We start from the raw sequence: 72,089 nt of genomic DNA, 5'->3' as shown, positions 1-72,089 counted from the left end.
CTTGGATCTTGTGTCCCGTTGTTTCGTTCCCTTTTGGTTCATTATAAATTCATTTATTCCCAATAACCTTGACTTTTCAAGGTGGTCTTTAGATATTTGGAATTAATTTGAATGATCATTTCTAAAATGTGTATTTTGGGGGATATGCCTACTTAGAGAGTGTCCACATTTCTTATAGTGATTTTTGGATTTCCATGCAAAATTTAAGTGAATGTGAATCATAGCACCAAATTATAACTTACAGTTGTAATTAGTTTTTAAAACTAATTTCTGCTAAATTTAGATTCAAAGTAGAACTTTATTACCAAAGATATACAACAGGAAAATGATCAATTGTCCTTAATTTGTGTTATTTAGAAAAGTAGATTTCCCCATGCAAAGAATGCAATTCCACCATTTTCTCATGTAATATATAAAATAATATAAAACACAATGAATCAAATGAACTATAAGAGATGATAATATGAAACTTACACAAAATAAGCAGAGGAAAACCTTCAGGTTCTCCTCAGAAAATGACTCTGCATGCATTGATCACACAGTAGAACTGATATAGCAAAGAGACAAATAAATCTTATTAAACTAAAGCCTTCTACAACCTAAAAGAAACCATCCTTAGAGGAGAAGTGTGTCCTATAGAACAAGAGTCAATATTATAAAACCTCAAGTGTGGAAGGAATCTATGGAGAAAGCACAAAACAGCAGAAATGACAAGTCAAACATGGGTGATAGAAAGGACAAGATGTGACAAGACATTTGTCAAAAGATGTATGAATGTCCAAGGGATATATAAAAGAGGGTAATTTTCAGAGAAATGCAGATTACAAAGCACTATGGTGTATCACCAATATTACACTTTTTGAGAAATAATTGTTTAAAAGACAAAGACAGCAGGTCAGCACTTGACAAGGAACAGAGAGGCAGGAAGACCTTCTACACCTTGCCATGAATATAGGTCAGCACAGTGATTCTGGAAGACAGTACAGTCCTCAACATGTTTTTTTTTCTTTTGGTTTTTTGAGACAGGGTTTCTCTGTGCAGTACTGGCTGTCCTGGAACTTTCTCTGTAGACCAGGCTAGCCTCAAACTCAGAAATCTGCCTGCCTCTGCCTCCCAAGTGCTGGGATTGCAGGCGTGCGCCACCATGCCTGGCTACTCCTCAAAACATTTTAAACACGTGGAAAATGTTCTCTGCTTCTGCTAGATCCTGTACTTCATACAGCTACAGAATATTATATATAATATAGATTATGGATACTTGAATATATATTACATAAATATATTTTAGAATGTGTGTGTGTGTGTGTGTGTGTGTGTGTGTGTGTGTGTGTGTGTGTGTGAAAGCAGAAGGGGGATTATCAAAGGGAAGAGAGTAGGAGAAGGGATAAGAGGTACAGAGACATTAGGAAGTGTACACTAATAACACATGATGTAGTTGAAAGGTAAACCCGAATGTTAAAAGGTGTATACAGAACTATGTGGTTTTAGCATTATTTACAAGAGGCAAAAGAAGAAATCAACCTAGGTGTGATTAATCAACAATTAATCATTTAATAAGGAAAAAGTTGTATATATCCACAATGGAGCTCTGTTGGGAAAATAAAGGATGGGATCTTCTTATTTGCAACAACAGGATCGAATTTGGGTTACAATATTAAGTGAAATAATTCAGGTATTATGTGTATAAGACACTGTTTATATAGAATCGAAAGAAAGGGATCTCATTGAAGTAGATGGGGGAAGATTGTCAGGGTAAATGATTCAGGGAAGAGAAGTAAGTGCAGACACATCTGTAAAAACTACATAATTTCAGTCATATATAGAGAATAAGTTCAAGCACAGAGCTGAATTGTAAAGACTATTATCAAAGATGTATTCTCTCATTGAACATTGCTATTCCAGGTTTGGAGAGATGTCTCAGTGACTGAGAGCACTTACTGCTCTTGCAGAGGAGCTGGCTTCAGTTACCAGCACCAATGATGCGCGTCTCTCAGCTGTGTGTGCATCTATTGCTGGGTATGCTCTCTAATCACTTGTGCACATGCTCACACAGACATTCACATACACACATACGCACATAAATACAAAGCATAAGGAATAAGATGGATAAAATAGCTGCAAATGTGGATGCAGCCTGTTCATGGAATAAGATTAACAGTATCACATAACACATATATTAATTACTTAAATATAAACTAGAAGTGTTTATATGTCATAAATGTATGACATACATGTCATACATGTCATCTATATTTTTCAAATTAAAAATTAAATAACTGTTTCCTGATGAAAATATGTTGTATGGCTTCTGATTGCAGAGGGATCATTATGTAAAATGTTATAAAAACAAGAGGAAAATCGCTTATAATTGTAGACCACTGGCAGTCCACCATGATGTTAAGAATTCCATGAATCTATGTAGCAAACAATGCCCTATTCAGACATCAATGAGAGGGGAGGGCATTGGTCCTGTGAAGGCTCAATGCCCCAGTGTAGGGGAATGACCAGGTCAGGAAAGTGGAAGCAGGGGTTGGTAAGCAAGTGGAGGGGGAATGGGATAGAAGGTTTTCAGAGAGGTAATGAGAAGGGATAACACTTGAAATTTAAATAAAGCAAATATCCAATTATAAAAAGGAAAAATTCAAAAAATAAAGAATCCCATGTATCTGTTGAAGTTTATCAATACCAGGCCTCCATATCATGTCAAATATAGATGCAACATGTGATTGCAGATTTCCAGTGAACCATTATCCTGTTAGTCAAAAGTCTTAGCAAAAGGATCATTAGGGAATTTTCTACACACACACACACACACACACACACACACACACACACACTCACACACACACACAGAAAGAGTTAGAGACAGAGACAGAGAAATAGAGAGAGAGAGAGAGAGAGAGAGAGAGAGAGAGAGAGAGAGAGAGAGAGAGAGAGATTTTATACAATATGATATATGTGGTTATTTTCTTTCCTTTTTTAATGGATATTTTCTTTATTTACAATTCAAATGTTATCCCCTTTCCTTGTCCCCCCTGAACCACCCTACCCATCCCCATCCCCCTGCTTCTATGCAGGTGCTTCCCCATCCACCTACCCACTCCTACCTCTCTACCCTGGCATTCTCCTATACTAGAGCATGGAGCCTTCACAGGACCAAGGACCTCTTCTCCTATTGATTCTGGACAAGGACATCCTCTGTTACATAAGCAGCTGGAGTCATGGGTTCCTCTGTGTGTACTCTTTGGTTGGTGGTTTAGTCCCTGGGAGCTCTGGGGGTTCTAGTTTGTTCATATTGTCGTTCTTCCTATGGGGTTGCAAACCCCTTCAGCTCCTTCAGTTCTTTCTCTAACTCCTCCATTGGTGGCACCATGCTCAGTCCAATGGTTGGCTGTAAGCATCTACCTCTGTATTTGCCAGGCACTGGAAGAGCCTCTCAGTACAGCTATATCAGGCTCCTGTCAGCAAGCATTTCTTGGCATCTGCAATAGTGTCTGGGTCTGGTATAAGTGGGATAGATTTCCCAGGTGGGGCAGTCTCTGGATGACCTTTTCTGCAGTCTCTACTCCAAAGTTTGTCTACATATTTGCTCCCATGACTATTTTGTTCCCCCTTCTAAGAAGGAATGAAGCATCCACAGTTTGGTCTTCCTTCTTCTTGAACTTCTTGGGGTCTGTGAGAACATATATAGTATGCACTCACTAACAAGTGGATATTAGCCCAAAAGTGGTTATTTGCATAGATAATATGTGAGGATGCTGGTATTGAAGCTTTCATGGAGTTGAAATAGATGTGACCTTGAGGCAAGAGAAAAATCTGATTAAACTTATGGTTCTTATTAAAATTCAGGATTTTTGTTTGTGCCAAATGAGTAAAACTCTTAGAGTTAATTTGAGAATTCTAAAAAGTTTTAATACAGGTAAATTTTACAACCATTTCTACTGGATTTTATGGAAAAGTGAATTATTTAAAGTCCTCAGGGTCCATTCTTGGAAGTGTTACTCTTCATGCACAAAGACCTTAATCCTAAAAGTAGTTGTGTTAATAGCTAGGCTAAAATTCAAAAGAAGTATTGATAATGTGATAAAATATTTTAACTGAAATGATGGTGGCCATGCCCTCCTGAAGACGAGAGTCCAAGTTATTAATGGTCGTTCATTTTGCCCCAATGTCCTCATCACTTAAAGATCTCATAAAGATACTCAAAGAATTTGTGAGCACACCATCTTCAGTAATTATTTACTAAACCTCAAACATATTTTCTGCTTTTTCTCATCACTCCAAACTTTTTCCTTATATTACACTTCATATAAATAATATATAAAATTTTCCATTATTTAAATTCCTTAAAGATATCTAATATAAGTTTGGTTCTCAGCTTTTTACCTGTCAAACGGGTCATTTTAAGCCATGGTAGTTTTAAAGAGACAGTACACAAATTGTTTATAATAGTCTAATATTTAGCTTAATATTCATGGGTACCAACTGAATAGACTTAGGACAATATTTAGGTACATCAGTATGAAAATATAGTGATCCTTGATAACATTGCATATTCACATTAAAAATTTGTTTCCATATTACATGTTGTACTTTTATTGAATATCAAACTTGTAACAACTGTGAGTTTGTAGAGATGGGGAAGAAGGGACATGTGAAATATTGTGTTGTGGATTCCAGACAGATTAACTCATCCATATAAATTGTCTTTCATGTACTTTTAGTCTAGTATAGATAACAGATGTATATTAATTTTAAATGAGATATGTAGCTTTTTTACTGAAATTTCTTTCTCATTAACCTTGAGAACATTTTTACCCTTTTCCATCTTGAAAATCTTCAGTGTAGAGTTCTTTCCACTACTCTCAGCACTTTTTGTAATAGGAACAACACTTTCATTTGAAATCCTTTTTCTGCTCCTGTTTTCTAGATTGATAATCATTTCATGGCTCATTAATTTCTAATAATTAACTACTCATTCACCAACATAACCAGTAGGTACCCGTACCACACAAAAAATCATGTGCTTAGCTTTTTTTCTAATCTATATCAGTAGGTTCTTTATCATTTTTACTGTGCTTTAACCAATGATTCATATTCTTTTGTTGTCCACAATGACACACACATATATAGATAACAAGATATTAGAACCTTTAAAATAAGAAAAAGTAATAAGGAAAATAATTTAATTTAAAACATTAATAAGAAAACACAATTTTTAAATTTTAAAGTAACATACCCTTGCCTGTGTGTGTAGGTACACTAAAACCTATCACAGAGACAAAGAAAAAATTATACATTTTCTATTTATGTGAACTATGGAAAACATTGGCAAATTAAAAGAAAATATTGTTTCATAGGCAATTGTAATTTTTGTATATAAAATAATTGTACTTATATGAGTTTATGCAAGTAAGATTTTTAATCACTGTAGAGATTTACCATTACAAAAATTATTTTGCATTTAATATGGAACTCTGTATTCACATTTCCTTTGATAGAATATAGCAATGTATCAAACGTTAAAACGTCTGAATGAGTTTAAACTCTCAAAATGAGATTGACATAATCAAGTACATTAATTTTCTTTGCTTTATAATTTTTGGAAATATGTAGAAATGAATCCATGTTTCTTCATTTGCATTCCCATTGCGGAACGAAAACGAGATGACTGTTTGCATGCAGAATGCTCTCATATACACTATCTGAGGGCATAATTGGACTTAGTAGTTTCATTCCATACCTTCCTAAGCATGGGCCTGGACATTACACTGGCCTTGGAGTGGCCACCACATTTAGTATTTAGTGAAAATGGAATACTACTACCTATAAAACAGCTTGTTTTTAAAACTTATTTTTTCATTTATTTTAAATTGCTACAATTCAATGTCTACTTTACATAAAACACAATATTTCCAAATTATTTTATAGTCTGACAAAGTTGAATAATGCTTGATAAATACGTTATAAAGATTTTCGATGATTGTGCAATTGTATATTTTCTGATAGCTTAATTGGTTTTACCTCTGTAATAAATAAGTAGGGTGTTTATAATCCAATTAGTTGTCATACATATTTCAATTAAAGTCACTGAGCATTATTTAATTGGCACAGGGATAAGATACCTTAGATAAGAAAGTATGTAGCTCTCCTGGCTTGATTGGATTAAGGCAAACACTACAGGCAACACTTTCATACGCCACACATCTGAAACATACAGGCACAAAGCCTGAAAGAACTACAAATCCATTCCCGGTTCAGCAGTCATCATTCAACTCTAAACAAATCAAACTGCAGTGTAAATATTATTTTGATAGCACAAATGTTATTTTGGTTGTTTGTTTTCAGAAATAAAATATCACAATGTACTTCTTCAAGCTGGACTTCATGTTCTGATCTTATTTTACCTTTGCAAGATAGGCACTACCATACCCTTGCTCACAAATTTCCATCTCTCTCTCTCTCTCTCTCTCTCTCTCTCTCTCTCTCTCTCTCTCTCTCTCTCTCTCTCTCTCTCTTCCTCCTCCTCCTCTCTCCTCTTTATTCTCATGGACTTCACAGTTTTGTACTTTTAAATTTTCATTCATTTGACTTTAATTATATACTAAAATACTTCTGAAATTTAATTTTCATCCAATGTAAATAGTGTTTAAAAATTCTTGAAGGAAAAATTCATTAGTGTGATGGAAATGTTGAAAAGGATAATGGAGATGTTGCACATGATGAAGAAGGAGCCATGCTTGATAAATAGTGGAAGGTGGGGGTGGGAAGGGGAATACAGGAAAAGTTAACTGAGGCCTTGAAACAATGAGAATAATGGCTAACAAAGAAAAATAAGATGTAGAATATACTGATTCATGGAAGGATACATAGGAAAGCTTAATGCTGGAAAAGATCTTAATACTGGAAAAGTAGACCAAGTAACTTATGAAATATTGAGAAGTGCAGAGTTGGCAGGGAATGGAAAATAATGAAACCAGCTTTGAGAACCATGCTTAGAAGGCTGTGTTGACGTGACAAGAAAAATTAAAGACTAAAAATATCTTTAACATCTTCAAAAACAAAGTTTGTTCTTCATTCCAGTTACAGAATATAAAAACATAGATAAGCAAAAGTATAATGTATTGAGTAATGTAAGTGAATAATATACTATGGAGTGAACAGGTGTTCATTTACATTTAAAATTATAATATCACACCTGTTCCTACACTTCCAGGAATAGAGAATTAGACTAATATCAAAAGTAGAATTTCAGTAGTATATCGAAAATATTATTGTCTTTTAGAGAAATCACAGAGAACATTACTTGGTCTTAGTTGGAGTTCTATACTCAAGTGCTCTGTCTAGTCTCCGTCCCTGACCCCTGCCCTCTCCTCCCTCTCTGCCTGTGTATGTGCTTATGACTGTGCATGTACATGCACATGTGCATGTGTGAGGTACACATGTGTGTGTCTATGTGTACATGTGTGTATGTGCAGAAGGCAAAGCTTAAAACTAGGATCTCTATCATCCTTGTCTTTTTTTTTTCTTTTTCTTTGAGGCAGGGTCTCTCACTGGTTCAACAAGGCTAGTTGACCTGCAAATACCAAGGCTGATTCTCCACCACTCCAGTTGAAAATGTAGACATTTTACATGTGTGCTTGACAAGAGCCATTAATCTGTAAGATCAGATTACTTATTGGTTGAGTCAATTCCCAGACATTATTGTGTATATTTTTGGAGCTAATGTCAATTCATTTTGCTATTTAATCTCAATTTAAAGACATTTTAATAGAATGCAAAATGGAAAAAGCACTTTATAAAATGGATAATGACAATTTTCAACTTGGTGACATATGAAATCAACTGGGAGGCAACATTAATACAGATAATTTTGAAACAGAACTCGGGATACAAACTGGTCTCCACCTCCTTCTAAAAAGGCTTCAGCTTGGATTATTGATACTGATATGAGAAAACAACAAAATCAAATTTGTAGGAACAACTTTGCCAATTAAGCATCTCCCCAAATTCCACCAGAAAACTCCTACAGCTCATAAACAACTTCATCAATGAGACTGGGGATAAAATTACCTCAAGCAAGTCAGTAGCTTTCCTCTAGTCAAAGGATAAATGGGCTAAGAATGAAATTAGGAAAAAAGACACCCTTCACAATTGTCACAAATAATGTAAAATATCTTGGTGTGAATCTAACCAAACAAGTGAAAAAAATGTAGGATAAGAACTTCATGTCTCTGAAGAAAGAAGTCGAAGAAGACTCAGAGATGGAAAGATCTCCCATGCTCAAAGATCAGCAGGATTAACATAGTACAAATGGCCATCTTACCCAAAGTAATTTACAGATTCATTGCAATCTCTATCAAAATTCCAATTCAATTCTTCACAGCAACAGAAAGCACAAATTTCAAATTCATCTGGAATGCCAAACAAAACAAAACAAAACAAAAAAGCAAGGATAGCCAAAAATATTTTCAATAAACTATAGAAGAAATTCTGGGAGAATCACAATTCCTGACCTCAAGTTGTACTACAGAGCCACAGTGATTAAAAACAAACAAACAAACAAACCAACAACAACAACAACTCATGGTATTGGTACAGAGACAGGCAGGTGGATCAATGGAATAGAATGGAAGACCCAGAAATAAACCCACAGAGCTATGATTACTTGATCTTTCACAAAGAAGCCAAAACCATCCAGTGGGGAAAAAAGATCGCATTTTCAACAAATAGTCCTGGTTCAACTGGTGGTCACCTTGAACAAAGCTCAAGTCCAAGTGGATCAAAGACCTCCACATAAAACCAGAGGGGAAATTTTCCTGAACAGAATACCAATGGCTCATGCTCTTAGATGAGCAATTGACAAATGGGACCTCATAAAATTGAAAAGCTTCTATAATGCAAAGTACACTGTCAATAAGACAAAACAGCAATGTGCAGATTAGGAAAAATCTTTGCCAACCCTACATCCAATAGAGGCCTAATATCCAAAATACACAATGAACTCAAGAAGTCAGATTACAGAAAACCAAGTAACCCTGTTAAAAAATGGGGTACAGAGTTAAACAAATAATTCTCAATTGAGAAATCTCAAATGACTGAGAAGCACCTAAAGAGAAGTATATCTCCCTTAGTCATCAGGGAGATGCAAATCAAAACAACCCTGAGATTCCACCTCATACCAGTCAGAATAGCTAAGATTAAAAATTCAGCTGACTGCAGATGTTGACAAGGATATGGAGAAAGATGAACACTCCTTCATTTCTGATGGGATTCTGAGCTGATAAAACCACTTTGGAAATCAATCTGGTGATTCCTGAGAAAAATAAAAATAGTTCTACCTGATAACCTGGCTATACCACTTCTGGGCATATACGCAGAAGATGCTCTAACACATTACAAGGGCACATGTTCCACTATACTCATAGCAGCCTTATTTATAATAGCCAGAAGCTTGTTATAACAAAGACATCCTTCATCAGAAGAATGGATATAGAAAATGTCATACATTTACACAATGGAGTACTATTCAGCTATTAAAAAGAATGAATTTATGAAATTCACAGGCAAATGAATGGAACAAGAAAATATCACCCTGAGTGAGATAACTCAAACATAAAAGAATACACATGGTATGTAGTCACTAATAACTGAATATTATCCCAAAAGCTCAGAATACCTATGATACAATCCAGAAACTATGTGGAGCTTAAGAAGAAGGAAGACCAAAGTGTAGATGCTTCAATTCTACACACAATGCGAAACAAAATAATTACAGAAGGTAGAGAGAGGGAGGCACCTGTGAGGGAGAGAGGAAGAAGAAGAAAAAATGGGGGTGGGGTCAGACATGGAAAGAGACAGGAGAGAGGTCCACAGGGTCAAGTAAATGAATAGAAACACGCATCAGTAGGGAATGGGGAACTGGGGGCAGACACTAGAATTCTCCAGACTCCAGGAAAGTGAGAGGCTCCCAGGCCCCAATGGCAATTTCTTTACAGGAAATACCCAACAAAGGAGAGATGGAACCCGTAGAAACCACCGCAGGTAGATAGGCAAGGCCCCCACATGAGGGATGGGGCCACCCACTCATCCCCAAATTTTAACCCAGATATGTTTTTGTCCAAAGAAAAGACTTGGACAAAAAATGGACCATAGACTGGAGAAAAGGCCATCCAGAGACATTCCTACCTAAAGATCCAGCCCATCTGTAGACACAAAACCCAGCCAGACACTATCACTGATGCCAAGAAGTGCTTGCTGACAGGAGCCTGGTATGGCTGTTCCCTAAGAAGTTCTACCAACACCTGAACAATACAGATGCAGATGTTCACAGCCAACCATAGGACTGAGCCAAAGGAGAGGGGGTGGATAAAGGGCTTTGTTGTTAAGAGTATTTCCTGTTCTTTCAAAGGAGTGGAGTTCATTTCCTTTCATCTATATTAGGTATCTCACAACCATACAAACTGAGCTCGAAGGGATACAAAATGCTTGATTGATTCCTGTGACATCAAGACAAGTGTGTACTTTCAAACACCAGATAAGTAAATAAAAATAACTTTCCTAAAGAAAGAAAACAACAAAACAAGTAAGCAAACAAACAAAATCAACCAAACAAACAGTATTAGTAAGGGTTCTCTAGAGTCACAGAATGTATGGAAGTCTCTACATTGTTAGGAAATTTGTTGATGACTTACAGTCTGTAGTCCATTTCCCCAACAGCAGTCAGCAGCGGCTGTGGATTGAAGTCCAAGGATCTATCAGTTTCTCAGTCCCACAAGGCAAGCAGGCAAAAAAGAGTGAGTGACTCTTCCTTCTTCCAATGTCCTTATGTAGGTCTCCAGCAGAGGATGAGGCCCAGATTAAAGGCATGTGCCACTGTTCCTTTAATTCCATATGACCTTGATCTCAGAGATCTCCTTGTCTTTATCTTCTGTAATTCATAGCCACTATGCTCCAAGATCTCCATGTCAAGATCCAGGTCAAAAACGTGTATTTCTGGGCCTTCACATTAGGATCATAGGTGAGCCTTTCAATTCTGGATTGTAGTTCATTCCAGATATAGTTAAGGTAACAACCAGGAATAGCCATTACACAACAACAACAACAACAACAAAAATCAAAACAATAAAATAAAACCCAAAACCACAAAGCTGACTGTATTGAATGCAGTGGAGCATGAAGCATGGTATGCAGATAGACATGTACGTGTTCCTGTAGGAAACAAAAAATATTTAGCTAACCTGAGATATTACTTATATACCTTTAGGAAGTTTAAAAGTAAGCGCATATCATATGACACTAGAAATGTCCATTTTACAGACTTACCCTAAAGAAATGCAAAGAGATTTTTAAAAATAATCTGAATATACATTGCTTAAGCCATTTTCTATCAAAGTTGCCATGAATGGAAACTATTCAGCATCATTTTTTAAAGACACATTTATTTTATGTATATGAGTGTACCATTGCTCTGTTCAGACACATGAGAAGAGGGCACCAGATCCCAATAAAAAGATGGTTGTGAGCCAACATGTGGTTTTTGGGAATTGAACTCAGGACCTCTGGAAAAGCAGTCAGTTCCCTTACCTGTCCAGCCCCCACTCAACATCTTTTAATAGGTGAATAATTTAAAATTTTTCTGCATCCAAATGCATAATATGTTTCTCAGAAATAAAAGTAAATTAGCTTCACACACCAATGTGGATGAATCTCATGAGCAACATGCTATGCATAAAAAAAATGCCTAAGAAAGTTACTTTTCTATAGGATTCAAATAACAAAATGTTTCCTAACAGACAAAACAGTGCTAACAGATAATAAAGCATTCTTGTTGAGGCAGGGTGTGAGAGTAGGGTGATGCTTTGGAGTGACCAAGATGTACTTTACCTGAATATAATTGTGTGTCAAAAGGAAATAATTGTTGGGAAAGAACAAGTGGTAAGCTTATCAAATGACTCACCAAGAGGATTTACAAGGTGTCAAATTTAATCTGTTATTCTAAATATGTAATTTAAAAGCCAAAGGTATACATTTGTCTAAAATCGTATAGTCATATAAGACTAAATCCATGATAATTTCTAAAATTCTAATTAATTTTAGAAGGTGAAAAAAACCTGGAGTTTTCTGGCACTGGGACAAAATTTTTTCCCTTGAATTATGCCACATTCTGCATACAAAATGTATGTTGCAAATAGTAGATTCTCAGAAAATCTTTAAATTAATATATCTTAAATTGCCTTGAGTGGCATTTTTCCTTTAGATTCGCATCACCACTATGGCCCAAAAGGTCTTGTAAGCTTTTCAACCTTTCGTAGCTTGTAATGAGTTGAGTTTCTCCAGCAGATAAATGATAGAATAGACTGAGGAAATCATAACCAATCAGGTGGGAAGAAATGTTGTCTCCTCTAGAACTGGCCAAATGCCAAGTTGAAGATTCACAAGGGAAGGGATCATTTTCTTCGCCCTCAGGATCTGAATCACCTCTTGCTCACTCAGCCATTTAGAAGAAGAAATTGGAACCACTGGAGGAGTGGACTGGTGGGAAGTCACAGTTTATCTTTGTGTAGTTAAAAATCAATTGTACTGGAAAAGAAATGAGCAAATAGAAAATGCCTGTCCTCACCAAGGAGTAACAACAAATCAGCTTAAATGATTTTGTGAAGGAAAAAAAAATACCAACAAGACAATTTGAACGCAAGCATTGACAACAGGGAAAATTAAATTCATGAACAATGAAAATGTTTTCATTGTTTGTATCAATAATGAATATCTAGGCACACACCAATAGAAAAAAAGGAAAATGGTACCCTTGACATGAAGGAGCTTGGATCTAGAAAATAAAAGCTATTGAATGAAAACTCATCTTCTTATTCCATCAAAATACTTCAACATCTAAATGTTAAAGAATATTATCTGATATATTAACTAATAAATAATATTATGAATAAGTGAATCTTTTAACTTTAGAGACTATTAATATTCCAGCAATTCAAATCAAAACAATGTGTGCAAATCTCTTCTTTACACTTTGGGATTTTTCTGCTGTTGTGCATTTTCTCACAGATGGCAGTCTAACTGCCTACATTCTTGCATGCATTTTTGCTTAAGAATAGAAAGTAACCCAGAGCAAAAATGTCTATGAGTTTATAGACATTTATCATGATGATTGATGTATTCTACAAACCCATACTGTGGCCCTGAGTATAATGCATGTCTGTTTTATAGAGGTACTAGCGTGTTAGTCCTGGGTAAAAGACTGAGTTCAAATTTCTAGGACCCATGTAAAAGCAGGCGTAAGAGTTATTAGAATCTATTTTTATTTTTTGTAATATTCAGCATTGTTTTCTCATAAACTAATTTATAATAATAGATAAATTTAAAAATTAATGAGTTCATAAACTAATAAAATGTTATTGGACCAAGGTATAGCTGGTGGGTTTTTTTCATGATAAGCAGAAATATGAAATTGTCTTTGCTTTCTGTACATTATCAATCCAAGGAAGGGCTGGAATCTGATGACATTTAATATTAAGTATTCAAAGTCAAGATTAAGCAAGGAGACCCTACCTTAATTACCTTGACAGACCATAGGACTTGGATGCTAATTATCTTCTGCCCATCCTTGTGACAGGTCAATATCTTAATGAGGAACACCAACAGAAACTTTGAAGGAATCCACTGAAATTCAAACAGAATACAAACAATTAATGAGAAGAAGAGAGAGCTGAATACAGGTAAGCAGAAATTAAGCTTTTCCCAAATATGCCTCCATACTTGTGTCCTTAAGTACAATAGCCAACACAGGAGTAGACTCTTGCATGACACAGACAATTACATTAGCTTAGCTTTAGTCACTGCAGGAAGTCAACGGACCAAAGCATGTGCAAATGAGGAAAAGATGAACGGATAATTAATCACATATTTCTGTGCTCATAAGGATTACATGCCCGAGGATGGAATCAAACTCTCCACACCTTGTCTGCTTCTGGAGATCCCACCCCCTCCCCATTCAAGGATCATGTCTTCATCAATTATCTCTGTTAAATTTAATTTTTGTACATTTTCTCTTTATGAAAGGAAAAAATGAATTTTCACCTAGCCTGATCTGAGAAATGTTGATAATAAAGACATGTTGAACTATGTCAGTAATAAAGAAAATTACTATTATTTAAATGATAATTATTCCTTAATAAATTGAGTATAATTATATCAGAATAATATATTTTTACTAAATTAATAACTTCAGAATCCATATTTGTTTAACATTTAGGATTGAAGAATATTCTTTTGAAGGAGAAAATTACTAATAACGCAAATTAAACAAATAATAAGAAAACACTGGGCAGAATTTTAGATTTATTTCTATAGTAGCTATACTTGAGGACACTGGTAATCTCTTTTCTCTATAGCCAGCCAAAAATTCACACTGATTTCTTATTCATATATTTTTAAACAGGTACTATGTATGGAAGAAATTGTCTAGTCCAATAAATTTGTCCTCTATAACAAATAATTGATGTATTTAATTTTTTGAAAATCTTATTAAATCAGTGTAAACCAGTTTTATGTCTTTTAATACATAATTTACTGAAATTCTAAAGGAAACCATTTGGATAAGGCAACAAAACTAGTTGTCAAAATACAAAACTTAATTTAGTCAGATTTATTATTGATATATTCAGAATCAGATATTATCAAGAAGCTGATATTTGAGACAAATTATTGAAAGCAATGAGATGATTTGTTTATTTATACAAAGTGAATCTACTAAAATTTACATTCCTTTCTATTAGCCAAAAGTAATAACTTAAAAAACAAATTATTTTCATTATGAACAATTGTAATATCTAAGAAAACATGTAGTATATCCATGGATATTTATTTAAAGTTCTAATGAGGTAGCTTAAAATTCATTGAGACAAAAGTCCATGAGTTCAAAACAAAGGGATCTTTTTTTGCAGGTTAACTTCTTGGCCAAATAACCCAATTAAAATTGAGTCACAGAGATAAACAGATAATTTATTAGCAAAGAATCTCAAATGGCTGAGAAGCACTTAAAGAAATGTTCAGAGTCCTTAGTTATTAGAGAAAGGCAAATCAAAACAACACTGAGATTCTACCTTATACCAATCAGAATGGCTAAGATCAATAACTCACAGGGCAACAGATGCTGGCAAGGTTGTTGAGAAAGGAGAACACTCCTCCATTGCTCGTGGCATTGAAAGCTGGTGCAATCACTCTGGAAATCAATCTGGCAGTTCCTCAGAAAATTGGAAATAATTCAACCTGAAGGCCCACCTGTACCATTCTTGGGTATACACCCAAAAAGCAGCCTTATTTATATCAGAAGCTTGAAACAGTCCAGATGTTCTTCAACAGAAGAATGGATAGAAACGTGGTTAACTTACACAATGCAATATTATTCCGCTGTTAAAGATGAGGACATCATGAATGTTGTAGGAAAATGGATGGAACTGGAAAATATCATCCTGAGAGAGGTAAGTTAGCCCCTAAGGACATGCATGGTACGTCTTCCTTGATAAGTGGATATTAGCCAAAATGTATAGAATACCTAGGACATAGCTCACAGAAATTAAGAAGTGTAACAATTAGAAAGGCCGAAGTGAGCCAAGTGGATGTTTCAATTCCACTTAGAAGAGGGAGGGAAATGACCATGAGAGGCAGAGGGAAGAAGGCAGATGGGTGGGAGAGGGGAGGGGAAGGGAAAAGAGAACAGGATCAGTTATTGGGGGACAGGGGAGAAGCCCAGAGGGCCAAGAGAATGAATAGAGGTAAGCAACCATTGAAGCAGGGAGTTAATTCCCTCTAGAATGTCCCAGAGACCTGGAAGGTGAGAGACTCCCAGAATTCAATGAGGGTGACCTTAACCAAAATACCCAACACTGGGGAAACAGAACTTAAAGAGCCCTGTCTACAGTAGACAGACAGGACATCAAGTGGAGAGATGGGGTTACTAAATCACAGTTAAAATTTGTGACCCAGAACTGTTCATATCTTTTAGATAGCTCAAAGAACTGCAAGGACAAAAATGGAAAAGAGACTGAAGCTGGTCCGTCCAATGACTGGCTCAACTTGGGATCCATCTCATGGGAGGGCACCAAATCCTGACACTATTACTGATGCTATGATATGCTTACAGATAGGAGCCTGGCATGGCTGTCCATTGAGAAGCCCTACAAGCAGCTAACTGCGAGGCAGCTACTTATACCCAACCATTGAATGGAAGTCAGGGACCCCTATGGATGAAGTAGGGAAAGGATTGAAGAAGCTGAAGGGGAGAGAGACCCCATAACACTAACAGTCTCAACTAATCCAGATCCCAGGGAGCTGCCAGAGACTGAGGTACTAACCAGGAATACACATGGGCCTCCCCTGGCACAAATATAACAGAGGTCTGCCTTAGTGGGAGATGGTGTGTTTAATCTTCAAGAAACTTGAGGCCCCAGGGAAGGGGGAGGCCTGGTGGAGTTGGGGGGAGGCACCCTCTTGGAGAAAAGAGAGAGGAGGAATGGAATGAGGAACTCTGGGGGGAGGAATGGGGAGCAATTATGAGAATGTAAATAAATGAAATAGTAAAAAAAAAAAAAAAAAAAAAAAAAAAAAAACCAAAAACAAATGGAGATAATCTATCAATTCCCTTAAAATAAATTAATTTGGAGTATATATTCCTAATCAAATTCCTTTCTCTTCTGTCTTTCAGTTTTCCCCCTTTTCTCCCTTTCTCTTGTCTTGTTTTACTGACTGTTCTCCTCCTCTCTCTCTCCTTTTCTTCACTATTTTTATTTGCCATTCTTCCCCCTTTCTCTCCCCTTCTTTCCCATTCCTTTCTTCCTCTCTGTTTTTGGTTCTTTTCACTCCCCACCTTCCACACTATCTTCTTCCCTTTCCTTCTCTTTCTCCTCCACTGAATCACTGTCCACATTCTTCCCCTTGTCTCTCTCTATGTAAATGCAAATATACATATTAATTACTCTTCCTTAGGGAAATTATCACAATAGAAAACAAATAAAGTAATGAAATCTGTACATACTAAAGTAGATATCCAGATGTCTAAAAATTATTGGAATTTTTAAAAGGAAGATATTAATGGAGTATAATAGTGGATTTGGTGAATGCTGCTTGTATTATGTTAATTTGGGTCCCCAAACTTGCATGGAAATCTACATATTCATAGGCAAGACACTGAGGAAACCTGCCCCTGGTTGGTTTTGAGTGGTAGATAAAGTTGCCAACAGCCAATGCCTAGGCAGGGCAGAAAGAGGTGGAATATTTATTTATTTATTTATTTATTTATTTATTTATTTATTTATAGGTTCATTGGTTTTTTGTATGTGAGTACAATGTTGCTGTCTTCAGACACAGCAGAAATGGGAATCAGATCCTATTACAGATGGTTGTGAACCACCATGTGGTTGCTGGGAATTGAACTGAAAAGCTCTGGAAGAGCAGTTGGGGGTCTCAACCTCTAAGTCATCTTTCTAGCCCAAGGTGGAACATTTTAGGATGCCTGGGCAAGGGATAGAGCAAGGGAGACAGCAGATCTGCCATGCTGGGACAAGGTGGAGGAGAGCAGACTCTGATCCTTAATAGGTGCCAGTCAGAGAGCTTAGTCACCATGTAGGAGCCTGAGTGCCCCCAAGAGGGCTGCCTAACTGGGTCTGGAGCAGCAAAGATGGAATAAAGATTTTAGTAAGGAATGACATGGTGGATCAGCCATCTGGAGGTTAGGAAGTCACCCAACCATTGAACTGTTCAAGGAATATAAAAATATAAAGGCTGTGTGTATGTGTATGTCATTTGGGAACATTGGGGTAGGTAGCAAGGAATGTGTTGCTGCTGTCAGGATCAATTAAAGTATTTAATTGGGCACAGCTACAGGTATAAATAAGAATTCAAGTAATAAAGAGTTATTTCTGAGTATACACATTCACTACATTTGCAGTGTGACTCTTTACTAGCAATTCAAATTCAGAGTGAGTGGGCAGAACATGCAATGCTGGTCAGAAAATGATGTGCACAAGCTTCTCATAAAATAACTCAATATTGTTCTCCAGTGAAGCAGACATTTTACATTCTAAGAGTATGAATCCTTTCACAGGGTATATGAATAAAATCATACTGAGTAACATAGGCACATCCCTATAGCTCAAGAGACCATTCTTAAATCAGAAAGCCCCACCTGCTGAGGAAGAGAACCACTCAAAGTGGGCTGGGCACTAATACATCAATCAACAAAAGCAACATGCCAAGGAAATGTACGGAGCCATCTCCATGTCCACTCTCAACAGGATACACCAAAAGACAGACACCTGATGCAATAGAAAATTAAATGAGGTCAGATGTTGTTCAGCTGCAAATACAGCATTAGAGAAGCTACAGCAGAAGGATTGCCTGAAGGACACCATCAAAAGGACAAATCGGCAACCAACAAATTGGGAAAAGATCTTCACCAACCCTATATCAGATAGAGGGCTAATATCCAATATATACAAAGAACTCAAGAAGTTAGACCCCAGAAAACCAAATAACCCTATTAAAAATGGGGTACAGAGTTAAACAAAGAATTCTCACCTGAAGAACTTTGGATGGCATAGAAACATCTTAAAAAATGCTCAACTTCACTAGTCATCAGGGAAATGCAAATCAAAACAACCCTGAAATTTCACCTTACACCAGTCAGAATGGCTAAGATTAAAAACTCAGGAGACAGCAGATATTGGCGAGGATGTGGAGAAAGAGGAACACTCCTCCACTGCTGGTGGGGTTGCAAATTTGTACAACCACTCTGGAAATCAGTCTGGCAGTCCCTCAGAAAACTGGGCATGTCACTTCAGAAAGATGCTGCTATACCACTCCTGGGCATATACCCAGAGGACTCCCCAGCATGCAATAAGGATATATGTTCCACTATGTTCATAGCAGCCCTATTTATGATAGCCAGAAGCTGGAAAGAACACAGGTATCCCTCAACAGAAGAATGGATGCAAAAAATGTGGTATATCTACACAATGGAGTACTATTCAGCCATTAGAAACAATGCATTCATGAAATTCTTACACAAATGGATGGAGCTGGAGAACATCATACTAAGTGAGGTAACCCAGTCTCAAAAGATCAATCATGGTATGCACTCACTAATAAGTGGATATTAGCTTGGAAAACTGGAATATGCAAAACATAATCCACACTTCAAATGAGGTACAAGAAGAATGGAGGAGTGGCCCCTAGTTCTGGAAAGACCCAGTGTAACAGTATAAGACAAAACGAGAACAGGGAAGTGGGAAGGGATGGGTGGGAGAACAGAGGGAGGGAAGGGGGATTATGTGACTTTTGGGGAGTGGTGAACCAGAAAAGGGGAAATCATTTGAAATGTAAATAAAAAATATATCGAATAAAATTTAAAAAAAAAAAAAGAAGGATTGCTAGGAGCACTTTTCTGAAGCCAATCTGAACCATGTAGTGAGTTCCAGGCCACACTGAGATCCTGAGCAAACCCCTCACAAAATAAGTAAATAAGTAAAAAAAAAAAAAACAAAAAAAAAAAACAGAAAAACCAACAAAACCAAGATTACAGCAGCATGAATGAGTTTCAGAAATACAAAGCAGCAAACAATAAAGAAATTATTGAAATCATCGACAGTTGGATTTCATTGCTTCAGCTTCAGATAGAGGCAAACCTTACCTGTTTAGGAGAATTTAAAAAGAGTAGACTTCTATTTACTACAAAATTATTGAAATAAACTGACAGACTCAAGTTGATTCTGTTCTGCAATAAGCTTGCATTATTTGAATAAATGGAAATTCTTCACTTACTGCTTGCTATGACCTGATCATTTAAAGTTGCTTCCATTATATTAAATTGTTTGACCCCCACCAAGTAATTTGATACAAGTTGACTAAAAATACAATGTAACATTAACAGATAAAAGACCCAAGTTTGAGGAACTCATGTTTCTGCCACACATTATCCAGAAGGAACCAAGCAGCTGTGATGTATTCATGTCCATCTGGTGCTATAATAATGAAGTGTTGTATTAATCTACATTCCTTTGTTATAACAAAGCACTGACTAAAACCAAGTTGTGGAGGAAAGGGTTTGTTTCTTCTTATACTTCCAAGTCACCGTCCATCACTGAGATATGCCAGGGCAGGGCCAGGAAGCATGAGCCTGGGCACAAGGAACTGAAATGGTGATCATGAAGAAATGACATTCATTGGATTGCATCCCTATCTCTCAAGAGACTATTCTTACATGGACAAGTCCCACATGCCCAGGAAGAGAACCACTCAAAGTAGGCTGGACACTTATATATCAATCAGCAATTAAGACAATTCATGCCCCAGATCTAACTTTATTTAAGCAATTCTTCAAATGAGAGTCCCTCTTTCCAGGTCTACCTAGCTTGTGCCAAGCCTACAAAAACTAATCAATTCAGGATCCTGTTCCATCCATGGATTTAGTCCCCAGCATTTCCCTGGTAGCTGATGTTCAATCATTTCCTGGCAAATAGAAATGAACTCATAATTCTTTATACAAATGGAAGATGGTCATGGACTAAAATGATTATATGTAAATTTTATTATAGTTTGCATGTGTTATTCATGTGTATGTGATATTTATGTGCATGCCACAGCAAGTGTGTGACTGTCAGAGAACAGCTTGGAAGAGTCTTTTTGTCTTTTTTACCATGTAGACCCATGTTAGAATCTAGTTCATTGGATATGGCAACTCAGCATTTACCTGCTGAGAAATCTTCTCAGGCCTTAGATTTCAAGAGTGTCTATTCCCTTTCAACTCTCAATTGTTGTTATACTTGTCTCAATACACATTGTTTTAACTTAGTATTTTGACCTTAAGATTTGTGATTTTCTTATAAAAAATTTAAGCTCTTAGGCATGTTATAAGTGAGCTACAAAAGGTACCGAATTAATTTTTAAGTTTCCCATGATTCCTAGTTTGACAATATATATATATATATATATATATTTGACAATATATATATATATATATAATTTGGCAATAAGCCTGTAGAGCTGGGTTATTCAGGACTAAGAGATTGGACGTCAAACTGCTGTTTTAAAACTTCAGTCATAAAGGGAATGAGTCTCTTCTGCATTTTTCAAAGTCAGCCTGACAACTTTTGGAGTCAATGCAGAGAGTTTTGAAGATCATCCACAGTATTTGGCTTACAAGCAGAATTCCAGAAAAACCTTTAAGTTTCTCAAAGTCCTAACTTGAAATGATGTAAATTGATGGTTTGTTCTCACATAGACTATAGTATCAATGGCTCATTATCATAACATTAATATAAATTGAAAGATATATTTATAAAGTGTTTCACTTATTGAAGAAAGACCAAGTAGAACTTTCCTTTAGCCTTAGTCTAATAGGGTGGGCTCTCTGAGCTATTTTACCTTCATGCTCTTATTTGTCTATTTAAAAATGGTGTTTTATTTTCTAAGATCATACTGAATGCCAAATGCATAAGCACGCTCTCTCAGTGGTGTCTTTTTATAAAACAGTTGACATTGCACCTCAGAGAAAGAAAATAATAGGGAAATATTAAAAAAATGCAGACATCCTGTGTATTGAAAAAGTAGGTGTGCTTTTCAAAAACATCTCCTTTTGTATCACACCTATGTCTGTGCAGTTAAATACCATTTGAGATATTTTAATGTGAAGAGAAAACATATTATTGGCACAAAATCATATCAAATATATAGTTAACAGAGTATACATATAGATCCTGGGATCCTCTGAGACATAGGAAGAGAACTGATATTGTAGAATTTGTCAAAGTCAAAGGATACAACTAAGATATCATTATTTAAAGGGAAATTATGCTGCATAAGGAACATTCACAGTAAATATTGCACCCACAGATTATGAGGACAGAGAGGGTATAACAAGCATTTATTTCCAAATACAGTGATTCACAGAGAGCCTTTAAAATCAGCACATTGTGACAATTCTTGTTTCAAATCACCATAAACTTGGAGATTATGAAAACAACTGCAATCAATACCTGATGTCACAAATATTAATTCTCAGATTTTTTACATGTTATTTATGAGTTGACTTAATGAGACCCAAGATGCAAGAGAGTTTATAATACTTCACAGACTGTTTTAAATCTAGAATTAAAGAAAATAATCACTTAAAAATGAAACCTCAGCTTCTGGGCAGCATACTAGTGATTGGGCTGTCTGAACACATTGGCCATAAACTTACCCTGGCACTGCAGGCTGCTTTTCAGAAGGTAGTGACTGCTGTTGCTGCTGCTATGGCTAACAAGTATTACTGAGACACTTCCTTTCTCATGGTCATTGGAAGGTCCTTCCATAGAATCAGTCATGTCTTTTGACATTTAGGGGATAATGTTCATCCTCATGGTATAGCATCAGCCCAATAAATAATTTCATGATTTTTTAAAAATTGAAAGTTCTCACATTTTGTCTCAAATTTGGTAACAGAGAAATTTAAAATAACAGCATTAAACTAAATTAATCAAATAGCAAGGAAAATGAGAAAAATATGAAAAAAATACCAGAAGAAGCAAAAATAAAATATTTTTTCTGAGATGAACAACAGCCTTAAATGTTTTATTTTTTGAAAGTTGAACAATCATTTTTACATAATTCAAGACATTTGTGATACCTCATTTAGCACTTCTGTCAATTTAGTTTATATTTTTATAATTTTATTATAGGACAGTAGAAATAAATATGTGATTAAAAAGTTCAGCATTGCCTATTGTTGAGTCTCAAACTTGTAATCTCAGTACTCAGGAAGCAGAAGCAGGAATATCACAGAGTTTGAGGCCAGCCTGATCTAGAGAGTGAGTTCCAGAACACCCAGTGCTACTCAGAGGAAACCCTGGGGGGGGGGGAGAGAGAGAGAGAGAGAGAGAGAGAGAGAGAGAGAGAGAGAGAGATACAGAGACAGAGAGACAGAGACAGAAGAAAAAACAAAACAGTACAAAAAGCCACAAAATGACAAAGTGATAAGTATGTTTGCAGTAGACCATCCACTTTGCATTTACTACATAACATAATCAATTTTGAGTGTCCAGAAACTTTTTCCCTGCTGGATATATTGCATTGGGTCAGAAGGTGCTATATAAAGCACTAGGGAAAAATGCTATTAATGGTTTCACCGAGCACTGCCCTCTGCATGCCACAATACTGCCTTCTGGCTCTATGTATCAACTGGTCCAATAGTGGCATAAGGGTTATCCTGATTGAATATGAAGTCTGTTTTGCAGCATAGATTCCATGCCTGGTACTATAAACCTGGTCAAAATTCATAATGATCAATGCTTTAGATATTAAATGGCCAGGTTGGTTGCCACACTGTCTTTATTTGTCTTGCTATCGACATTGATCAGAGAAGTGTCTTTTTGCAGGGAGTAGATGTGAATGCAGAGACTCATACCAAGTCTCTACATACCAAGATCTATACATAAGAAACAGTGAGTGCTCATATGTGAATGAGTCCTTTGACTCTCCATCCATAGCTCATGGACCATCTGGGAAGAGTGTGCTGTGCTGAGAGAATGTAAGTGCTGGTTGAGAAAGAGGAAAGCTGTGGAATGCTGACTTCTGGCTATGACAGTGCTGAGGCACATAACAAATCACCCAAGTATTTATGGTTCCCTGTACAAGAATAAACCAGTCAAAATTCGAGCATGAATGGAGAAGAGAACTCAAGGACCCATGCTTGTTTGAGTTACTGGTAGTTGATGGCTGGTGAAGGATAGAGAGTATCTCTCTTTTGAGGATTTGATTTCTGGTGGGTATTCACACCCATTAGATGAGCACATAACCCATGTGTATCTGAGTGGTACTGCTCAGACTCAGGCTCTATAACAATAAATCAAAAAGGACATGGATTTTGGAGAGATATGGAGGAGGAGGCACTATTGTTTTGTGTTTAACATTTCTAAAACAAAATTCTGTAATTCAATGAGAAATAGAAAGCTAAGCACAAAAAGGAATGAAGACACAAAACAATTTACCAGAACGGACATGGAAAAGGTCAGTAAGCCAAAGGAAATATGCGCTATCTCACAGAGATGAGAAAATTGTTGTGCAGACTCATGCTGGATGCGCCTGTGTATGCTGATGACAAGCATAAGAAAGCAGTGAAGATGGATTCTCACTAGTTACATTGAAAGGCAAGGTACCAAATTTGTCTTTTCATTGGTTGCATAGGGAGGTCAAGTACAAGATTTGTTTAAAAAGTTTCCTGGCACTGCCTACTAATATGAATCTATGCAGATCCTATGATTGAAGAGTAGTAACTGTAATATTCTAAGATTCAAAATGATCCAAATGTACAATTCCAATATTAGGAGTACCTAAGAGTTTGAATATTTGATTGGAGGATTGCTAAAGGGAATGAAGATTGACAGAAAGGCTGTCTCACAAAGGGTATTGTCACAATCATGAAAAACTGAGACAAAGAACACAAAATAAGTATTTCTAACATATAATATTCCTTTTAAATTTTATTTAAAAATATATAAGATAAAAATAAATTCATCACATTGAAATTGGACAAGGCAAAATAAGAGATAAGGTACAAAATTCAGAGATCCACTCATTTACACATTCAGAGTCATAAAAATAAAGTGAAAGCTATTTTATATATAACATGTGTGCATTCTTGCGTGCTTGTGTGTGTGTGTGCATGCATGTGTGCGTGCGTGTATGTATGTGTGCAAGTGCATGCATGCTCGTGTGTATGTTTGTGTGTGCACATGTGTATTTGTGTGTGTGCCTGCGTGTATGTGTATTTGTGTGTGCATGCCTGTGTGTGTGTTCATGTGTGTATTTGTGTGTGTGTGTGTGTGTGTGTATGTATTTATGCAGATTGCCTGGTGTGGACACATATCAGCGTGGTGCTGCTCCTTCAGTCTCTGAGTTCGCATGAGCTTCACTCACTTCATTTAAAGGGACTTGTTCTCCTGTGGTCCTCCATCTCCTCCAACTCTTAGAGTCTTTCAGCCTCATCTTCAGTGGGGTTCCCTGAGCTCTGAGGGGAGGGATTAGGTGGAACCACATCCTTAAGCTCTAAGAGTTAGTTAGAGCTGTGTGTTCCAATGTCTCTTTCTAATACCTTGCTGTGGGTTCATTTATTTGTTCCCAAATCCCACAGGAGGAAGCTTCTCTGCTGATGGCAGAAGAAGTACCCACCCTAAAGTATAGAAAATTGTCATTGGGAAACATTATTTGTGCTTTTTATTATTATTACTTTTTAGACTTGTATTTGGTTTTACTGTAGGCTTCTGGGCTAACAGCTCTCTGGGTTGATGGTTTTGGTGGTGGTTTGACACCTCCCTTCCTGCACTAATGTGCAGCCTGACTACAGGAAGTGGCCACTTCTGTCACCATATCCCCAGCTGCTAGGTGTCTCAGCATAGTCTCACTCCCACAGACTCCCAGAACCTTTCCTGTCCTGTCTCTAACTAGTCTCAGTGATGCCTACCACTGCTTTTCTTTCTCTCTTCTCAGCCTTCTCCCAACCCCCTCTCCCATATCTGTTCACCATCCTCCTTCCCCTCCTCCCATCTCTATCCCAAGTCACTCCCTCTGCTCACCTCCAATGCCTATTTTATGTTCCCTCCTGAGTGAGATTCCAGTGTCCTCCCTCCGGCCTTCCCCCAAACCCAGAAAGACACTCATAGTGTGAACTCTCTTGTAAGTGATCACTAGCCTTAAAGTACAGGAGACCCATGCTACAATCATCAGATCTAAAGAAACTAAATAATGAGGAGGGCCCGGGGGAGGATGCCTGAATCTCTATGATTCTTAGAGATAAATTTTGACTATACCACTCAGGCTCAACTTTCAGAGTGCAGTAACTATACAGGGCTTCGAGGTCTGGCTGTCTTAGACTATCCCCTTCCTCTGTAACTTCTGACAAACTTCCTTACACCTCATTCATTAACAAGAAATTATAAATCATTTTAGGATGAGTATTCCAATAGAAAATTATTTTAGTATTCCACTTTAAATGATGATTATGGAGAAAAATCAGATGAACAACCCCCTGTATTATTGTAATATAATCAACTTTTCTTAAATGATTTCCTGGAGTCTTACCACAGAAGAAAATAAGGTAATTGTAGTGAAGGCTCAGAGAATTTTCTTAAGGTGTTGGGTTCTCTTGTTTGTTGGTAAGAACAAGAAAATCACCAATAAGTAGTTCCATTAAGAGCTAAGTTACCAAAAGGACTGAATTTAAAAATATTTTTTTCCAAAATATGGCCCAGTGCCATTTGTTTTTCTGTTTTTATGAATAGAAACATCACATTTTGTATATAGAAATATTGTATAGAAATATTACTCCTGTTTGGGTATGGCTTAATCCAGGAGTTAGGCTCTTGTTCAATCCCTGAACTCTTTCTCATACTTTTACCTATTCTCTCCTGTATGTGTGTGTGTGTGTGTGTGTGTGTGTGTGTGTGTGTGTATATGTGTGTTCTATGTATGATATACAGGAGTTCCCACCTGTGTATGTGTTCATGTATTAAAGCCAAAAGTTGATATCAGAACTCTTTCTGTATTACTCTCCACTTTGCCCTTCAGTGAACCTGAAGAACACCAAGTTTGGATAGACCAGCTGATCTGCAAGCCCCCAGAATCTCCCTGTATCCATGTCAGCAGAACTGAGGTTGCAGATTCATAGCTCTGTGTTGAGTTTAACATGGGTGCTGGGGATACGAAGCCAGGATCTCCAGGTTGCACAGCCAGTGACATTTCTAGACCCACATTATTCACTTCATATTTTTCATCAGAATCTTGGTAAACTTCTCAGCTGGGTTTGAACTTGCAATCCTCTAACCTCAGTTTCTGAGTGGTTGGATTATTTGACTGCACCACCAAAGAAACCTGGAACTACATAACATTAATTTATGCTCTCTCCACTTCCCTGTGCTGGCATCAAATACAGAGCCCTGTGGATGCTAGGTAAATGCTCTGCCCTGATCTCCTTCTTCAGCTATTTGGGAAGTGCTTTTTGATGAATCACAGAATACATTTCATCTTTTTGAAGTACATGCATTTCTACAGAAGAAACAAGTATTCCACAAATGTTTAGAATGTATTCTGGAAGTCATTGGACACACTTCATCTAAACACCAAGCTAGACAGCTGAAACCTCTAGCAAAACAAACTCCGTTCTTCTGTCTGCAATACCTTGTCTTATCTCAATGATAATCATATTACCGTATTTACATGGTAATTGACTAGAAACTGCTGGTATGCTAATAAAAAGATTAACGTTAAAATTAAAAGATGATCACATCATCTTGCTAATGATTTTTTAATATTTAGCAACTGTGTTTTCTAGGGTAAATATCAATTTTTGCTTTTAATTATATCTTAACAAGTAGTGATTGCGATGGTTCTTTCTCCAGAAAAAAAATACATGACTTAAATTGACCTACATTAATTTTCTTCATTATCTATGATATTGAAACCTGTATTTGACGTATTATTTGATCTTTTTAAAGCACATTCATCCTCAGAAAGAAAGCCCCAAGACATTTTATTTTAGAATATTTAAAAATATTCTGAGGTTTTGCTAGTTAGGTAAAATGTGACAGTAATTTCAAATTCTTTATTATGGCTTCCTTCTGCAGCAAGAATCAATTATTCCATGCATATTAGTGCCTGGTTTTCAACTCAGTATTTAAGCAATTAGTATCTGTATCTATAAATTAATAGATTTATATTCATAATAGGACTTTAATCATACAAAATGAATAGAAACTGTCTTTGGGGTTTATTAATGTTGAAGGTAAAAGCTGTTTATTTGATATTAAAGTTTAACTTTAGCCTCAAAAAGGGAAGGGGAATTTTTGACACTCTCCTGGTTGATTCTATTTTCGAATTCTTCCTGAATGAAGACAAATAAAGAAGCATTACAGTACCTTTCAGAGCAGGAATGCCTGTTCTAGACAAATTAAACTTGTTTTCATAATTTTATACTCAGTAATTGCTGACATAGATGTTCACATAATGACATCTAACCCACTGAAATTATTTGAACTTCAGTATCAACTCTTTAACTTTGAGTTAGATAATGTATTTGCCTCCAAAAATGTTTATAACCACTGACAAATATTTTATATCTTCCAGTATGGACAGATTCATAATTTCAGATTATGCTGTGGCTGATGTAAAGGTTAACATTTAAAAATGAATTTGTCTGATGTTTTATCAAGATAAGGAAATACTTTTGCTGTGCCTTGAGCTATCCAGGCTGGTTGAAAAGTAAATGCTTTTCAATTTTAAGTCTATGAAATTATTTTAGTTGAATAATTCATATTCTATACACTTAACCTCTTCTTTGCCTACAGACCATATTTTGGTATCGTCTATAGATATATGCAACATTCACCATAGTCATTCATAGAAATATTTTATCCTACTCAAAGGTAATCTCAAGTTTATTCCTGTGGCATATACATGAGACAGTGTCAGTCATCAATGACCTCCTGTCCCTGTCAATTTTCCTACTTAATATATTCATATGAAAAATCATATAAGGGACTCTCTTCTGATCATTTTATTTCATTTACTGTAATTTTTTCAAGGTACAACATATGTCAATGCATAGTAATACTTTATTCACTTTTAGAGATGAAAGTGTGGTATAGGTCCATGACAATTTTTACACTCATTTTTCCATTGATCAAAATTCAGTCCAGCAGAGTGTGGTGGCAATCACTTTTAATCTCAGGATCCAGAGGCAGACACAATCAGATCTCAATGAGTTTGAAGTCAATCCTTTATTCATAGGGAGTTCCAGCAATAGCTAGTGTCATATAGTGAGTCCCTACCTTAAAAAGTTAAGCAAAATATTTACAAAGTTGCTTCTGTCTTTTCTTTATCATAAATATTATCATTATAAACATTTATGTGCATGTTTCTACATAGCCATTGTTTATATTTTCCTTATATGCAGGAATATAATTGCTTTCTTAAATGCTATTTTTGTCAGATTTGTAATTACATCTGTTTTCATGAATATATATATTATATGTTTGTAATATTTTACACACACACACACACACACACACACACACACACACTATAAGAGTATGAAGAACCGTCTCTTCTGTATCAGATCAGGGTTTTATTTCTTGCCTCCTTTTATTTTGGGATGCATTTTGATTCTGAATGTTGCCTGCAGCTAATTTTTGAGACAGAGGTCTGTCATTGGCCTGGAACTCTAAGGAGTTGTATATGGACCATAGCTTCCAACTATTAAATACTTATTATGCAGACAGGTTGTGGTAAATTTAACAAAGAGCCAGAAAACTAGGAACAAAATATAGGTAAAATAAATAAATTAAATAGGCTGTAAGGGATTGACATTGAGAAGATAATATAATTCATAAATTATTAAATGAAATGGGAATTGTAAATGTGAAAGAATTCATCACAAAAGGAGGAAGGAGCAACACAAGCTTTTCAACTGGGAAAAATAAACCAAAATAAAGTATTATGTGAATGGTGTAATGCAGGCTAGTGAGATGGCTCAGTTGGTAAGATCATGGGCTCTGCAAGCATGTAGACAAGTACAAATATTCAATACCATGCAATGAACTGGGTTTGGCCTCACGCCTGCTTATAAACACAGTTTTGTAGGGGACTGAGACAAGAGCATCACTGGGGCTTGCTAGCTGTCAGTCTAGTTCCTGATTTAATGTGAGACATTATATCAAAAGAAGGAAGAGAATAGTAGAATGGGACATCTGATGTGACAGTATCTCTAGTCTCCATTGTGCTTGCATGTGTATGTACACTAGTGTGATCATCCACCATGCACATGTACACATTCACACAATTGCACACATGCATAAAGAAATATGTTACGTTGCTAGAGAATAGAAAAACATTAAATTAAGACTCACATTTAATAACTCTTAGGGGTCTAGGTTAATTGACACTGTTGGTCTTCCTATGCGGTCACCATTCCCTTCAGTTCCTTAATCTTTCCCATAACTCTTCCAGGAGTCCCTGACTTCAGTTTAATGATTGGCTGTATGTGTATTTGTCTCTGTCAGCTGTTGGTAGAGCCTCTCTGAGGACGGACTTGCTAAGCTCCTGTCTGCAAGTTTAACATAGCATCAGTAATACTGTCAGGGAATGTTCCCTACTCATGGGATTGATCCCAAGTTGGGCTTGTCAGTGGTCACCCATTCCTTCAGTCTCTGCTCCATTTTTGTCCCTGCAATTCTGTTAAACAGGAGAAATTTGGTACAAAGTTTTGTGGGTGGGTTGATCTCCCAATTCCTTGACTGAAGGGAGGGATGTCTGAGTACTGGAGAAAATCTCTTCAGGTTCTGTATCTCCACTGCTGGACATTTGGACTAAGGTCACTCACATTGTGTTTGGGAGCTTCCTGCATCTTGGGTCTTCTGGGATATTATAGAGGTTCACTTATGCTCTGTCACCAGCAACTACATAATTGTATCCATTCTCCTGACCTCTGGGCCTCTATCCTCTCTCCCCGATAACTGATCCTGCCCCCTTTTTCCTTTCTCATCCCCCTCTCCCAGCTAGATTCCTCCTTTCTGGCTCCCATGTTCCACCTTCTCACTGGGATTTAAGTGTCCTCTCTTGGCCTCCCTTCTTGTTTAACTTCTTAGGGTCTGTGGGGTGTATCATGGCTATTCTGAACATTTTGGCTAAAGTCCACTTATCAGTAAGTACATCCCAGGCATATCATTTTAGGTCTGGGTTCTTCACTCAGGATGATGTTTTCTAATTCCATCCATTTGCCTGACAATGGATGCAATGATGCCCTTGTTTTTAATAGTTGAATAGTATTCCATTTGTCTAAATAAACTACATTTCCTATATCCATTCTTGAGTTGATGGACATCTAGGTTGCTACCAGTTTCTGGCTGCTAAACAAATAAGGCTGGTATAAATATAGTGGATCATGTGTCCTTCTAATATTGCAAAGCATCTGTTGGGTATATGAGTGGGAGTGGTATAGCAGGGTCTTTAGGTAGAAAAAATTCCAATTTTCCAAGGAAAAGCCCAAGAGTAATTGCACCAGTTTGCTATCGTATCTGCACTGAAGGAATGTTCCCTGTTCTCCATGTCCTTACCAGCATATGCTATTGGTTGAGTTTTTTATCTTAGTCATTCTGATTAGCGTAAGGTGGAATCTCAGGATCATTTTGATTTGCATTTCCCTGATGACTAAGGATGTAGAACATTTCTTGAAGTGTCTCTTGAGAGATTCAAGAGATTTCTGTTGAGAATTTTCTATTTAGTTCTGCATATTCTTTTCTTTTTTTTTTTCTTTTTGCACCTTTATTCTTTTTTTTTTTATTATTCGATATAATTTATTTACATTTCAAATGATTTCCCCTTTTCTAGCCCCCCCACTCCCCGAAAGTCCCGCAAGCCCCCTTCTCTTCCCCTGTCCTCCCACCCACCCCTTCCCACTTCCCCGTTCTGGTTTTGCTGAATACTGTTTCACTGAGTCTTTCCAGAACCAGGGGCCACTCCTCCTTTCTTCTTGTACCTCATTTGATGTGTGGATTATGTTTTGGGTATTCCAGTTTTCTAGGTTAATATCCACTTATTAGTGAGTGCATACCATGATTCACCTTTTGAGTCTGGGTTACCTCACTTAGTATGATATTCTCTAGCTCCATCCATTTGCCTAAGAATTTCATGAATTCATTGTTTCTAATGGCTGAATAGTACTCCATTGTGTAGATATACCACATTTTTTGCATCCACTCTTCTGTTGAGGGATACCTGGGTTCTTTCCAGCATCTGGCAATTACAAATAGGGCTGCTATGAACATAGTAGAACATGTATCCTTATTACATGGTGGGGAGTCTTCTGGGTATATGCCCAGGAGTGGTATAGCAGGATCTTCTGGAAGTAAGGTGCCCAGTTTTCGGAGGAACCGCCAGACTGATTTCCAGAGTGGTTGTACCAATTTGCAACCCCACCAGCAGTGGAGGAGTGTTCCTCTTTCTCCACACCCTCTCCAACACCTGCTGTCTCCTGAATTTTTAATCTTAGCCATTCTGACTGGTGTAAGATGAAATCTTAGGGTTGTTTTGATTTGCATTTCCCTAATGACTAATGAAGTTGAGCATTTTTTAAGATGCTTCTCCGCCATCCGAAGTTCTTCAGGTGAGAATTCTTTGTTTAACTCTGTACCCCCATTTTTTAATAGGGTTGTTTGGTTTTCTGGAGTCTAACTTCTTGAGTTCTTTATATATATTGGATATTAGCCCTCTATCTGATGTAGGATTGGTGAAGATCTTTTCCCAATTTGTTGGTTGCCGATTTGTCCTCTTGATGGTGTCCTTTGCCTTACAGAAACTTTGTAATTTTATGAGGTCCCATTTGTCAATTCTTGCTCTTAGAGCATACGCTATTGGTGTTCTGTTCAGAAACTTTCTCCCTGTACCGATGTCCTCAAGGGTCTTCCCCAGTTTTTTTTCTATTAGCTTCAGAGTGTCTGGCTTTATGTGGAGGTCCTTGATCCATTTGGATTTGAGCTTAGTACAAGGAGACAAGGATGGATCAATTCGCATTCTTCTGCATGCTGACCTCCAGTTGAACCAGCACCATTTGTTGAAAAGGCTATCTTTTTTCCATTGGATGTTTTCAGCCTCTTTGTCGAGGATCAAGTGGCCATAGGTGTGTGGGTTCATTTCTGGATCTTCAATCCTGTTCCATTGATCCTCCTGTCTGTCACTGTACCAATACCATGCAGTTTTTAACACTATTGCTCTGTAGTATTGCTTGAGGTCAGGGATACTGATTCCCCCAGATTTCCTTTTGTTGCTGAGAATAGTTTTAGCTATCCTGGGTTTTTTGTTGTTCCAGATGAATTTGATAATTGCTCTTTCTAGCTCTGTGAAGAATTGAGTTGGGATTTTGATGGGTATTGCATTGAATCTGTATAGTGCTTTAGGCAAAATGGCCATTTTAACTATATTGATTCTGCCGATCCATGAGCATGGGAGGTTTTCCCATTTTTTGAGGTCTTCTTCCATTTCCTTCTTCAGAGTCTTGAAGTTCTTGTCATACAGATCTTTCACATGTTTGGTAAGAGTCACCCCAAGATACTTTATACTGTTTGTGGCTATTGTGAAGGGGGTCATTTCCCTAATTTCTTTCTCAGCCTGCTTATCCTTTGAGTATAGGAAGGCCACTGATTTGCTTGAGTTGACTTTATAACCTGCCACTTTGCTGAAGTTGTTTATCAGCTGTAGGAGCTCTCTAGTGGAGTTCTTTGGGTCACTTAGGTAGACGATCATGTCGTCTGCAAATAATGATAGTTTGACTTCTTCCTTTCCAATTTGTATCCCTTTGACCTCCTTATGTTGTCGAATTGCCCGAGCTAGTACCTCAAGTACAATATTGAAAAGATAAGGAGAAAGGGGGCAGCCTTGTCTGGTCCCTGATTTCAGTGGGATTGCTTCAAGTTTCTCTCCATTTAGTTTGATGCTGGCTACCGGTTTGCTGTATATTGCTTTTACTATGTTTAGGTATGGGCCTTGAATTCCTGTTCTCTCCAAGACTTTAAGCATGAAGGGATGCTGAATTTTGTCAAATGCTTTTTCAGCATCCAATGAAATGACCATGTGGTTTTGTTCTTTGAGTTTGTTTATGTAGTGGATTGTATTGATGGATTTCCGTATATTGAACCAACCCTGCATTCCTGGGATAAAGCCTACTTGATCATGGTGGATGATCGTTTTGATGTGTTCTTGGATTCGGTTGGCAAGAATTTTATTGAGTATTTTTGCATCGATGTTCATAAGGGAAATTGGTCTGAAGTTCTCTTTCTTTGTTGGATCTTTGTGTGGCTTTGGTATCAGCGTAATTGTGGCTTCGTAGAAGGAATTGGGTAGTGTTCCTTCTGTTTCTATTTTGTGGAATAGTTTGAAGAGTATTGGTGTTAACTCTTCTTTGAAGGTCTGGTAGAATTCTGCACTGAAGCCATCTGGTCCTGTGCTTTTTTTGGTTGGAAGACTTTCTATGACTCCTTCTATTTCTTTAGGCATTATGGGATTGTTTATATGGTCTAGTTGGTCCTGATTTAATTTTGGTATTTGGTATCTGTCAAGGAAATTGTCCATTTCCTCCAGATTCTCCAATTGTGTTGAGTATAGGCTCTTGTAGTAGGATCTGATGATTTTTTGGATTTCCTCAGTTTCCGTTGTTATATCTCCCTTTTCATTTCTAAGTTTGTTAATTTGGATACTTTCTCTGTGCCCTTTGGTCATTCTGGCTAAGGGTTTATCTATCTTGTTGATTTTCTCAAAGAACCAGCTCCTGGTATTGTTGATTTTTTGTATGGTTCTCTTTGTTTCTACTTGATTGATTTCGGCCCTGAGTTTGATGATTTCCTGCCTTCTACTCCTCCTGGGCGAAATAGCTTCTTTTTGTTCTAAGGCTTTCAGGTGTGTCATTAAGCTGGTAATGTATGCTCTCTCCATTTTCTTTTTGGAGGCACTCAGGGCTATGAGTTTTCCTCTTAGCACTGCTTTCATTGTGTCCCATAGATTTGGGTATGTTGTGTTTTCATTTTCATTGTGTTCTAAAAAGTCTTTAATTTCTTTCTTTATTTCTTCCTTGACCAAGGTATCATTGAGTAGAGTATTGTTCAGTTTCCACGTGTATGTGGGCTTTCTGTTGTTTCTGTTGCTATTGAAGACCACTTTTACTCCATAGTGATCAGATAGGAGGCATGGGATTAGTTCGATCTTCTTATATTTGTTGAGGTCTGTCTTGTGACCAATTATATGGTCGATTTTGGAGAAGGTACCATGAGGTGCTGAGAAAAAGGTATATTCTTTTGTTTTAGGATAGAATGTTCTATATATATCTGTTAAATCTAATTGGTCCAAAGCTTCAATTAGTTTCATTGTGTCCCTGTTTAGTTTCTGTTTTCCTGATCGGTCCATTGAGGAAAGTGCAGTGTTGAAGTCACCCACAATTATTGTGTTAGGTGCAATGTGTGCTTTTAGTTTTAATAAAGTTTCTTTTACAAAAGAGGGTGCCCTTACATTTGGGGCATAGATGTTCAGGATTGTCAGTTCTTCTTTTTGTATTTTTCCTTTGACCAGCAAGAAGTGACCCTCAGGGTCTCTTTTGATGACTTTGGGTTGAAAGACAATTTTATCTGATATTAAAATGGCTACTCCAGCTTGTTTCCTGAGACCATTTGCTTGTAAAATTGTCTTCCAGCCTTTTACTCTAAGGTAGTGTTTGTCTTTGACCCTGAGGTGTGTTTCCTGTAAGCAGCAAAATGTAGGGTCCTGTTTACGTATCCATTCAGTTAGTCTGTGTCTTTTTATTGGGGCATTAAGTCCATTGATGTTAAGAGATATTAAGGAATAGTGATTGTTACTTCCTATCATTTTTGACGTTATTTTTTAAATTTGAATGCTTAACTTCTTTTGGGTTTGATGAAAGGTTACTATCTTGCTTTTTCCAGGGTGAAGTTTCCCTCCTTGTATTGGTGTTGTCCTCCTATTATCCTTTTTAGGGCCGGGTTTGTGGATAGATATTGGGTAAACTTGGTTTTGTCATGAAATATCTTAGTTTCTCCATCTATGGTGATTGAGAGTTTTGCTGGATATAGTAGTTTTGGTTGGCATTTGTGTTCTCTTAGAGTCTGCATGAGATCTGCCCAGGACCTTCTAGCCTTCATAGTCTCAGGTGAAAAGTCTGCTGTGATTCTGATAGGTCTTCCTTTATATGTTACTTGGCCTTTTTCTCTTACTGCCTTTAGTATTCTTTCTTTGTTTAGAACATTTGGTGTTTTGATTATTATGTGACGGGAAGTATTTCTGTTCTGGTCCAGTCTGTTTGGAGTTCTGTAGGCTTCTTGTATATTCATGGGCATCTCTCTCTTTAGGTTAGGGAAGTTTTCTTCCATAATTTTATTGAAGATATTTGCTGGCCCTTTAAGTTGAAAATCTTCACTCTCCTCTATGCCTATAATCCTTAGGTTTGGTCTTCTCATTGTGTCCTGGATTTCCTGGATATTTTGGGTTACAAGCTTTTTGCATTTTGCATTTTCTTTAACTGTTGAGTCCATGGTTTCTATGGAATCTTCAGCATCTGAGATTCTTTCTTCTATCTCTTGTATTCTGTTGTTGATATTTGTATCTCTGTCCCCTGATTTCTTCCCAAGGCTTTCTATCTCCAAAGTTGTCTCCCTTTGAGTTTTCTTAGTTGTTTCTACTTCTGATTTTAGATCCTGGATGGTTTTGCTTAGCTCCTTCACTTGCATGTTTGTGTTTTCCTGTAATTCTTTAAGAGATTTTTGTGTTCTCTCTTTCATGAGCTCAGCCTGTTGACCAAAGTTCTCCTGTATTTCTTTAAGAGATTTTTGTGTTTCGTCTTTCATGACCTCAGCCTGTTGAGCAAAGTTCTCCTGTATTTCTTTAAGTGTTTTTTGCATTTCCTCCTTGTTGGCTTTTGTATTCTCCTGGATTTCTTTCAATGATTTTTGTGTTTCCCTTGCAAGGGCTTCTACCTTTTGATCCATTGTCTCCTGAATTTCTTTATGTATGACCTTCATGTGTTCCTGTACCAGCATCATGACCAGTGATTTTAAATCCAAATCTTGTTTTACTGGTGTGATGGGGTATCCAGGACATGTTGGTAGAGGAGAATTGGGTTCAGATGTTGCCATATTGCCTTGATTTCTGTTAGTGACGTTCCTGCGTTTGCCTTTTGCCATCTAGATCTCACTGGTGTTAGTTTATCTTGTCAGTGCTGGACTCACCAGTGCAAGCTGCCCCTTCCCAGTTGGCCTCTGGTGCACAGCTTACCTCCTGCACTGCTTGTAGACAGTGTGCTGCTGCCCAGGCTGTTCAGATCCCAAAGCAGGCACCCGAAGGCTCCCGCTGGGGCCCGCTGGATTCACTGGAGCACACTGACTTCTCCCAGCTGGCCGCCCGGAAGCCCAGCTAGCCACTTGCAGGACTTGGAGATGTAATGCTGCCGCCCAGACTGATCTGGATCCGGAAGCGGAGAGAGTAGAGCTAAGGGCTTCTGCCTGAGGCCTTGCCCCAGATTGTGTCTGTGGAGCAGATGGAGCCCGTGTGCACTCCCAGGGAGTGCCGACGGTGTATGCTACTGTGACCTCCCCTGAGTTCAGCTCACTCCGCTGGGCAGCCGATCTGCCAACCGGGCTATCGCACACAAGGTTAGCCTGGCCGCCCAGTCCCTGAGTCCAGGCAAAAGCCTGGGAGGCCAAGGTCCGAGCAAAGTTCCCCTACGGCTTTGACTGTTAATTGGGTTTGCCAGGTGACTAGGATGGCGGGCGTGTGCGCCCGCGCTCCCTGAAAGAGCCGGGAGAGTCTGCTTTGCTAACAATCACCTGGGCGGGTTGACTCACAGATGGCCCACCAAGCCGCCCAGTTCTTGGGGTCAGTCCTGTGCCTTTTGGGGCCTGGACCCCCGCTTTGTTAGCCTTAGGCTATGCCTGTTACAGGTCTGCCCGCCTGAGCTCTCTGTTGTCCTGCAGGCAAAATGGCGGCGGCGCGCTCGCAGGCCTGGGCAAAAAACCTCCTGGTTGGGTTGGCACCCCGATGGCCCCCCGACCCGCCCAGGGCCTGGGTGCAGGCCAACGCCCGTCGGGCTCAGACCACCGCGGTGTTGGCCTCGGATTATGTTTGTGTACCTCAGTCTGTCCGATTCCTGGAGTACGTAACCAAGATGGATCCTCCTCTCCTGACTGGTGGGAGGCCGAGTTCTGAAGTGGCCTCCGTGCAGGAAAGGCGCCGCACAACTGCAGCTGCTTGCTGTCCGGCTGGTCAGCGAAGGTCAGTGGTCGTGGGCGCAGGGCCTAACTGGTCCCTGTGATGCCTTGGTTCCACTGCTGATGGCCCTTCAGCTGGAGCAGCCACTGCTACCGCTGCTGCCGCCGCCGCCGCCGCCGCCTGCATATTCTTTTCAAATTGAGTATTTTGAACCAGCACCATTTGTTGAAAAGGCTATCTTTTTTCCATTGGATGTTTTCAGCCTCTTTGTCGAGGATCAAGTGGCCATAGGTGTGTGGGTTCATTTCTGGATCTTCAATCCTGTTCCATTGATCCTCCTGCCTGTCACTGTACCAATACCATGCAGTTTTTAACACTATTGCTCTGTAGTATTGCTTGAGGTCAGGGATACTGATTCCCCCAGATTTTCTTTTGTTGCTGAGAATAGTTTTAGCTATCCTGGGTTTTTTGTTGTTCCAGATGAATTTGATAATTGCTCTTTCTAACTCTGTGAAGAATTGAGTTGGGATTTTGATGGGTATTGCATTGAATCTGTATATTGCTTTTGGCAAAATGGCCATTTTAACTATATTGATTCTACCGATCCATGAGCATGGGGGGTTTTCCCATTTTTTGAGGTCTTCTTCCATTTCCTTCTTCAGAGTCTTGAAGTTCTTGTCATAAAGATCTTTCACATGTTTGGTAAGAGTCACCCCAAGATACTTTATACCGTTTGTGGCTATTGTGAAGGGGGTCATTTCCCTAATTTCTTTCTCAGCCTGCTTATCCTTTGAGTATAGGAAGGCCACTGATTTGCTTGAGTTGATTTTATAACCTGCCACTTTGCTGAAGTTATCAGCTGTAGGAGCTCTCTAGTGGAGTTTTTTGGGTCACTTAGGTAGACTATCATGTCGTCTGCAAATAATGATAGTTTGACTTCTTCCTTTCCAATTTGTATCCCTTTGACCTCCTTATGTTGTCGAATTGCCCAAGCTAGTACCTCAAGTACAATATTGAAAAGATAAGGAGTAAGGGGGCAGCCTTGTCTGGTCCCTGATTTCAGTGGGATTGCTTCAAGTTTCTCTCCATTTAGTTTGATGCTGGCTACTGGTTTGCTGTATATTGCTTTTACTATGTTTAGGTATGGGCCTTGAATTCCTGTTCTCTCCAAGACTTTAAGCATGAAAGGATGCTGAATTTTGTCAAATGCTTTTTCAGCATCCAATGAAATGACCATGTGGATTTGTTTGATTTCTCCATCTATGTTGATTAAGAGTTTTTCTGGGGATAGTAGTGTGGTCTCTTAGGTATCTGTCCAGTATCTTCTGACTTTTAGAGTCTCTGTTGATAAGTCAGTTGTAATACTCATAGGTCTGCCATTGTATGTTACTTGGCCTTTTTTCCTTACAGCTTTAATCTTTCTTTGTTCTGTACATTTAGAATTTTGATTTTTATGTGGCAGGAGGATTTTATTTTCTGGCCCAGTCTATTTTGTGTTCTGTAGGATTCTTGTACATTTATGGCCATCTCTTCTTTAATTTGTGAAATTTACTTCTATGATTTCATTAAAGACGTTTTCTGGTTCTTTGAACTGTGTATCTTCACCCCTTCTATTTCTGTCATTCTTAGGTTTATTCCTTTCATTGTGTCCCAAATTTTTCTTTTTTTCTTAGATGTATTCTTTATTTATATTTCAAATGATTTCCCCTTTCCTGGTTCCCCCTCCCAGAAAGTCCCATAAGCTCTCTCCCATCCCCCTGTTCCCCAATCAACACCCTCCCACTTCCCTGTCCCGGTATTTCCCTACACTGCTGCATAGAGTCTTTCCAGGACCAGGGGCCTCTTCTTCCATCTTCTGGGGCATCATCTGATATGAACTGTATCTTGAGTATTGTGAACTTCTGTGCTAATATCCACTTATCAGTGAGTACATACCATGTGAGTTCTTTTGTGATTGGGTTACCTCACTTAAGATGATATTTTTCCAGTTCCACCCATTTGCCTAAGAATTTCATGAATTCATTGTTTTTAATTGCCGAGTAGGTTTCCATTGTGTAAATATACCACATTTTATGTATCCATTCCTCCATTGAGGGACATTTGGGCTCTTTCCACCTTCTGGCTATCATAAAGAAGGCTGCTATGAACATAGTGGAACATGTGTCCAAGATGCTGGGGAATCCTCTGGGTATATGCCCAGGAATGGCCTAATGGGGTCCTCGGATAGTATCATGCCCAGTTTTCTGAGGAACCACCAAATTAATTTCCAGTGTGGTTTAACCAGCTTGCAATCCACCAGCAGTGGAGGAGTGTTCTTCTTTCTCCACATCCTTGCTAGCTCCTGCTGTCTCCTGAGATTTTGATCTTAGCCATTCTGACACCTGTGAGGTGAAATCTCAGGTTTGTTTTGATTTTCATTTTCCTGATGACTAAGGCTGTTGAACATTTCGTTAGGTGCTTCTCAGTCATTCAATATTCCTCAGGTGAAAATTCTTTGTTTATCTCTGTACCCTATTTTTAATAGGGTTATTTTACTCTCTGGAGTCTAATTTCTTGAGTTCTTTGTATATATTGGATATTAGCCCTCTGTTGGATGTAGGGTTGGTAAAGATCTTTTCCCAATTTGTTGGTTGCAGTTTTGTCCTATTGACAGTGTCCTTTGCCTTACAGAAACTTTGTAATTTTATGAGGTCCCATTTGGCAATTCTTGATCTTAGAGCATAAGCTATTGGTATTCTGTTCAAGAAAATTTCCCCTGTGCCAGTGTGCTTAAGGCTCTTCTTCAGTTTCTTTTCTAGTAGTTTCAGTGTGTCTGGTTTTATGTGGAGGTCCTTGATCCACTTGTAGTTGAATTTAGTACAAAGAGATAAGAATGGATCAATTTGTATTCTTCTGCATGCTAGGAACTTCTTACACTGGGTAATTTTTTCAACAGATGTATCCTTGTCTTATATGGTTTCTTCTACTCCTGAGATGCTTGCTTCTATCTTTTGTATTCTGTTGCTGAACCTTCATTTGTTGCTCCTGTTCTCTTTCCTAGAGTTTTCTTCTCATTGTCACCTCCATTTGTCATTTTTTTTATTGTTTCTATTTCCATTCTTAGGCCTTAGACCATTTTTTCCATTCCATCACTAGTTTGATTGCATTTTCCTGTGTTTCTTTGAGGCATTAATTGTTTCCTTTTTAAGTGCTTCTACCTGTTTGCTTGTGTTTGCTTGTGCTTTTACAAAGGAAATTATTTATATCCTAAACTGCCTCTCAACTTCTTCTAGCCTTTCCTTAGTTCAACCACATGTGTCTCCAGTGTCTGTCCATTTGTTATAAGTCTCTGCTTCTATCTTGGTCAGCTTCTTGTTGGGCCTTTCAGAGGGCAACCATGGTAGGCTCCTGTCTGTAAGTACAACATAGCGTCAGTAATATTGTCAAGTCTTGGAGACTCCCCTTGAGATGGATCCCAATTTGGGCCAGTCACTAAACATCCTTTCCCTCAGTCTATTCTCCATTTTTGTCCCTGCAGTTGTTTTAAACATGAACAATTCTGGGTCAGAGGTTCTGACTATAGGGTGGCAGCCCAGTCCCTCCACTTGATGCCCTGTCTTTCTACTGGAGGTAGACTATACAATTTCCCTCTCCCCACTGTTAGGCATTGCACTGAAGGTCCCCCCCCCCCACTTTGAGCCCTTAGAATTTGTCACCTTCCAGGTCTCTGGTACATTCTAGAGTCTCCCCCAACTTCCCACCTCCCAAGGTTGCCTCTTTCCATTCTTTATGTTGGCCCTCATAGCTTCACTCCTGCCACCCAATACCTGGTCATGTTCCCCTTTTCCCTTTATTGTCTCCCCTCTCACTCAGATCCCTCCCTCTGCCTCCTGTAATTGCTTTCTTCTCCCTTCCAAGTGGGATTGAAACATCCTCACTTGGGCCCTTCCACTTGTTAACCTTCTAGAGTTCTGTGGATTGTATCCTAGGTATTCTGTACTTTTGTCTTATATCCGCTTATCAATGAATTCATAACCTGCATGTCTTTTTGGGTCTGAGTTACCTCATTCAGGATGATATTTTCTAGTTCTATTCTTTTGCCTGTAAAACTCATGATGCCCTCATTCTTAATGGCTGAATAGTATTCTATTGTGTAAATGAACCACATTATCTGTATCCAGAAAATGTATCTTCTGTTGTGGGGCATCCGGGTTGGTTCCAGCTTCAGGCAATCACAAACAAGGCTGCAACGAACTTCATAGAATATGTGTCCCTGTGGCATAGTAGGACATTTTTTGGGTATATGCCCAAGAGTAGTGTAGCTGGGTCTTCTGGTACATCTATTTCAAATTTCTTAGGAACCTCCAGTTTGATTTCCCACCAACCAGTTTCCAATCACACCAACAATGGAGGAGTGTTTGTCTTTCTTCAAATTCTTGACAAAATGTGCTGTCACTTGAGTCTTTGATGTTAGCTATTCTGATTGGCATAACGCAGAATCTTAGGGTTGTTTTGATTTGCATTTCCCTGATCACTAAGGACTTTGGACATTTCTTTAAGTGCTTTTTGGCCATTTGAGATTCCTCTGTTGTGAATTCTGCTTAGTGCTTTATTCCATTTCTTGATTGGGTTGTTTGTCTTATTTTGAGGTTAGCTAGTGAATCAACATAAAACCAGACACTCTGAATCTAATAGAAAAGAAAGTGAGAAGGAGCCGCAAACTCATTGGCATGGGAACAGGATTCCAATGGCTCAGGCTCTACTAAGATCAATAATTGATAAATTGGACCTCATGAAACTGAAAAGTGTATGTAAGGCAAAGGACATATTCAATAGGACTAATTGGCAACCTACAGGTTGGGGAAAAGTCTTCACTAACCCCACATCAGATATAGAGGTAATATCCAAAGTATATAAAGAATCCATTTGTGTTTTTTAGAAGGGGTTTCTTCTTGCTTCTCTACCTTCTTAAACAGCCTGCTAATTTGGCTAAAGGCAATGAAAATCATCTGCTGTGGACGATTATATGAGTATGAAACAAAATGAGCCTCATTGTACCACCTTGCTATTCTCCATTATTTATTCTATTCTTCACCTGCACTGACTTCAAACACATCATAATTTTCCTATGTTTATCAGTGAAGTTATTAATGGCAATCTGAATATGTGGGTACATAGATAAACTGAAATAGTCAGAATGTGAATAAGATGGTTGGTTTTATTGCTTTTTGTTTAAGTTTTACCAAAGAGCTGCTGATTGAGAGTCCTCCCTCAAAGATATCAGTTTGATACAAGATGATCACATGTTCTATTTTTCAGAATTGGTTGTCGAAGCTATTCTTATTAGAACATCCTTTCTCCACCCTTGAAAGTACCTGAAAGCTAACAATAATAAGTACAGATTCTGAAATCAACCTGACATACACATAATAACCTCTTCTAAAACCCAGTATTTGTCCACTAAGATAAGGACTTTATTATCCATGAACAGTTATATTTTACAGACCTTGGTAGTCCTTAGTCTCTTTTTTTTTTTTTACTAGATTACATCAGCCAGGCCCACATACAAAAAGAAGCATAAAGTAATAAAAGATAAATCATTCTCAATTTCTCAACAAACTAGTGAAAAGCTTTCAATTTTCTAAAAATAACACCATTTTCCACCCACAGAACTCCTGTCATGTACCTAAAATGTGTTAGTGACAGTCAGAACACACATTTTGTGCAAGGCTTTTGACTTCTGTTTGTACTTTTTGACACAAATTGCACTAAATACCCTGTATGGCAATCCTATAAATTCCTGAAGTTATTCACTTATTTTTTTTTTGCTTGAAAAGACAAAACAAAACAAAACCAAAATCTGATTTTTATTATTTCTTATAAGCTATGGATGTTTTACTATGAATGGAAATTTCTATTAAATTGTTTGAAAATTGTTTAAAAACTTCTTAGGGAACATCCACAATCTGATATTTCAGAAACACTTGGGAGGCTCATAAATATCCACAGTGAATTAATAGTGAGCTTCCCAGCATGGAGATTTGGGTGTTGATTGAGGTTTAAACCATTCCATATGTGGCTATATTAAGACATTCAAAATATGTACTACCTCAAAACAATGTGTTTCCACAAAAACTGATAGTATTAGAATTAATAATATAACACTTTGCATGTATAAAAATCAAGACTAATTAAGAGCTTGTTTTTCACACTAGCAACTATTTAACTTTTGTCAAGAGACTCAGAGTATCTCAAAATATTCAGAATTAATTTGGTTATGAAAATAAAACATATCTGTATAAACAAAAATGCAATGTACAGGTGAAAGATGTTAAAGCAATAAATGGAAACAAACTATTTGTTGAATAGAATAAGTAATATTGCCCAAAATGTTCACCATTCTCAAACTGTTGAGATTCAGTGCACTATTACCCCAAATGCCGAATGAATTCATGAAATTCTTAGGCAAATGGATGGAGCTGGAAAACATCATACTAAGTGAGGTAACCCAGACTCAAAAGATGAATCATGGTATGCACTCACTAATAAGTGGATATTAACCTAGAAAACTGGAATACCCAAAACATAATCCACACATCAAAGGAGGTACAAGAAGAATGGAGGAGTGGCCCCTTGTTCTGGAAAGACTCAGTGAAGCAGTATAGAACAAAATCAGAACAGGGAAGTGGGAAGGGTTGGGTAGGAAAACAGGGGGAGGGAAGGGGACTGATGGGACTTTCGGGGAGTGGGGGTCCAGAAAAGGGGAAATCATTTGAAATGTAAATAAATATATCAATAAAAAATAATTAATTCATAAGCAAAATGTTTTAAGTAGCTTCAAATTTACCACCAACATTTTATTGTTTATGAAGTTCAGGACATTCATATTGTATTTTATGAATTATATTTCTGTATAAAACTTAAGAAGGCTCTATATTCCTCTATAGCCTTAAAATTTTTGTAGGCTTTATTTAAAAATATTTTATAGTTTTTCATCTATTTGTAAGTTTCTGATTTATATTGAGTCAAATGCTAGATAAAAAGAATTTTTAGGTAAAATATAAGTTTACCACAATGCATCAACATGTGTGGCATACCTGTAATATTTCACTTATGTTTAATTGCACCCAGCAATAATACTTTGTTTGACTTCTGTGTGGAAATAAATATGTTTTCTTCCTACCCCTTTTTCCTTTTTCCAGTTTTTTACTGTTATATTATTAACTTTTAATATAATTTTAAGAATATAATTTCTTAAGCTTTATTTTTTGGATAATTATTTGCATATGTGTTTTGGATGGTAATGTGGACATACATGTGTCAGGGATAGATCCTGTGAAGCTGAAGTTCCAAGTAGTTGGAAGCCACTTGAGTTAGATACGGGGAACCAAACTGGGGTCCTCTTAATAGAAATATGCCTTCCTAGCCAAGGAATCAGCTCTAGAGGTAGAAACTGTTTATTTTGACAAAAATGTTTATCAATGTTTAATTTTCTTCATTGATATGCCTCTCACATAGCTAGGAATTAGCAGAGATCTTAGCTTTCATCACCCCATTCTTTTGCAGAATGCATTTCTGTTGACGTTATACCTGGCTCAGTTTTTAGTAGTTATGATGGCATAGCAGTTTAATGATGCTGTTTCTGTGTTTATCAGTTGGTTATAAAAACATTTTTATAATGTTTTTGGATTTTATGCATCTTGTTCGTCTTGACCTTGCTGAACTGAGTTGGTGGTTAATTTTATTGGTAGATTCTTGGGGATTTTATGAACATGTAATCCTGTCACCTGTTAATAAAGAGAGCTGTTTTTATTTCCCCCTTTTCTAGGGTTTGACTGTTAATTCCTTTGTCTCACATTGCTATATTGACTAGAGTTTTCAGGACTATATTAAATAATGACAATGAACACTAGCAGCCTTTATTCCTCAATTTTAGAGGACAAGCAAGAAGCATTCAGTCCTTCATCATCAGGTGCAACATATTCTAGCCAGCACCTGCATTTAGTCATTCTCTATAAAACTGAAGTTGTCCTATTTTCTGCCTTTCTAATAATATTATCCTTGTTCATTTTTTGCCAGATGACTTATTGTCATTTCTTATGATCCAGTGATTTTTGTTTTCTTATTTAGCCTGTCAGTAGATTGGATTGCACTGATCGATACTTAGCTATTTAAAGCCTGGAATCCTTTGATAAACTTCAGCTGTTCAGCTCAACAATTGCTATTAGTATATTATGGCTTTTCCTGATACTAATACATACTGATTTTATTTCAGACTCTTCTAGTTATTTCTTCTCATTGATACATGTGGAGTGACTTTATATTAAATAGTAGATGTTTTCATGTTCTATTTTAAGAATAGAATTTTAATATAAATTTCTCTTTTAACTGGATTTGTCAGTTCTATTTAGGAAACAGTGGCTAGTGCCATCATATTACCATCAGTGTAGGTAAAATTCCAAATGCCAGGCCCTATTAACATGAATGTTGGGGATTGCCTTTCTATAAAAGGATTGTGTAAGAAATGTGGGTTTTGTGGTTAAATGGGTTGTAGTCTGCTTACTGAAGAATAACAGCTAACATCCAAAAAATAATCAAATACATATTACATTCATCATTTGGGGTCCAAGTTACCACAATTTAGGATTTTGTTTGTCTGTTTAGTTTGTTGGTTGGTTTTGTTTTGTTTTGTTTGTTTGTTTGTTTTCCTAGGTCCATACATTTACCTGTGAATTTCACAATTTAATTTTTAATAGCTAAACATATTTCATTGTATAAATGTAATATATTCTCTTTGTCCACTCATCCATTGATGGATATCTGGACTGTTTCCATTTTCTGCCTGTTATGAAGAGAATGGCAATTATCATGGTTGAGAAAGTATCTCTATAGCAGGATGTATTTTTCTTTGAGTTGTATGTCCAAGAGTAATATTACTGGAACTTTAGGTATATCTATTTCCGGTTTTCTGAGGAACCACCACAGTGATAACCCTAATGGCTAACAACTTTGTACTCTTCATAGCAAATGATAAGCGATCTCTGAACTCCATATCCTCGCCAGCACAAGCTGCCTGTTTTAGTGATAGTGTCAATTTTAATAGGCATTTGATAGAATCGCAAAGTAGTTTTGATTTGTATTTCCCTGATGACTAAGGATGTTGAATAATACCTTAAGTGCTTCACAAAAGTTTTTGTTGTTTCCTTTTTTTTGGAATTCTTTCTTTAAATATATGCCATTATTATCTTTTGGTATACAGGTTTTTTATTTCTTTATAGATGTCAGATAATAGTCCCCTATTGGAATTATGCTTGGTGAAAACCTTTTCCTCATTCTATAACCTGCCATTTTGTATGAATGGTGTTGTTTTTTTACCATACAGAATCCTTTCATTGTGTGAGGTCCCATTTATTAATTGTTGTTTGGTTGTTCTTAGTACCTGTGTGTTGAGTTTTCTGTTCTGGAGATCCTTTCCTGTGGCAATGAATTACAAACCATTCCTCACTCTCTCTTCTATCAGATTCAGTACATCTGACCTTACATTTATGTCTTTAAGACCTTTAGAGCTGAGTTATGTGCAAGGTGATAAGTATAGATTTTTCTTTTTTCCAGTATGTATTTTGGCTTCTTTATCAATAATAGAGCGTGCCTAGGTATATGTGGATCTGGTCTGGGTCTTCAGTTAGTTTCCATTAATTGATTTACTTACTTTATTCCAATACCATGATGTTTGTATTACTATAGCTCTGTAGGGCAATTTGGGTTTGAGGATGATGACAACTCCAGCACTTCTTTTATTATTCGGGACTTTATAAGTCAGTCATTCTCAACATGTGGGGCACAACCTCTTCAAGTTAAAAGGACCTGTCCACTGGGACACAGAAGGCCACTACAAAACATAGATATTTACCTTACAATTCATAAGAGTTGCAAACTTTCAATTATCAAACAGCAAAGACAATTATCTTGCAATTGGGAATCATCACAACATGAGGAAATATAAAATAGTACCACCATTAAGAAGAATGAAGAACACTGGTTTAAACTATTTTGTCTTTGTTTGTTTGTTGATGATGTTGTTATATGTGTTATATGTTATATAAAGCTACAAATTAGCCTTTCAATTTCTGTAAAGAATTTTGCTAATTTTGATGAAGATTATATTCAATCTGTATCTGTATATCCCAGTGTATGATACCATGGTAGAAATGTTGGATTTCTCTTGAAAAATAAAATGAATAGATTGCTATGTGTCATCAGGAGTGTTACTGGAATAGGAGGATTAAATAGGGAGGGGGAATTTAATTGGGAGATGTAGGAACAAAGATATAGAGGGACATGTAGAGCTAAGGACTATTTAAGGGGTGATAAGGAAAAACTCTCGCTGCGCTCTGTGTGTGTGTGTGTGTGTGTGTGTGTGTGTGTCTATGAAGATGATCTAAGTGGACGCACCAAATAGTAGGGAGACAGATCCCCAGTCTGACAACTCTTATCCACAAATGAAGCCTCTGTTTCTGGGTATGTGTTGCATATTATCAAGCTTCTGTCCAAAGAGTCTCATGGGAACCATGAAACATCCAGGCCATAGACAAGGCTATTCGTTGTTCTATGTAAAGTGATGGCAAATCCTTATTACTTAGGACAGTGTGTTCATAGCACATTGGTAACAGAGAGCCTGAGTTGGTGCCTACCTCGATCCTTTACTTCTACTGGTACTGGATGATGTTCTGCATGCTACCAAAGGAGAAATATGAATATCAACCCAGCTCTCAACCCTGGATCTACAAAAGTGACCTGCCTTCAAGAAGTGCTAGTGCAGTAGTGGCAGAAGACTTCTGGAAGTAACCAAGAACTCTTTGATTACTTATATTTAAGGCCAAGTTCGCAAAATAGAGCCTTTCCCAAACACTGTTCAAGTGGTCAAAATCTGAAACTAGACAGGCCAGGGATTTAGTGTAAAATCAAACACTACTGTTCTGCTAAAGGAATATAGCAATAGAAAGCAAAGTAAATGACACTTAATGACATCTCCTTGCTAAATTGTACCAAATCTTAGATTCTCCCCCAAACCTACTCATGGCACCAAAATGATCATGTGGGAGATTCTAACACACTGTTTGCAAAGTTCTTCTTCAAACTTTGTGCGTAGGTTTGCCTCTTTCCCCCCACAGATTCTGTGCACTAACAATAATAGAATACATCTTAGAATAATTTTATCTCAAATGATTGTGATCATCCCTAATCATAACTAATTTTCAGCCCCAGCTGATTTTCATTTATTACTATGTGAAGGGCACAGTTTTCATTTCCATAGATTCTTAATTCAAATATTTCATATATAGGGAATTGACAGACTTCGAGAATTTTTCCAATACTGCTATTAATATGATAAGCTAAATCTCTACTCTTTATTTTCATCAGGCATTTTCATCTTCCAAACTATCACAGAACAGACCACTAAACTCTAAGTATGATGTGCTTTTTCAAGTTGAACATTCAGAGAGTTTCTGTAACCTTTTCCCAAAGCGACATGGCCAAGTCTGTCACAGAAATGATTTCATTCTTCTAGTACCAGTTTCTCCTCAAGTTTGTGTCACTATTGATCTATAAATACCAGAACCAAAGGTAAATTGGAGATGTAATGGTTTATTAGGTTTATATATCTAAGCCATGATACATCATTGGAGGGAGTTAGATTAAGAGCTCAAGAATAAATTGGGAGAGGAAGCACATAGAAAAGCTGCTTAGTGGCTTGATCTCCATCTTTGTCTTAGGGTCAGCTAGCATTCTTTATACCACAGACCACTTTCTTCACAATGGTACTGTCTGTACCAGACCCAACCCTCCCATATCAATTTATAGTCAAGAAAGTGCCCCCACAAATGTGCAAATACATCATTCTAATGGTGGCAATTAATCAACTAAGATTCCATCTTTCCATGTATTTAAATTTGACAATCGAAGATTAGATGCTACTGAGTGAGTGCTGGCAGTCTGGCATGAGGCACATGCTTATACGCTAAGATAAACTCACAGCTCCCATCTGTCCTAGAATTTCTTTTGTAAATCTATTTTCATTTGTTCTTGATTTCATTCATGACACTAGCTCTGCACTATACGGTAACCATCTCTCCATCTATTTCAGATTTTTTTGCTACCTTGAGTGTGTACAAGTCTTATACAGGCAACCACGGTGCTGTATGTTTATGTAACAGTAATGTTATGCCACAAGGCCTGACTTTCATAGAACTTCTTCTCCAACTATGGCTCTTTAGTTATTTCTACCCCTCTTCTCTAAAGTTCTTTGAGCTTTGGTAGCATGGTTTTGTGTATATGATATAGATATACCATTTACATCTGGGCAATTACAATTTCCTATTATCAGTACTTTGACCAGTAGTGAGTGTCTGCATAAACCATTAACATTTATAATATGAATCTTTTTAACCAATATGGGGATTAGCACAAATATAGGGATAAAACATAAATATTTCGAAGAAAGTTTGATAACACAAACATTTAGCAAACACCAATAGGTTTTTCGGTAAGACTTATGACTTTGTTACCTATGGATTAAGACGTTATTTACAGTATCAGACATGAAATATCTCTAGTAGAAAATGTTTCTTCATCTTTCTTTGGTACAGTTAGGGAAATAATGAATCCCAACACTGCCCAAATTAAACACTGACTATACATAGGGAGTCAGTGTTTATCTACAGCATGGCTACACATCTTTAGTTAAGAAACAGAGCATTCAGTTTTTAGTTCTCCTTAAGTACTTACCTTTTTTCCTGGGCAGTTGGTTCAGATCCAAGTTTATATATATATAACCTCTATGGTGACTGTTTCCAAGAACTCCAAAACAGAACATAACACTCAATTCTTCACATTCAACTGTAGGTGAATGTGTGTGGGCCAACTTTTCCTTGAAAGTAGCAGAAACCCTACAAATATGCTGAAGCAAATATGGAATGTGTTGTTCAAAATAACTGGAAGCTAATGTGATACCACTGGCTTTACATACTGAAAGTGAATAGATGCAAGTAACAAATAATGATGACCCCTCCTCCCACAATTTTAAAGTGCTCTGAGCTATCTTTGTTGCTTGGTTTTCTTGCATTAAATCAACAAATGAACATAAAAACAAAACAAAACAAACATACAAAAACCACATCTTGCTTATATCAACAACTAAGTCTTGCTGCCTTCAAATTCTTGTAAGAAAAAATAATTTTTGGGAGTATGAATTGACAGTGATGTTACAAGATAGACTAGATTAGAGTCTGATTCTGTTTTCAATGGCCCGGAATAAACTATTATACAAGGTAGGACATGGAAATGGTGATCATCATAGCAGACTTGGGTAATTATTAGAAACAGTTTCAACTGTAAAATGTTGGGCATGAGAAGGAAATGAGCTTTGCACAGAACATTTTGTCACCAAGTATGTATCTTACTAAATGTAACAAGCATTTTGCATTAAAATGAGGTATTTACTCTTTCTTAATTCACTGTATATGTATATACACACAAATGTGCATTGAAATATGAAATCACTTGTAGAACATTTTAATAACAGGAAATTTCACAATTAACTATCTATCGGTGTGCAGTTATCCATATTCTAGTGGCTAGTTATTATCATTATTGAATCAGAATTTTGGCAATGATAACTATACATACAGCAATAAAACAGAATAACCTCTTTGTTTCCAAGATGCTTCGTTTTGAAACACATTTTAGACACATAATGTAAAAAAAAAATTGTGCAATTTATTCTGTAGTTTTATTAGTTAAAAATAGTTACTGCCTCCAGAAATTTACATGGAATGAGATGTTTACACTATATACACGTTTTTCAATTTATTAGGATCAATATTAAGACCTAAATACAAGACCCATTTTTAATAATTCCAATTGTGCTTAATTAGTATTTTCTCATCAGTTACATATGGGCTATAAAATGCTAATGATGCCAGCAAACTATGTATCAATTTAACTATGCTAATAACTCAAGGAGGTGAACTAAAGCACTCAATTTCTTTCAAAGTACTTTGAATCTAGTCAACATATTTTTCAGTTCTATGCAATGCAGGAAAAGAATGATGGGCCTTACTTTCAATTCACTCCCTCCATTAAGTCAACCATTTGGACAACACAATATCATTAAAAGTGTGAAAACCAAAATCTCTGCCATAAACCCCAGAAAAGCCTCAGGTGCTGACAGATTTCCCATCAATTCTTATAAAACCTGATTGTGGCAATTATCTTTCACATCAAAGGGTCTTTTCAGAATTTTTTAAGACCAGAATTATGTCTCAGGACATGAAAACTCCCTTGATCCCATAATCCTTAAAAAAGATGACAAGGTAAGGAACAATTGAGGGATTTTGAACGTATTTTACTCTTCTAAATAGAGAGTACAAGCTTGTTTCCAAGGTTTCAGTAAGCACCTCAGCGTTTTTCTTCCTGCCCCCAGAAACGAAGAACATGAAGGATTCATTCCGGTACTTCTGAGAAGATAAGACCTGAAAAACATCACTATTTAAGCTACTGGTAATATCTAGCCCAAATCATAATATCAATGAGTCAGAAACTTCTTTATAAAGAGATAAATAAGCTTGATATACAGTCATTGGGTGATCCTGTCCAGACCATTAGGTTAATCTGCTCGGAGAAAATATTTAAATCTCTAATTTGCTCATAATGCTTCAATGCTCATCTTACTTCCAGCCAAATTACCACAGCTCTCTTGCCATCTGGTCATCATTCAACTGTTGTTTTTCTGGTGTCAGGAAAATTTTAAACACATCAGATAAAGGCCCTAAGGGACTCTGGAATGGCTAGCATTCATGCTAAACTCATAATTCTTCATGGAAAAGAAAAGGAGGGGGACTCTCAGAGTGCTGACCACTGTAATCCTTTTTATCGTGATTATCCACACTTCCCTAACAGCATTTAGGTCAAGATTGTTTACACAGCAATACCTACATAATAAATGAAGATGATTGATTAAAACCAATGGTGCTATATCCAGTATTCACCCATGTACTCATTATTTAATAAAAAATGTACATTGTCCAACGTGATACAGAGTAAAGCACTAGATATATAGAAGTAAATGCAATGTAGTTGTGTTTAAGAACTATGGATATCAAGGGCATGAGATATGAGATGACTAGGTTAAAGGCTTGCCTGTTGTACATGCCTGGCAAACTGATTTTCATCATGTATCCCATAAAGGAAGGAGAAAAACCAATTTCCAGATTTGATTGTGGACCTGCACTTGTGTTCTCTAACACAGCCCTGGCTGCTTCAAAACATCATATGGATACATCTAATAAATAATGAATAGAATGCAAGTTAAATAAAAGACTAAGGGAGATGGGAGATGAGCTGACTTAGCCATTACAATAAAGTCTCAGTAGGTGCGAATGAAAGCCACCATAAGCTAGACAGGGTACTTTTGGATTTTCAACATGAAAACTCAAAGTAGCTGATACTTTGTAACTTGCAGAAAAGTTGAATTGTCAATGTGTTCTTTGGTTTCTATGAAGACCATACTCCCTGAGCATAGGCGCTGCTGAAACTGTCTCAGCTACAATATTGATCATTAAAATGGATGTGAAAAGCATGTTCCACATTACCTATATTTTAAAAATCATTTTTCCTTGTGCTTCCTATTCACCACTAACCTTCTATAGTATCTCCCAAAGAAGATATATCACTTCCAATGAAGACTAATATTTGCAGAGACTATTTGGGAATTTTAAGTTTGTGCTCTGAGATGCAGATGTCAAAGTTGAAAGGCAGTAGCAGTCATCTGGCTGGTGACTACAGAGTTGGTGACAGGAGCATTGATGGTGGTCTATGGACCAACAGGAGCCCATGATGATTCTAAGTCTTAATTACACAGTTTGCTTTGTGTTACACATAAGGAATAAGATGTTTCTATAAAATAAGAAATATTCCCTAGAATCTGTAGCCTGCAACTGATCAGCAACACATCAAATATGCCAATTACACTTGATACCACTTATTCTTTTCCTGAATTATTATTTCCTAAATTTTTCTATGTTGTATTTCCTTAAGCATCTCTTCCCATGCAGAGTGCTGAATGGGTTAGTATGGCTTCTGTTTTTATTTACAACTGTGTATGTTGGCTTTTGTTATTCTATTTGTTAATTGTAACATAACAAGGCTTTTGGAATGGGCCCTGTGTCTTTGAGATATATCAATATACCAATTGTATAGATATGAAGTTTAGTGCACTACGCTCTTTTGAGCACACTGATTAAGATGGCCATTATGGTGATTCCTTTTAATCCCAGCACTTTGGAGGCAAAGACTGTTTGATCTCTGACTTCAAGGCCATCCTGGTCTACAGAGCAAGTTTCAGGATATTAGGGCCACACACACAAACTCTTTCTTGACAGAAAAAGAAGCATAATAATTAAGTGAAGATTTAGAAGTCATAAGAGACCCTGAAGATAATAACATTTTAAAATATCTATTAGAAAATAAATTAGTATTTGAAAACAAAACAAAATCAGGAAGTAAAAATATCCTATAGCAAATTAAACATTCTTAAGGTAGTTTGAGTTACAGTAATCTGTGTAAAAAATGAAAAAAAATGAATTTCATATAATGAAATATTTATTTAAATAGTTTTTATTATAATAATAAGAAATTTTTAACTGATTATCAATGTAAGACAACAGTAGACACCTGGGCCTGAAGCAGGAAGACATTGAATTTCTATTTTTCCTTTGGAATTTGAACATTAAAAGGCATTTGTGGCCAGGTAAGCAATGGGAATCACATGCATGCACAATGAATAGTTTGCATTGACAATTCTTTAATTGCAAAGTCAAAGGGAATATAGACATGAAAATGAATCTTATAGCAAAAGTGCTATTGATTCTAAAGATCAAAATGGAAGTGTGATGGAGAATTGTAAGGAATAATTAATATTGAGGCCAACATTGTTTAAGGCTCAACTATCAGGACTATGCTACTTCACTAGAAATCTTGGATATATGGAAAGTTTAAGTCATAATATTACTTATTAAAGATATTGATGCTCATATTGGTATTGTTTTAGAATGCTGTAGACCAAGTATTGGAAGAATGAATAGAATAGAGACTCATCCTGTAGAAGGCATTGAACTCAAATGTTGTCTGCCATTGATATCTTGTGTGGCCAAGATAGACCAAGTGGCAAGAGCAGAGAAGAAGTTATAGTCCAGGGGAAACTGATGAAGACAAAGCTAATAGAGACATTCAGGAATAACCAGGGTATAGGACAAGACAGATGTTCTTTTGAAAACTGAGTCAGTGGAGACATATTCAAAGCCAACCTGTAATACATTATCAATCAGTAAAAATGATGCCTTATGGGTTCTTTCTCTGGGTTAAACTTAAGTGAGGAAAATTTAAGGCCCATGATACTTTGCTTTGCAGATTATATATTCTTCTTCACTGAAAAGAAAATGCATCCTTCACACCTTAGGAAATGTTTTGAACTGTAAGCATAGCTAGGTTAATCTTCCTATCTATTTTTTTAAATTAATGTCTATTGGTTCAAACAAGTATGTACAGTCTCTGTAACAGCATACGAGATAATATTTTCCAATAATCTGTGTTATCATTTGCCATTTGTGAATGTTGTTTAGTCTTGAAGAACTGTTGATAGTTTTCAAGGCTACCCATGTCCTTTTACATTTTGTCTCAGAGCCTTAAAGACATGGATCCAGATGTGGCTACTGTTTCCAGAGATTTACCTGGAAAACTATAAACAACCCCTCAGTATTCTGTTACAATGTGTTTTTTTTAAACAAAACTCTCTGTACTAACCAAGATGAAACTCTCATATGAGAACAAGATTGTTGAATACATTTTATATAATAGTTTCTATTTGATGTTTCAAGTTCACCATAATTTTGTTCATATATTCAGAGAAGACATTACAGCACCATTAGACGGCTATTGAATAAGTGGTTGAATTAAGAAAGAATACTGAAGATAGACTTCATACATAAATATAAATTTCAATTCATGATTGCTCTACAAGGAATATGAGACATAATAATTAAATATCACAAGTTTAAAAAATTAAGTGCTTGTAAGACTGTATTAAAATAATTAACTCAGCTTATTAATTACCTATTTAATAATTACTTAACCTCCTAAATATATTTGCATTGAGTTTAGGTATTTTGTATTATAAGATATGTATCCCTATACTATATTTTTGACACATAAACTGTAAATACATAAATTTATATGTTTACATAAGCATTTATAATTATGTTTATAATTCTTGTTTATAGACTTTCATGGTAATTCTCTGGCCTGTGAAGCTCTGTGGTCTATTTATAAAACCGGTCTTTCTCACTATAATTTTTGTTTTAATTATTTTATTTATTTATTTATATTCCAGTTCTCTCCCCATCTCCATTCCCCCTTCCACAGTTCCTCCACCCATTCCTACTCCCCATTGCCTCTGAGAGGGTGCTCCCACCTACCAGACTCCCACTTCCCTGGGGACTTAAGTCTCTCAAAGATTAAATACATCTTCTCCCAGAGGCCAGACTAGGCAGACCTCTGCTATATTTGTGCCAGGGCCCTCAGACCAAGCCCTGTATGTTCCTGGTTGGTGGCTCAGTCTCTGGGAACTCCCTGGTGTCTGGGTTAGTTGAGACTGCTGGTCTTCCCCCTGTACTTCAATCATACAGGTCCCCGACTACAGTCCAATGGTTGGGAATAAGTATCTATATGTGTCTCAGTCAGCTGCTGGTAATGTCTCAGAAGAAATCCATGCCAGGCTTCTTACTGGAAGCACATCATAGCATCAGTAATAGTATCAGGCCTGTGTGCTCCACCCTCCATAAGATGGATCCCAAGTTGGGCCACCTTCACTTCATTCTGTCCTCCAGTTTTATCCATACAGTTATTTTAGACAGGAATAATTCTGGGACAAAAATTTTGAGTTTGGGTTAGTAACCATATCCCTCCACTTGAGACCCAGCCCATCTACTGAAAGTAGACTTATTGATTACTTCTCCCCACTCTTGGGCATTTTGGCTAAGGTCATCCCAATTGAGTCCTAAGAATCACCCACCACCCAGTCTCTGGTACTTTCTAAAGGGACCACCCCCACCTCGCACCCACCCAAGTCTGCTTATTTCCATTCATTCTTTTGGTTCTCTTGGCTTCTCTCCTGTTCTCACCCCAATACCTGATCCAGTTTTTCATTTTCTCCTCTCCCAACACTCTCCCACAGAGATCTCTCCCTCCCTATGCCTCCCATGATTATTTTCTCCTCCTTTCTAAGCAGGATCAAAGCATCCTCACTTGGCCTTTTCTGCTTGTTACACTTCTTAATGTCTGTGGGTTGTATCCTAGGTATTCTCTACCTTTTGGCTAATATCCACTCATCAGTCTCATACTATGCATGTCTTAGAGTGATATTTTCTAGTTCCATCCATTTGCCTGCAATGGATAATGTTCTCATTTTTAACAGCTGAATTGTATTTCATTGTATAAATGAACCACATCTTTTTACATCCACTCTTCTGTTGAGGGATATCTGGGCTGCTTCCAGTTCCTAGCTATTATGAATAAGGCTGCTTTGGACATAGTGAAACACTTGTCTTTATGGTATGATGGGGCATCATTTGGGTATATATGCTCAAAAGTAGTATAGCTGGGTCTTCAGGTCGAACTATTTCCAATTTGCTGAAGAACCACTAGATAGATTCCAGAGAAGTTTTGCCAGCCTGCAATCCCACCAGCACTGGAGTGTTCCTCTTTCTTCACATCCTTGCCAGCATGTGCTCTTGGTTGAGTTTTTTTTTTTTTTTTTTTTTTAATCTTAGCCATTCTGATTGGTATAAGGTGGAACCTCAAAGCCACTTTGATCTGCGTTTCCCAGATCACTAAGGACTTTGAACATTTCTTTAAGTGCTTCTCTGCTATTTGAAAATCCTCTGTTGTGAATTCTTTGTTTAGCTCTGTACCCTATTTTTAAATTAGATTATTTAGTTTTTTGAAGGTTAAATTTTTGTGTTCTTTATTGTGGATATTAGTCCTCAATCAAGTGTAGGGCTAGTGAAGATTTTTTTCCAATCTCTAGGTTGCTAATTTCTCCTATTGACACTGTCCTTTGCTTTACAGAAGCTTTTTAGTTTCATGAGATCCCATTTATCAATTCTTGATCTTAAAGCCCGAGCCATTGTAGTTCTGTGTAGGAAATACCCCCACTCTATGCCAAAGAGTTTGAGGTTCTTTCCCACATTCTCTTCTATTAGATTCAGTTTATCTGGTTTTATGTTGAGGTCCTTGACTTACTTGGATATGAGTTTGTGTAAGGTATAAATAGGGATCTATTTTCATTCTTCTACATACAAACTGCCAGTTAGACCAGGACCATTTATTGAAGGTGCTTTCTGTTTTCCACTGTATGTTTTTGGCTTCTTTGTTAAAAATCATGTCCATAGGTGTGTGGGTTTACTTCTGGGTTCCCATTTCTATTCCATTGGATGACCTGTCCATCTCTGTCCCAATACCATGTGTTTTTATCACTATTGCTTGAGGTCAGGGATGGTGATTATCACAGAAGTTCATTTATTATTGAGACTTGTTTTGGCAATCCTGGGTTTTTTGTTTTTTCATATGAAGTTGAGAATAGCTTTTTCCCGCTCTGTAATGAATTTTGTTGGAATTTTGATGGGGATTGCACTGAATCTGTAGATGTGCTTTTGGTTAGATGGGCAATTCAACTATTTTAATCCTAACAATCTATGAGCATGGGAGATCTTTCCATCTCCTGAGGTCTTCTTCAATTTGTTTTTTTCAGGGATTTGAAATACTCATCATACAGATCTTTCACTTGCTTGGTAAGAGTTACACCAAGATATTTTATACTATTTGTGGCTGTCATGAAGGTCATTATTTCCCTAATTTATTTCTCAGCCTGTTTATTATTTGTATAAAAGAAGGCTACTGATTTGTTTCAGCTAATTTTATACCCAGCCATTTTGCTGAAATTGTTTATCAGCCGTTGGAGGGCTCTGGTGGAATCTTGGGGGAGGGGTCACTTGTATGTACTATTACATCATCCACAAGTGATATTTTGACTTTGTCCTTCCCATTTTGTATTCCCTTGATCTCCTTATGCTGTCTAATTTCTCTAGCTAAAAAGTGGAGTATTATATTGAATACATAGTAAAACAGTGGGTAACCTTGTCTTATCTCAGATTTTAATGGGATTATTTCCAGTTTCTCTCCATTTCATTTGATATTGGCTGTTGGTTTGTTATATATTTATTTTATTATGTTTAGGTATATAGCATGAATTCATGATTTATGTAAGAATTTTAAAAAGAAGGGGTATTATATTTTGTCAAACCATTTTTAGCATCTAATAAGATTATCATGTAACTTTTTCCCTTGAGTTTGTTTATATAGTGGGTTACATTGGTGGATTTTCATTTAGCGAACCATCCTTGCATCCTTGGGATGAAGCCTTCTTGGTCTTTGATGAATGATGGTTTTAATGTGTACTTGGATTTAGTTTATGAGAATTTTATTGGGTATATTTACATCAATATTCACAAGCAACATTGGTCTGATGGTCTCTTTGATGGATCTTTGTGTGATTTAGGTATCAGAATAACTCTGGCTTCATAAAATGAATTAAGTAATGTTCCTTCTGTTTCTATTTTATGGAACAGTTTGAGGCATGTTGGTATTAGCTCTTCTTGGAAGGTCTACTAGTATTTTGCACAACAACCATCCAGCCCTGGGCATTTTTGGTTGGGAGGTTTTTAATGTCCATTTCTATTCTCTTAGGGGTTGTCTTCAATAGTTCACCTGAACTTGATTTAACTTAGGTACATGGTGTCTGTCTAGAAAATCATCCATTTCAATTAGATTTTCGAGTTTGTAGAGTATAGACTCTTGTAGTATGTTCTGACGATATTTTTTAAATTTCCTCAGTTTCAGTTGTTATGCCTCTCTCTTCATTTCTGATTTTGTTCATTTGTACTCTCTCTGTACCATTTAGTTAGTTAGGGTCAAGACTTAACTATCTTGTTGATTTTCCTAAAGAACTAGGTTTTGGTTTTCTTGATTCTTTGTATCCTGTGCTTTGTTTATATTTGGTTAATTTCTGACCCATGTTTTACTATTTCCTGCTGTCTACTCCTCTTGGGTATGTTTGCACTTCTTTCTGTTTTAGAGCTTTCACATGTGCTGTTAAATTGCTTGTATGGGGTCTCTCTGATTTCTTTATGAATGTACTTAGTGCTATGAGTTTTCCCCTTACACTGTTTTTATTGTGTCCCATAAGTTTGGATATGATGTCTTAATTTTCATTGAATTCTATAGTCCTTGATTTCTTTCTTTATTTCTTCCCTGTTCAAGTTATCATTGAGCCAAGAGTTGTTCAGCTTTTGTATGTGGACGTTCTCTTGTTTTTCTGTTTTGTATTTTTGGTTGTTTGGTTGTTTGTTTTTTGTTTTGTTGTTGTTATGTAAGTGTAGCTGTAGTCTGATAGATCTGATAGAATGCATCGGATTATTTGAGTCTTCTTATATCTGTTGAGGCCTGTTCTTTGTCTAATTATGTGGTCAGTTTTGGAGAAGGTTCTATGAGGTGCTGAAAAGAAGACATTTTCTTGTTTTGGGGTGAAATATTTTGTAGGTATCTGTTAAATTCATTTAGTTCATAACTTCTGTTTTTCACTGTGTCTTTGTTTATATTTTGTTTCAATGACCTGTCCATTGGTGAGACTGAGGTGTTGAAGTCTCCCACTACTGTTGTCTTAGGTTTCATATCTGTTTTGAGCTTTAGTAAAGTTTTTTAAGATTTTGTTTTGTTTTGGTTTTGGTTTTGATTTTGAATGTGAGTGCCCTTGGATTTGGAGCATAGATGTTTAGAATGAGACTCCCCCCTGGTGAATTTTTCCCTTGATAAATATGAAGTATCCTTCCCCACTTTGTTTGATAACTTTTGGTTGAAAGTCTATTTCATGGAATATTAGAGTGGCAAGTCTAGCTTGTTTAATGGGACCATTTCCTTCAAAAGCTTTTTTCCTGCCTTTTACACCTGAGGTAGTGTTGCCACCAGCAGCCACGTTTGAATGGATAACCTGGAAAGGAAGCTGGGAATAGATGCTGAGGTGGTGAAAAAGAATGAAGGCTGGGACAACCCAGTTGTTGATCAAGGCCCAAAGTTTAATTGGGGTCTGACAATTTAAGGCTTTGGGGTGAGTCACTCCCCCACAAACTCCAGGGTGTGTTCTGGGGAACTGGTCTAGCTGTTCAGAAGGCATTGGCTCCACTGCTCAGTTAGCTGGGTGGGTCACCTGCTTAATTCAGGAATTCATAGACCTGGAAGAACAATGAGCTTCACCTTCACTCTGAGTGCTCTACCTTAGGTAGAACAGGATTGCAATTTAGCACAGGAAATTCCAGCTTAAGGGCTGGGGGAGGAACTTTACCTTGGTCAATGTCTAGTTCCTGATAGGTGGCATGACACCCCAAAATGTTTCTCTACAAGGTAGCATCAGTCTTTTCCACTGAAGTGTGTTTCTTGCATGCAGCAAAATGTTTGATCCTATTTATATATCCAGTCTGTTAGCCTGCTTCTTTTTGTTGGGGGAACTGAGTCCATTGGTGTTGAGAGATATTAAAGACCAATAACTGTTAGTTCCTGTTATTTTTGTTGCTGGGGTTGATGTTATGTGTGTAAGTTTTTCTTCTTTTGAGTTTGTTGTAAAATGTTTAATTTCTCATATTTTCTTGAGTGTAATAATCCTCCTTGCATTGGAGATTTCCTTCCAGTATCCTCTGTAGGGCTGGATTAGTAGAAAAATATTGTTTAAATTTGGTTTTGTTATAGAATTCTTAGTTTCTCTGTTTATTGTAATTGAGAGTTTTGCTGGATATAGTATCCTGGGCTGGCATTTGTGTTCTCTTAGGGTCTTGATCACATCTCTCCAAGATCTTCTGACTTTTCAAGTCTCTGTTTAGAAGACTGTTGTAATTTTGATAGGTCTTCCTTTATATCTTTCTTGGGCTACTTTCTTACAGCTTTTAATATTCTTCATTTGTTCTGTGCATTTTGTGTTTTGATTTTTACGTGACTCAGGATCTTTTCTCATTTAATCTGTTTGGAGTTCTGTAGGCTTCTTTTATATGTGTAATCTCTTTCTTTCAGTTAGGGAAATTTTCTTCTATGATTTTGCTGAAGATGTTTCCTGACCTTTTGCATTGGAAATCTCTCTTTTTTATTCCTAATGTTCTTAAGTTTGGTTTTTTCATTGAGTCCTGAATTTCCTGAATAGTTTGGGTTAAGAGATTTTTTACACTTTGTAATTTCTTTGACTGATGTGTCAATATTTTCTATGGTATCTTCTATGCCTGAGATTCTCTCTTCTATCTCTTGTATTCTGTTGGTGATGCTTGCATCTGTACCTCCTGATTTGCTTCCTAAATTCTCCATCTCCAGGGTTGCCTACTTTTGTGTTTTCTTTATTGTTTCTATTTCCTTTTTCAGTTCTTGGACTGTCTTGTTTAATTCCTTTATCTGGTTGATTGTATTTTCCTGTATTTCTTTAAGAAATTTGTTTCTTTTTAAGGTCTTCTAGGTGTTTGCTTATGTTTTCCTGTATTTCTTTAAGGGAGTTATTTATGTCCTCCTTAATGACCTCTATCATCTTTATGAGATGGGATTTTAAGTAATTATCTAGTTTTTCTGCTGTGTTTGGTTATCCAGGCCTTGCTGTGTTAGAAGAAGTGGTCCTGATGGTGCCTAACTGCATTGGGTTCTGTAGCTTATGATATTGTGATTGCCTTTGGTCATCTGATTATCTCTGGTGTTAACTAGCCTTGGTATCTCTGACTGAAGCTGCGGTCCTTGGAGTCAAGTAGAGTTTTCTGTCATGGGTTAGTGCTGGTCTCCTCAGAGGTAGCTAGTACTGTCTCTGGTTATAGTAGGCCTCCTATGTCCCTGATTAATGAGGATCTCCTGGGAGGCAGATAGGCTGTAGGATGTGGGAGGGTATCAGTATCAGGCATCATGATCTGGCCCTGGTAGAGAAGAGTACCAATCAGAAAGTGGAGCTCTGTAGGGTGGGTAGGAAAGTGGAGCTCTGTAGCGTGGGTAGGAAAGTGGAGCTCTGTAGGGTGGGTAGGAAAGTGGAGCTCTGTAGGGTGGGTAGGCCCTCTGTCAGCTTGGCTCTGTGCGTGTCTCCGCTGGTGTGGTTATTTGGAGAGATTCTTAGCTGTGTCCTTGGTTACTCTGGACCTCCTGTGAGGCCTACAGGCTGTAGGCTGGGGGTGGGCCCTTTCTCAATGTTCTAAGTGCGATTTTTCTACTTTTCTTGAAAGTTCTGTTAAGATACAAAGCATTATTTTGTTACTTTTAGAGGTCTGGAGTTTACTATTTCCACTTAAAATTTTTAAGGTTTTTTTCATACAATGTTTATTTTTAAATTTCTTTTTCTTTTGGAGGATAATTTTAAACTTGCTTGGAAGGATTCCTAATAGCTTTAATCCAGGAATGATTCTTACCTCTCCCTCCCTCCTGCGGAGGTCATATACTAAGGTTTCCCATGGACAGTGTACTTATTAGCAGATGTTTACTCTCTGACTGATGAGCACACAAAACTTGTCCTTGAGTGAATTTAGGATTGTAGCAGCTATTACTTTGTAAAATTCCCCTCTAATCATAGGAGTCTCTTAGCTTTGGAATCAAGGGAAAGATTTCATATTTCTAGAAACTGCTCTTGCTGTTTCCCTTTCTCTGACTTTTTCTGTCTGTCTCTTCCTCTCTGTTCAAGTGTATGAGTGTACATGTGTGTATTCGTGCCTATATATGTGCATGACTCTGTGTGTATGTGTGTGTGCATGTGCATATGCATGTGCGTGTATATGTGTATGTGTGTGTGTGTGCAAGTGTGTGTGTGTGTATGTGTATATGTGTGTGTGTGTGTATGTGTATGTGTGTTGTTCCTAAGACCGGACTTTGTTTTACACCCTTGGCTGTCCTGCGACTCACTAGGCAGTGTGACTGGGGTGAAGAAATGTAACCCTTGGTCTTCCTGGATGGTCAGTCCACATGGGCCTTCCATGCTTACGGACTTTGTCTTCACAATGTTATCACACACACCAATCCCAAATCCCAAATCTGGCTATCTGGGAAAACTAAAACGATGTGTTTGGAATCCTTCCTCAGCCATCTTAGTTTGTACACTCTTTCATCTCTAGGACTTAGATGATATCATTTATTCTCCCATGGATAATTGCTCTGCCTTGTAAATACCTATAAATTTCTGTGTAATAAATGGTGTTCATCCAAAGAAGTAAGAGAAATTCAGCAATCTTTAAGAAATATAACAGAAACTATACACACATTGAATCAAAATAAAGAGAGATAAGAATAAATAAAAGTAGAAAATTCATGAATGTATGTAGTGAAGATTTTTTATAATCTATAGATCAAAATAAATATAAGTATAGCTAAAAATATGTGAGCTGAATTACTAATATCTCTGATAATGCTATAGTGCTGCCCATGCAGAATTGTAGGAGAAACAGACCAGGGTTAGACACTTTCATAGCCTCTGCTTTCATACCAATCACTGAAAAATAAAACAATTTAAATATAGGTTCTAAAAAATTTAAATGAAAATATTTAGAAATATTTAACTTAAAATTAGTTCTATAATTCCAGGTGTGGTTGGCACATGCCTTCAGTCCCAGCACTCAGTAGGGAGAGTATAGCTGTATCTCTGTGAGTTTGGGGACAACCTTGTCTACATAGAAAGAACTTGTCTCAAAAAAAAAAAGAAAGAAAGAAAGAAAAGAAAAGAAAAGAAAAGAAAAATAGCAAAAAAAAAAAAAAAAAAAAAAAAAACCAGAAAAACAAAACAAAACGCCACAACGTGAAACATTGGGGTTTCTTCCATAAAGTTCAAAACGGAGTCTGCAATTTAGATAAAAGATGAGTAAATATGAATAATCCTCTCAATGTACAGTAAATAAATACTAGGTAGTGATGATAAAACCGGGTTTCGTAAGGGCAAATAAATCTAACCAAATTTTAAGTTACCAAAATGAGGAATAATGAAAAGATAAAAGGTGAAAATCTTTTATCACCAACAAAAGTGAGAGTAATACAAAATTTATAGATATCAAATGAACAATAACAGGAAAGCAGGTTATGATTAATAAAGTAGAAAACTTAGAGAATGTTCAAAACTATGATCAATACAACAAAGACAGCTGGAAAAAAGTAACTTTAACTGTCCAGACAGAAAATTAAGATGCTGAATGGGGAAAATATAATTTTGCATTAATATAATCCTCAGAGCAAATTCCTTTTCTAGAGATTTCACTAAGGTTTAATTGAGAAATCACATCATTGTGTCTTAATTTTCTCAAGATTATAGAAAAGATAACAACACTCAGTTTAGAAGATCAGGATTGTTTCAATAATAAAAACCCCTTAACCAATATATTAACCAATAAAAGTTATATCTAACATTTCCTATTCTTCAAAAAATAGTATTCTATGATTAATATGAGTTTATTTCAGAAATCCAAGTTTAGTTTCATTACTGAAAGAAAATTAAATATAGTTATAACACTAAAGATAAAATAGGAGTTATGATGATCACAATTCACAGTAAAAGACAAATTAAAATTTTAATATCTATTTGCATTAATATTCACACAAAGAAGGAATAAAATAAATTTATTCAAATACACTATTCCTAAAAAATTTTATAAGAAGTATTTTTAATGGTAAAATAAAAGTTTTTATTATAAAATAAAAGTATTTATGAAAATTGTCAATATATTATGTATTATATATTTATAATTGTATTATCATATTATGTTAAGATATAATTTAGTTATTATTATATTATAGATTTTTGAAATAAATATTTGGTTCTCAGTTTCTTGATTTTTCTATTTCATTAATGAAAGTTTAATTTGAATACAAATCTTTATCTTTTTATATCTCCCACTTGTTCTATTCACTGGGTATATTTTACTATTTACATAAACCAAAGTTGATGAATAATTACAAATGCATACTTTCTCTAATTTAAAATTTTATATGATTTATCTTTGAATTATACTTACAAACATTTGGAGAATTTGTTAAGCATGTACTACAATCAAATTAACTGTTCATATAAAAATATGCAGGATGGGATTTGTTTATATATAATATATATTACTAGATTATTTCTGAATACCTGAGATGCTGATATAAAATTAGTTTATTATTATATTTACTAGACATTTCATAGCTGTTACATATTTTACAACAGATCTCTTCAATAAAATGACTTCTGAGTTTTAGGCATGGCTTTCTATCTCTATCAAAAAGGGTGAGAGAATATTTGAAAACATTAGCTTTTTTAGAAGATACATATCCAAAACCCAAAAGTGTTTTCTGGACTTCTGTTCTTATTAGGTAAACACATGGCAGTTTATTCTGAGAAGAATATTCTGTGTTATTATTTTAGTCAATTTAGAGTTGGAGGATCAGACCCTGTAGCCTTTTTAGAGTGTAGCGTATAGCTGTATTCTAGAAAAGAAAACAAAAAGAAATAGCAACAACAAAACAAACAGTTCTTGTTACTATTTGTTACTACTATTAAATATACCTCTGTCTAATGCAGATTTTGGTAATAATGTCTCTGATCTTAATTCCTCCATTGACAAGGGAGTGAGTTATATAATAGCACAAGTCTAGAAAACAGACTCCATGTTTATGCAGTATGTACTTGAGATGAAAAGGAATGCCACTGTTTTACAGTAAAGGCAGGTGAATACTCTTCCACAGAAGGTCATGTTGTAAAGCACATGTATTGCTCTACAGATAGGAAGGATACAAAGTCTCAAAGAACAGAGTGTCAAAGGTTCAAGGGCATTAGGGTTCCACTTTGATCTACGGCATTAATTTTTCTTGATTATCATAAAGATTGCCATCATACCAAGAAAGAGAATTAGAGGTTATAATTCAATATCCGAGTCTGTTTTTTCTTTTTTAACCAAGAAGAGTCTTCAAGGATACATTTCCTCAGAGTACAGAAGACTCTTGGAGAGACAATGTCTGAGTGTATTGACTGCTATTCGCACTGCTTTCTAGGAACATTCTCCTTGTTTAGCACTTGTATAGGTGTTTTTATGTAGTTCCTCTCCATCTCTTTTTAATTAAACATTCACACCCTTGCATAGCCATACTTATAAAAATGTAGCTTGTGATTTGACAGGACAATATTATGGTATTGAGCACTATGTGAATTGGTTTAAACATAGGCAGTGTGGAATCACCCATCAATCACAAGTGCAAACACGGGTCACTGAGGCTGTCAATTTCAATCAGCTCTGTAATTAAATACATCACCAATATGGATTTTATGTAATAATGTCACTTGTTCCTCACATGTCTGCTGTGGGGACAAACCACGTTTCACTGTCTCTGTGGTAGCATTCTAAATATAGTATTTTTAAGCACAGAACATCTTCATTTATCTTCCTCTGATTTCCTAAAGAGAAATCCATTTACTAATGCTCAGTCTAAAAGCTATGTTGTTAAATATATATTTGAGCTGTTTTCTATTTAATTAAAATGTTGCAGCCTCACAGTTGGCATTTTAAACTCATCTTTAACACCGTCTGTGTCATTTGTTATGAAGTAAATAGATAATGGATAATAATCACCTTTTAAAAGCCTGAACAATTTGTAATTATGGAAAATTTGTAATTAGAGATCCTTTATTGTCTGTTTTAAAAGCAGAAGATGTTTCTGGTTACAGAGAAATAAATTATTCATTCTCATTTCAGCATAGTACCAAACTATTTCACATTAAGAAAAAAAATCTTTTATGTTTTGAAACAGTTATAAAGTGTCATCGCCTGTTATTACACTATATGGGAAAAAACTGCATCAAAGCTGTATTACCAAATATATATCGCCTGCCATTTGATTTAATCTTCAAATAAGCTCCAGGAATCAGATCCCTGGACAGTTAATCTTTAGTTTTGTAGCCCATGCACATTTTCAATATGGTTAGTAGGGAATTAGGTCTAGTAAGGAGAGACAGCATATTGTCTTATTCTAGATGTAGCTGTTGTGATCCTTGTTAGAAAAGTATAAATGACTCAATCATTAAATGGCTGATGACTAGAATAGCAGCATGTTGGTTGTCCTCCAAGAATAATAGTTTTCTTTAGCAGAGAGTTTTGAACGTTTTAAAAGACTGTTTTTGTTAAACCTACCTATTTGGTTTTAAGACATAATCAGACAAAGGCCAACAGGCCATTTTTACATAAATAAAAGTACTTAGGGTGACATGACAGAGCAGATTTAAATATTTAAATATTTAGGAGGAGACAGGACTGATGTAGCCACAACTAAGATATTAATCAGAAGAAAACACCTAGTGGGATGCATGAGAAAAGAACATTTTCCATTTTACATTATACCTTTGCTCCCCCTTAATATTAACCCTTACATATAACTTCTTAACTTGTCTTATTTGCATAGTAACTCCAAGGAATAATTTATATTGGCAGACGGATTACATGAGTAATCTGCAGAAAAATTCAGAAGCCTTGAAATCATCCTGAAATGCAGCCAAAAACAAAACCAATCAAAACAAGTCAGAAAAAAATGACTTTTACATTAACTTGTTCAATGGAGTAACGTTTTAAGAGTGTGTTTTTCTTTATTGTCAGCGGTAGCATGTAATATTTGAGGAGGTTTCCATGAATTATTATACGTACACAATTTATTTTTGTATCCATCTTTATAAGTTAAGGAAATTTCCATAAATGCACAAGTTGATCTAGGATCGTTCACAAACAGCGAAAGAACACTCACTTTTGATTTGTTTCAGTTTCTCAGGGTTTCAGGTTTGGTTTTATCAGTTGTTCCAGAAATGCATGTCTCCTCAAGGAATCTTTCCTTGCTGCCAAATTTTAAATGTAAAGTAGAAAATTGTGAAATTGAGCTTTAAAAGTGGAAAGAGGAAACTAATCAAATTTTCAGTGACCTTCGTGAAAGTGATGCAGCCTTTTGGTTTTGTGATAAAGTTTTTATTTTCTCTTCTGAAGTGGAAATACAGTCTATACACTGGACCCTTCTGTTCTGCGTATACATACAATAACTGGTAATACAGGAAAGTTAGAAATGATGTTGTCTATTGACCATTTGTATTTGTGTCACTATTTCCTCAGCAACACTTTGATATTTTTAATATAACACTTATATTTCAATGCACATTTTAAATGATCTAGAATGATTTTAAATACGCAGGAATGTATGCATAGGTTAATAGACAAACACCATGCCATGTGATATAAGGGACTTTGGTGTGCACAGAAATTTAGAGGTTCTGGACCCTGTCATAGAGATAATGTGATGGACCTGAGAAGCCACTCCTTTGATGCTGCTTTTTGAGCTTTGGTTACAGTCTGACAGTACAAGTAACTTCCGTTGTTTCAATCCTCTCAGCAGCTGTGTGTCCTGAAGCATCCCAAAATAGCAGTACTTAGCCTCCTCTTTTACAGCAAAAATCGGTATATAAGTCAAGTCGTCAGTAACACCAATCTCATCTGAAACTGAACATCTCCAATTCTGTACAGTTTCAATAGAGTAATTACCAGCATTGTGTATTAAAGTGAATGTTTCTACCATTGCTGGCAATGCATTTCTGCTTTATCCATGTTGTCTCCTACCATTGAATATCCCATGTGCTGTGACCTAATCCATCAGCCTACTGATTCTCACTTTAACTGTGAAAACTGTCAAGTGTCTTCCTTCGTTCCTTCCTTCCTTTGTTCCTTCCTTCGTTCCTTCTTTAATTTGTTCTCTCTCTCTCTCTCTCTCTCTCTCTCTCTCTCTCTCTCTCTCTCTCTCTCTCTCTCTCTCTCCTTGCTTCAGGACTGTTTGTTTTTTTTGCATTTTTAATTGTTTAGGTATTTACACATGGATGTAAACATGTTTTGATCAACCTCAGCCCAGTTTCCTATGGTATAATTCTTTCAGTTATCCTCTCCATAATTTTATGCACCCTTTCCCTTATAATACTATTAGTTTAGTTTAGTTCTTCCTGCATGTACTTCCGTATAGGTCCGGGATCAATAGCCTCTCAGAAAACACAATCTCTTTCTCAACAGTGATCCCAATTGCCAATCATCCCTCAGATAGGGTGCAGCTTCATGATCCCTTCCCCTATTTGATCTGGGACTTTGGCTTGATTTTGTACAGATATTCTGCAAACAGTGGTAGTTGCTAGGAGTTTGCTTGTGTCATGGAATTATCATGTCCAGAAATACTGTTTCACTAAACAACTTTACTCCTCTGCTTTCTATTACCTTTGGCTCCTCTTCCATAATAATCCCTAAGTCTCAGGGGGAGGGATGCATATACAGGTCCCACTTAGAGTTGAGAACAGTCTTAGTTTCTTCATGCTGACCACTTTTGAATCTCAGTCTTACTCTCTACCTACTAGAAAATGGAGCTTCTCGGTTGAGAGATGCATTAAACTATGCTAAAGCTTGAGGGGAGACCCTAGTAATAATTTGAATCAGTAATAAAATATTTATTATAGAAAGAAAAAATATATATGTATACATACACACACATATGGTGTTGCCATCCCACAATCAAAAGCTCTGGCCCAGAATTATTCTTGTCTGAAGGAACTGCAGGGACAAAAATGGAGAGGAACAAAGAGAAAGGAGGTCAGTGACAGGCATGAATTGGGATGCAACTTAAGGGGAGGCCCCCGGGCCTCTGACACTGTTACTGAGGCTATAGTGTGCTCACAGACAGGACCTAGCACAGTTGCCCTCTGAGAGGCCCTAACAGTCAGATGCAGATACTAGCACACAGCCAATAGACAGAAGCCAGGACCCCCTTTGGTTGAATTGGGGGGAGGCTGGAAGAAGCTGAGGAGGAGGGAAATGCCCCCATAGGAAGACTAGCAGTCTCAACTGACCTGGACCCCAGAGACCTCTCAAACACTGAGCCACCAACCAGGCAGCATACAGCAGCTGCTATGAGGCCCCTTAAACATATACAGCAGAGGACTGCCTGGTCTGACCTCAGTAAGAGAAGATATACCAAACCCTTGAGAGACTTAAGGCCCCAAGGAGTAGGGAGGTCTGGTGGGGTGAGGATGTTGGGTGCATACATCCTCTTGGAGATGGGACAAAAAGGTATGGGATGGAGAGCAGTCAGCAGGGCGCAGACTGGGGGAAGGTGAGTGAAGTCTGGACTATAAAAAAGAATTAAAGAATAAAAATAAATAAATGTTTTTTTAAATATGGTATATATGTTACAGTAAGATGAGAAACACTTTTATTAGTTATTCAAAACTCAGACTGAGAGAAACCACTAAAAAAATGTGGTAAACTAATAAATAATGTTTTAGTCTGAGCCAGACGGATCAAGGACACCAGGAGAACATGGCCTAGAGAATCAGGCTTCTGTTTTGTCCTATTGATAGATCTTATATTATGTAGTCACATTTCTCTCTTGACTTTAAAGCTATCATCTTCATTCTCTGACTCCCATATTATAACCATTCTATCCTAGTTCTAATGGTCATAAGATATAGAACCTTTTTTAACCAGGTCAGGATATCCTTCACCATACTCGATGTGACTCTCCACTCACTTTTGGGCAGTTTCTAGAGCTATTCTCCTGTTATACACTAAAATTTACTATTAAAATCTGGGATAAGTTCAAATAATATATTGCCTCCTATCATTTGACATTTGTGACTTACTCCCTATGTAGTCATAATTTCAGCTGACTATCTGTCCAGTGGTGTTTATAACTTTGGGTGTTAGTCTTATCTCTAACAGTGATGGATATATAACTCACTCAAAACTCCTGACAACACTAGAAAAACATCGCCTTTGAGGTCTCAGTATCTAAGCTTTTGACTAACATGCCACTTTCACTGTTTCTTGCTGAGTATTTCACTCATTTGTATGTTTTCTTGCCGTTGAGAAAGAAGACTAAATTGCCTGTGGGGAAAAAACTTGAGAGTCAAATGATTCTCTTTTTTTTTTTCTGATCCCTACAACTAATTGAATATATCCTATGGTTTCTGCAATTAATATCTTTAGTATCTTCTAAAGCTGTTTCTTCTTTTTCAGATCATGTTTAGTATCATAATCCAAATCCAATAGTTCTTAACTTCTCGACTTGTTTGTATGATCCTCTCTATTCCTTCAGCGCAATGTTCCATTCTCCTGTTC

Source organism: Apodemus sylvaticus, chromosome 2, assembly GCF_947179515.1.
Source record: "Apodemus sylvaticus chromosome 2, mApoSyl1.1, whole genome shotgun sequence".
Taxonomy (NCBI): domain Eukaryota; kingdom Metazoa; phylum Chordata; class Mammalia; order Rodentia; family Muridae; genus Apodemus; species Apodemus sylvaticus.
Note: the sequence above shows the minus strand (reverse complement) of the source record.